This window comes from Ursus arctos, unplaced genomic scaffold, assembly GCF_023065955.2.
Source record: "Ursus arctos isolate Adak ecotype North America unplaced genomic scaffold, UrsArc2.0 scaffold_19, whole genome shotgun sequence".
In the NCBI taxonomy this organism is placed as follows: Eukaryota; Metazoa; Chordata; class Mammalia; order Carnivora; family Ursidae; genus Ursus; species Ursus arctos.
In genome coordinates this window covers 52,673,965-52,744,807 of record NW_026622863.1, presented here as the reverse complement: position 1 = coordinate 52,744,807, position 70,843 = coordinate 52,673,965, and the positions used below count along the sequence as shown (strand labels likewise).

General features: G+C 45.1%; 2 protein-coding genes across 12 annotated transcripts; both read right to left on the bottom strand.

Moving 5' to 3' along the window:
- Positions 1-526: 526 nt before the first annotated feature.
- LOC113248913 (zinc finger protein 383-like) lies at positions 527-12,547 on the bottom strand. The gene is made up of 5 exons (XM_057313939.1): positions 12,463-12,547; positions 10,063-10,154; positions 6,803-6,929; positions 5,328-5,459; positions 527-3,064 (listed from the first exon to the last, which is right to left on the bottom strand). Exons 1-5 carry the CDS (start codon positions 12,494-12,496, stop codon positions 1,758-1,760), a joined length of 1,692 nt encoding a protein of 563 aa, XP_057169922.1. The 5' UTR covers positions 12,497-12,547; the 3' UTR covers positions 527-1,757.
- Positions 12,548-28,819: 16,272 nt separating this feature from the next.
- PEG3 (paternally expressed 3) lies at positions 28,820-62,629 on the bottom strand. 11 transcript variants are annotated; one of them, XM_048224078.2, is made up of 14 exons: positions 62,418-62,596; positions 57,842-57,928; positions 56,257-56,300; positions 55,122-55,249; positions 51,153-51,289; positions 49,678-49,745; positions 47,210-47,286; positions 44,548-45,027; positions 43,844-43,933; positions 42,319-42,462; positions 42,125-42,234; positions 37,858-37,960; positions 36,589-36,681; positions 28,820-36,413 (listed from the first exon to the last, which is right to left on the bottom strand). In XM_048224078.2, exons 8-14 carry the CDS (start codon positions 44,939-44,941, stop codon positions 32,323-32,325), a joined length of 5,025 nt encoding a protein of 1,674 aa, XP_048080035.1. In that variant the 5' UTR covers positions 44,942-45,027; positions 47,210-47,286; positions 49,678-49,745; positions 51,153-51,289; positions 55,122-55,249; positions 56,257-56,300; positions 57,842-57,928; positions 62,418-62,596; the 3' UTR covers positions 28,820-32,322. The 11 variants fall into 11 exon arrangements, with proteins under 11 accessions (XP_048080035.1, XP_057169902.1, XP_048080033.1 ...); XM_057313919.1 differs by having other exon boundaries at positions 44,548-44,713; XM_048224076.2 differs by lacking the exons at positions 49,678-49,745; positions 51,153-51,289.
- Positions 62,630-70,843: the final 8,214 nt, after the last annotated feature.

Genomic DNA, 70,843 nt, shown 5'->3' with positions numbered 1-70,843 from the left:
GAACCACAGCCTTGCCTGGAGGTCTTACACTCCAGACCTCTCAAAATGAGGTGATATCTTACATTGTCCCGCCACGAAGGCAAGGCTTTTCAGGCTGGGGGTTGCGTCCCGTGTTGGTTAGCGAAATTGATTTAGAAGGTTGTGACCAGCACTTATTAAGTGAAAGAGAATCGGTGTGTAGGCACAGTAAGGGTAAGCAGTGTTGCATTAAACTTGTCCTTCACATGTGCACAAACATACGTTCATGCACACACAGAAAATACACACATTTGCACTGTAGTGCAATACAGAATATCTTGTACACTCTGAGTCATAGTCACGAAAGTTCGAGAGTTTATCTCTTCCTTTGCTAACCACTCCCACACTTCGGCCCTCATTCATTTCAATTTGTCAGCTCTTCAGAGCAGGGATCAGTCAACTTTTTTTGTCAAGCGTCTCAGAGCAAACATTTTAGGCTTTATGGTCCATCTGGCCTCTGTTGTAAGTACTCGGCTTTGCACGGAAGCAGTCATAGACAATACGTGGCTGTGTGCCAATAAAACTTTATTTACAAAAACAGGCTACAGGCGGGGCTGGCCCTGGTTTGCCCACCCCTGATCTAGAGTCTCCTCTGTGCCTGTTCTTGCCATAGGTAAAGCCAAGCTGCTCTCTGCCCAAAAGGGCAGACTGAACAGAAATGTAAACAGCTATACACTTTTTTAAAGATACATTTTGTGAAAATTTGAATGACATGAATTTGAAAGCATGTAATATAAAAATAGCAGTACTATCTTGATTTATGTGCAAAATATGAAATAATCTTTAAAAAAAAAAAAAGCTCTCCTGAGCCTCATTTTCTCTATAACATGGGATGATATCAGTTCCTATTTTATAGGACTCTGGAGAGGATTCCAGGAGGCTATGTAATGTAAAGTGCTCAGGACCACGCGTGGCAGGTGGGGTGCTCAGATGTCAGCATTTGTCAGTAGCATTATCAGCGACCAACTGGCTGTTCTGCCCCAGACAGAAGGGGGTGTCCTGGCAGGATGCTGGCCAGCCCTGAGACATGAGAAGCATCTTGGGGGCCAACGCAGCATCAAAAGCCATCCAGCGAGCACTACACTGGGCCATGCTGCCTTTTGTCACTGGCGGTTGAACCCCACACTCACTGTCTCGGGGCTACGCTGCATGATAATTTTGATAAAAGATCTAAACACGGCCCAAACAGAACCTTCTGCAACAATGGATACGTTCTCTATCTGTGCTGTCTGATTCGGCACCTGCTGGCGAGTTTGGCCACTGAATCCTGGCTGGGTGCAGCTGAGAAAACATTTTACGTTCTATTTATGTGTGATTCATTTAAATGTAAATAGCCACACACCGGCTAGTGGTTACTGTAGTGGATGACACAGAAAACTATTCCTGAATTCCTTCTGAAGTTCAACTACTCACAGTGCCACTACTGATATTTGGGGCGGGAACATTCCTTGTAGATGGAGGTGACCAGTGCATCATAGGGTTCGGACGATCCTTGGCCTCTATCCATCCCTGCCAGTGGCACCAATGGGCTGGGACAACCACAACTATCCCCAAGCACTCCCCAGACGTCCCAGGTGAGGGCCATGTAGAGCTGTGCCCTGAATGAGGACCCCCGGTCAGCTAGGGAACCTCTGGTGAGCGGTACAGCGCACCTCCACTCCCACAGTTTGTGTCCTTGGGACTTCTCTGGGGATTACGATGGTGTGGGTCCCGGCTGAAGGCTCCCTCACACACAGAGCTCACTGTCCCTTTCTAGCATGCACTTTCTGGTGGAGCACCAGGGACGACAGCTGCCTGAAGGCCCTTGTACATTTGGGGCACGGGTGCAGCTTCCCCGTGGTGTGGATTTTGCGGTGATTGGTCAGGGTGGACCCATCAGTGAAAGCTTTCCCACACTCGGGGCACACGTAAGGCTTCTGTCCGGCATGCATCCTCTGATGTCTCTGAATGCTTGACTTACACCGGAAGACCTTCCCACATCCCTCACACTTGTAAGTATGGTTCTCTCTGTGGCTCTTCTGATGCTTGAGAAGGGCCGCCTTACGCCGGAAGGTTCTCCCACACTCCCAGCATTGCTCCGGGGGCCCCAGCTGGTGAACCCTCCTGTGTTCCGACAGGTGGGAGCTGTTTCGGAAGTGCTTCCCGCACTGCTCACACTGGTAGGACTTCTCCTCCTGATGAATCCGATGGTGCTCGAAAAGATGCGAGTTGCATCTGAAGGCTTTCCCACACACTTTGCAGTGGTACGGCTTCTCTCCCGTGTGGATCCTCTTGTGCTCCGTCAAGGAGGAGCTGCGGCCAAAGGACTTCTCACACTCGCTGCACTGGTAGGGCTTCTCCCCGGTGTGCACCCTCCGGTGCCGCGTGAGCTTCGTGCTCTGCTTGAAGGTTTTCCCACACTCCTCACATTTGAAGGGCTTCTCCCCTGTGTGGGTCCTGTGGTGGCTGCTGAGCGTGGAGCTGCTGTTGAAGGCTTTCCCACACTCTTTACACTTGTAGGGCCTCTCTCCGGTGTGAATCCTATAGTGCGTGAAGAAGTAGGAGCTGTGCCGGAAGGACTTCCCACACTCGTCACATTTGTGGGGTTTCTCTCCCGTGTGGATCCGCTCGTGCTCGATGAGGTGGAGGGTCTGGTTGAAGGTTTTCCCACATTCTTTACATTTAAAGTGTGTCTTCCCCCTTTGGATTCTCGGACGATTGTGCCTTGGGAAGCCTGGTGCCTGTGTTTTCCCATGAATATCTCTTTTCAGGGTCTTCGTTCCTCGAGGGGTGCTCTGTGATGTCGTTGGTGGTGGTGGACGACTTGGACATCTCCTCACGGCCGTGGACTCATGAATTTTCTTTCTAGGGAGAATTTTTTTGCATGAGTCCGTGGCCAGCCTAGGGCCAGATTTTAGCCTGCTCCTCAGTGGCCTGTCCTCAGTTTCCAAAGACCTTTCTGTCCTAGCACCCCTTTGGGCCATTTCCTTTGCATTCCCCAGGGATGGCCTCGTAGAGATGCCTGGCTTTGGAAATGTCATTTTCGGCACAAGCCTTGTCTTCTTGTCTGAAAGGGATTCAGAATGTAAATCTCTCTCTTTTTTAGCGCCATTGTCTTTATCTTTGGTTGAAAGTGTTTTGTCTGAGTATAAAATACATACAAAAAAGCACACAAATCATAAGTGCATGGTGTGATTAGAATTCACATTGTGCCACCAAAAAAAAAAAAAGGTAATTATATGAGGGAATGAAGGTGTTCTCTAACCTTATTGCCATAATCATTTCATAACATATACATGTACCGAGTTATCACGTTACACACTTAAAGATTACACAACATTATATCACAATAAGCTCACGCAACTCTATCCTAATAAGGCTGGGGGGAAAAACGACAGCCAGTTGAAATGAAATGGAAATAAAGAGGGAAAAAGAATCAATGAGAAAATGAGTTGGCACAGAAAACAGAAAAAAACAAATCCTATATCAGAATAATTACTTAGAGATACAATTTAAGAAATGTTCCAGATATAAACCAAGAGTTGATCTATGGATTGAAGGGAAAAGTGATACAGAAAGTTCCACAGTCAATGTAACTGTTTTATAAGCTATCATGTATAGTCCGTGAACCCTGGGCGAGCCGGGCCATGCATTACCCCAGAGGCATGGTCAGTTCGTAATGTTCCCTTATCACTAAAACAATGTGATTTCTATCTGTAAATAAGTGGAATGACATTTTTTTTTGTTGAGAATTCACAACCTGAACACATTCACGCATACAGCACAAAGATTAAGATCAAGAAGCAGAACGCTAGAAGCACCCTCCCCGACACCAGCCCTCAGTCCATTCCCTCCAGTGACGCTCTCCCTCTCGGAAAATCGAGACCTTGACTTCCAATAGCGTAGATTGGCTTTGGCTCTTTTGGGACATTCTATAAATGCAACCTTACAGCATGCACCCTTTTGCGTCTGGCTTTTTCCACTCCACTGTTCTGTCTATGAGATTCATCTGGACTGTTTGTGCAATCCCAAGTCATTCGTTCCCATTGCTTATAGGGTTCCATAGTGTGACTCTACCACAATGTGTTTGACTGTTTTATTGTTGATAGGCATTTCGGGAGTTCCCACTTTGGGACTATTAAGAATTGAGCCGCTATGAACATCCCCTGCTCATCGAGGAGTCTGCTTCTCCCTCTCCCTCCGCCTGCCGCTCCCCCTGCTCGTGCTCTCTCTCTCTCTCTGTCAAATGAATAAATAAAACCTTTAAAAAAATTGAAACTGGGGAAGTAGAAGCTGGAAGGAGAAAGAGGCTTAATATTCTTATTTTTTCAATGAAAACATCTGGTTACTATTTCGGATTCTTTTTTTTTTTTAAAGATTTTATTTATTTATTTGACACAGAGAGAGACAGAGAGCACAAGCAGGGGGAGTGGCAGAGGGAGAGGAGAAGCAGACTCCCCTCTGAGCAGGGAGCTGATACGGACCTCAATCCCAAGACTCTGGGATCATGACCCCAGCCAAAGGCAGACGCTTAACCGACTGAGCCACCGAGGCGCCCCTCTTTTTGGGATTCTTATTAAATCCATGTATTATCATCATTATTTAAAGATTTATTTATTTATCTTAGAGAGAGAGTGCTCGAGAGCACACGGAGGGGAGGGGCGGAGGGGGAAGGAGAGAGAAACTCTAAGCAGACTCCGAGCTCAGCATGGGGCTTGATCCCAGGACCGGTGATCATGACCTGAGCGAAACCAAGAGTCAGTTGCTTAACCGACTGAGCCACCCAGGCGCCCTTTAAATCCATGTATTATCTTAAAGGAAAAATTCTCTCTCTATTCTCCTATAGTCTTGAGGTTCAGATGCTGATGGGGGATAGTTTTGGTGCCCCGAAACATGCTGTCGTTTTTCTAAGTCAACAGAGGGCTACCCGGGGGTGATAATCTTAAGGATTTAAGTCGAGTGCCAGACCAGCCCACACCAAAGAAGTGCTGTAAATGTCTTTTTAACCAGGAAGACATAGATACATGCATCCAAGGAGGAGAGTGACCAGGTGCTGGCTGAAGCAGGCAGGGAAAAACACTGGGGAGGGGACTGCTGGTAGAGCAAACAGCCAGTGCAAAGGCCCTGAGTTAGCGTGTCGAGTCTGATACAGAGGATGTGGCAAAGGAAGGAGTTCGGGAAAGAGATTCCAAGAGGCCAGAGGAATGGAGAAGCATTCCTGGAAGGAAACATGCCCTGCAGGCTTCTCCCTTCTCCTTACAACCCTCAGCATGCTGGGTCTTTGGGGAGAATTTCTCCTGGAGACTACCATGACGTCTCCTCCTACTCACCTGTGGAGTCAGGGCTCTCACTGATTCCAGCGTCGCCTTGCTGGGGGGCTCGAGGGACGTCTCTCTCCTTGACACAGGGTTCGTCTCCTTGCTCTAACCTGGTGATCAGTTTGGGTTTGAAGAGCCGATACCCTGCTCCAGAGAAGGAAAGAAGTGCTGAATGCCTCCCAGACCCCCATTCCAGACCAAGAGTTTGCACAGAAAGAAGTGTGTTTATGATGTGCTCCCAATTCCAAAGTGCAGGTTCCCCCCCCCACACACACACACAAAGCAGTTCTCTCCAACACTGCTGGGGTCCCACAATTCAACTCAATTCTGACACTATCTACCTGGAGGTAGGGTTGCATCCCACAGGTGGAGGGTTCAGTCCCACCAGACCAACATGCCCCCCCCAAATTCAGACACCAATCACAAATCCACATTGTCACCTGTGCCTCTGACTGACAGGCTATGGATTGGAGGTTGCAACGACCTCCTTCTTGGGGGTCTTGAATTTGCTAGAGCAGCTCACGGAACTCAGAGGAACATTTTACTCACTAGATCACCGGTTTATTATAAAAAAATATAACTCAGGAACAGTACGTGGAAGAGAGATATAGGGCCAGGTGTGAAGAAAGGGTGTGGGGTGTCCATACCCTCTGACACCACCCCTCTCCCAGGATCTCCACTTGCTCACCAACCTGGAAACTCTGCAAACACTGTCCTTTGGAGGTTTTGTGGAGGCTTAATGACATAGACATAATTGATTAAATCATTGGCCACTGGTAACTGATTCAACCTCTAGTCCCTCTCCCCTCTCTGCAGGTCAAGGGGTGAGACTGAACCGTTGGTTCTCCTGGCAACCAGCCCTCATCCTGAGGTGTTTTCCCAAAGTCACCTCATTAACATAGCAAAAGACATCTTTATTCCTCTCACTAGTTAAGAAATTCAAAAGGTTTTAAGAGTTCTGTGCTAAAAACAGGAGGGAGACCAAATATATATTTCTCATTACTAATGACAATATCACAATGATACGAGGACCTCCGGAGGAAGCACAGGGCAAATGCCTCGCTAGGCTCCCCCCGGCCCATCACACCAGCACAAATTTCTATGGAGGGGGTAGCCCTGTGGTTCCCAGAGAGCAGAGCCCGCCCCCAAACAGCACGACGGCCAATCAGCCTCCTCCAGTTGCACTGGCCACTGTGATTGGCTTAGCTGTGTTCACGTGACGGAAGGCAGCTCCAGGCGGAGCGAAAGTCAGACTTTGGGAGGGAACACCCAGTACCCACAATTCTACCATCTCGGTTGAGAGTGAATTACGACGCTGGTGACTCCGGGGCTGCTGGCAGCTGTCTTGCGCCGTGAGGAATAAGTAACGTCGGCAAAAGCAGAGCCAGCCTTACAAGGAAGCCAGTACCACCCAACCTGAGTGCGTGAGACCAGTCCTGGGGCGGAGCTCATCCAAGCCTTCGGAACTGTGGGGACGTTGTCCTTACCCAAGGACGCCAGGTTCCCATAGTTCTCCAGCATCACCTCTCTGTACAGGTCCTTCTGAGCGGGCTTCAGCAGCTGCCATTCCTTCTGCGTGAAGTACATGGCCACATCCCTGAAGATCACAGGCTCCTGTAACCCAAAACCCCGTTTGTATTCACCCAGGGCCTGGTCCTTCGCTTGGCCCAGGACAGAAGGTGGAAAGCCAACAGAAGTTTGAGATGTGTTCAAAGTTCTGTGTTGTGTCAGCTTGCAAATAAGGCCTGGGCTCCTTCACCCTGACCCATATCCACACCCTTTGCTACGTGGCTATGCAGTGCGCTCCTGTCCAGAATCTTCACTTGGCCATGGAACTGGCTGTGGCCAGTGGGTTGTCGGCAAGGTGTGATAGAAGCAGAAAAGGTTCAGAAATGCTTGTGCCTTCTCTCTTGCGCCTCTACCCCCTCCACGAGTGAGGCTATGCCCAGGCTAGCCTCTGAAGGATGAAAGATCGGAGGGCAGTGCTGAGTCACCCCAGTCCTCCCAGAAAAGCCGCCTCGGGCGAGCTGACAAGCTAGAGTCCACTGGGCACACGAAGGAGCCCAGCCACACCAGCAGAGCTACACGGACAAACCCTTATTGCTGTGTGCTCCTGACCTTCCATGGGTGGCGGTGTTGTTTACACAGCATCACTGCGGCCACAGCCACACTCTGAGTGCTCATGTGCTATGTGAGGGGATGAATGAAGGGACGCTATGAATGCTGGAAGTGGCCCTTTCACTCACCAGTGGTATGGCCACCTGGGGTATCTCTTTCCACTGAGGTACATCGATACCATGATGGTTAAGAGCACAGGCTCCAGGGCCAGACCGCCTGGGTTCGAATCTTGGTTTGGCTTCTTAGGATCTGTGTGACCTTAGGCAAGTGATGTGAACTCTGTGCCCTCATTCTCTTATCGTGAAAATGGGGATAATACAGTACTGTGTCTGGAGTTGTGAGGATTAGGTGGATGAAAATAGGTAAAGAAATTAGCTCCGTGCCTAGTACACGCTCAGGGCTCAAGAAATGTCAGTTATTCTCAATATCTGTTTAAAAGGGGAGGGGATTCTAGTCTATGGGAGAGAAGCCAGGCTTGGAGAGTAGCTTTATTCACTCATGTACTCACCAAGCCTGGCACTGGGATAGATTAACATAACAGTGCTGGACACAATCTCCATTTTCCTTTGCCATAATAATGGAAGCTACAGGTGTGCCCACGAGTGCACAGGCAAACACTACACTCCCCAGCATCCCTTGCAGCAGGGTGCAGTCATGTGACTAAACTCTGGCCAATGAGGTGCGAGCAGAAGAGACTTGTGCGTCTTCTGCGCTTTGGCCTTTGAGAGACTAAGCAAGTGTTCCCCTTGGGGTGACCCTGAATGTGGACCGGCCACGCGGGGTCGAGGCGCACTCCCAGGCTGTCCCCACACATGTCGCCGTGAGGAATAAGTAACGTCGTCTGAGTGAAGCAGCTGCGTTTTGGGCTGTCATGTTACAGCAATCAGACCTATGTGGTTAGGCAGCTCCAGCCCCGGGTGGGGGGTGCGGAGGGTGCCAGGTGCGGAGGGCCTAGGTGCGGAGGGGCGCAGGTGCAGAGGGTGCAGGGGCAGTGCCCACAAAGAGCGCCCCGAAGGCATGGAGGACGCGCCCCCGTGCGCATTTCCCGAAACGCTAGGAAAGGCTGGAAAGGGAGGCCCTGCAGAGCTGGAGCCACAGTGTGCAAGGAGGAGCCGAAGCAAAGGGAGCAGCTGGAAGGGCTGAGAGCGCAGAGCAGACAGGGGACAGTGTTCGCTCCCGGAGTGGGGTCCGCGCCCCTCAGTGTGGGGGCCGGGCAGGAGACTCGCCTGCCCACCTCGCTGCGGGCCGGCTGGGACTTGCCTTCCTGCGCCTCAGTCTCCATATCTGTAAAATGGGACATACAGAGAGTAGTGCTGCCTCCTGCCTGTGGCGGGGGTGTGAGCACTCAACAGGATAGTCCAAGAACGGAATCCGTAACAGCGCAGGGCACTTCAGTCACGGCTGGAGCCACAGCTGCTATAACTCTTGCCTCAGCTGGTTTCTTAAAACTATCTGCTTTCATACAAATGTAAACGCTGCTTTTCCAGCTGGAAGCATCCCCTCGGTGCTCAATGCGCAGCTGAGCGGTTTCTGGCAGGGCTGAGACCTCTAGCACTTCGTCCTCTGCAGGACTGACATACGTCATGGTCCCGTTTCATCCTGACCAGGTAGCGTCTGTGATTTCTGCACTCTACAGATGAGGAAACCGGGCAAGAAAGCACCACCAGTAACTTGCCCCACTCGCTGTGATCAGACACAGAGGTGGGGGGATATAGGGTCGTCAAGTAGAGATGCCGACATACCCTTCTCGGGGGACAGGAATCTGCCACCATTCATGTTACAAACACTTAGAGGTCAGGCGCTTTCTAAAAACAGCACAGATGCGAGTTCATTCACTCTTCAGAATAACCCCTGCACCATGGTGAACCTTGTAGCCCCATTTTACAGATGAGGAAACTACAGTGGGCCCGGAGTTGTTCAGGAACTAGTCCTGGGTCCCACAACTGTGAGTGGCTGGGGGGGAATTTGAACCCGCAGTCAGACTCCAGAGTTTTTGCCCTCAGCTGCACCAGGCTGGCATTCTCAGCTGTGAGGCACAGAAGGGCCACGAGGGTGGCACCTCCACTCGATGCCCCTTTCTTTGCAAAAGCAACCCTTCCTTATTCTGGGGTTCCTTGGTTCTGTGCGAGTGAGATCATTTAGGGGTCAGATCATTCTCTGCTGTGGATTCTAGGATGTTGAGCAGCAGCGTCCCTGGCCTCTACCCACCCCTCCAGTGCTGACACCCAAACACGGTTTCAGCCACTGCCAGTGTCCCCGGGGGGGGGGGAGGGGGCTGAGAATCACTGCCTTGTCCCAGCCTTCTGATTTTGTGGTTGTGTCACACAGCGATAACTAACCTGAAGAAAATTAAACAAGGCAAGGAGTTAGGAAGTGACGAGGAGAAAGTGAGCACGGAGGCTTCCTGGAGGAGGCGACATTCCAGCAGAAGTAGAAATTAGGAAAGAGAAGAAGGCAGGAAAGAGGCAGCATCCTCAGGAAAATCATCCCTCACAGGATGGGGCCATATCCTTTTGTGGGGTGCAAGGGGTGCCCTGCCGCCCGAGGGTCTCTGCAGGGCGGAGAGGGTGGCAGATGTGCCCGACCTCTCAGAGCTGAGGCGCCCTCTGGTCAAAGGGAGAAGGCTTACCGTGCTCCAGGCCGGCAGGAATCTGACCGGTATTCTTCCCTTCTTTTTGGAGAGCTTCTCTGAAGTAGAAGTAGGGCTCTGAGAAGGCAGGACTGGGAAGGAAGGAGGAGTAATGAGGTCATCCTGCCCTCTTTGGGTAGGGAAACTCTATAAAATGCCAATAATGAAACCCACAAGAGCTAACACGGATCAAGACTTGCTGTGTGCCAGGCTGTCTTCTAAATACTATACAGATACATCTTATTTGGGTTTTTATAATAACGCTACGAGATAGCTACTATCATCATCCCACTTTACAGAGGAGGACACAGGCACAGAGAAGTTAAGACACTTGCTCAAGGATGCACAGGGGTGCCCTAAGATATGCGTTAAACTGCATCCCAAAGGTCAACAGGGAACAGGCTGGAAATGTCAGTGAGTGAAGGGGCTGGAGTAAGAAAATGGGGCCCTGGAGTCTGGCGGACTGCGACTCCCAGGATCACAAATGCTCACATTTGAAAGAGGCAGAGAGACCAAGACCAAGTCAATATACTAGAAAATACCAGAGAGTGACAGACATCGTGACAAAAATAAACTAGGTTGGAATGAAGGCAAATCCCAGGATGCTGCTTTTGCTGGGACAGTCAAGGCTGGCTTCTCTGAGGAACTGATGACTTTTTTTTAAACCTTCATTTTGAGAAGGAGATGGCCAAGTGAGCATATGAAGGAAGAGCATTCTGGAGCAGGGAAACAGCACGTGCAAAGGCCCTGAGGTGGGATGTTAAAGGCAAAGCTAGGAGGCCAGGGTGGCCGGAGCCCATTGAATTGGAGGGAGATAGATGGGTGTGATGAAGTCAGGCCAGCAGGGCCCAGTCCCTTGGGGCCACCGGGGCCCCTGTTCAGATTCATATCATTCTCCAGCTTGAGAGGTCTGACAGGACCTGACCCTCATTTTTACAAGATGCCTTGGCCTGCTGAATGGGGAACAGTTTGGGGGAGGCAGGAGTGGAAGCCAGGAGACCACTTGGCACAGAGCAACAGTAGTTTGGGCCGTGTCTCTTCCTGGATCAGAGTATGTGGGTAATTTCCTGGGGATATGAGGGAAAGTGGTTTCTTAGATTTTAAAACAGCATCACAACACATCTTGTTTGTCCGGCTGATCTGTCTGTGAATGATCGCATTCCTGAGCACTTCTGCCAGAGAAATGAAAACACATTCACACAAAAACCTCTACTCACAATAGCCAGCAACTGGAAACAACCCAGGTGTCCTTCCAGGGGTACAGCCCTGTCACGGAACCCCACTGAGCCAGAAAGAGGGACGGAGTGTGGGTGCCCACAACAGCCCGGACGGCTTCCCGGGGCACTGTGCCAAGTGGGAAAAAGCCAATCTCAGAAGGTCACCAGCTGCACGGTTCTGTTGATACAAGGTTCTCAAAATGACAGAATCCGAGATGGAGAGGATGTGTCATAGCCAGACGGGGCAGGGGCTGGACAGTGAAGGGGCAGCTCCAGGGAGATCTCTGTGGTGACGGAGAGTTCTGCATGTTGACTGGGGTAATGGTTACACTCAGCTACAAATGTGAGAACGGGACCCTGAGAAATGCACCTGCGTTGGGTCCGGATGGATTTCCTGGTTTGATATTGTACTATCACTGCTTAAGATGTGATCATTTGGGGAAATGGGATGAAGGTCCATGGACCTCCCTACTTAACTGGCAACTTCCAGTGAATATAAATTATTTCCACATAAAAAGTCTTTTAAAAGGCTTATTTATTTGTTTATTAGAGAGGGAAAGAGAGAGAGAGAGAAATCATGAGCAGGGGGGAGTGGCAGGCAGAGGGAGAAGCAGGCTTCCTGCTGACCAGGGAGCCCCATGCGGGACTTGATCCCAGGACCCCAGGATCATGACCTGAGCTGAAGGCAGACGCTTAACCAACAGAGCCACCCAAACGCTCCTCCACATAAAAAGTGTTAAAACAGGAAGCATCCCAGCAAACCGAGCAACCCTCCCTCATCCAGCCAAGCTGCCCGCAGGACCCCAAACTGCCCACTCCTGCCCATCCCCTCCACCATCTCCTTGGGTTGGACCTCCATCAAATCCCACCTAGATGACTCCACGGCCCCCTAAACAGGCAACTGATTGCAGGGTCACAACGAGGAGCCCAGATTTCTTCTGGCTCCCCGAAGATACCCCTGCAGGCTCTGGGCAGGGGAGCACAAGGATCCACTGATGCGATGTCCGCATGGGGAAGACTCCATCCTGGGTGCCCCTCTGCACCCTCCCACCCCCGGAGAAGCCAGTGGGAGGTGTGTGGGGATGGGGGCTGGTCTCCAGGGTAAACCCTCCCACCGTCACCAGGCCTAGAGGCCTGCCGCCCTCCCACCTGCCCACAGTTTTCCACCCTGTGTTGCTCTCACCTCCTTTGTCAGGTGGCTGGGTCTTCGCCTCCATGGTCCCCCTGCCCTCTGCGGTGCTGAGATGTAATACCCCGTCCAGCACAGGCCTCTCCTAGGGGCAGAGACCAGAGCAGCTCGTGTGTGGGCCGCCGCGATGGTGGGCCCGGGTTCCAGTCCCAGCACCGTGGAAGCCGGGTGGTCTTGGGCAGGTGACGTCACCTCCCCACCGTTTTGTGTCCTCAGCTGTGGAGGAGAGGTGTTAGCCACACCTCCCTCCTAGAGTTGCCTTCAAGGCCCACGGGATGGTTTATGGAGAGTGTTTGGCATGGTGCCCGGCAAGGGCCAGGCCAGGGCTCGTGGGGCCTGGGGCTTGTCATACAAAGTGCTGGCGCCCTGACGGCAAAGCTTGGCTCCCCAGGCACCTAATGGGCCTCCGGTGCCTGGCATACTGCAGGCACTCAATACATGGGCTCTTGGCCACCACTTGAGTTGCTGTCTTTTTGGCCCTGCTCTGAAGCTATAAGGCAGCCTCACCAAGTGCTTCAGAGCGGGATCTCGGCTTGCCAGGCGAGGGCTTCTACTACTCCTTCCCGGGACTGTGGTGAGGACAGGCCGCCGGTCGGCAGGACCCTCCCCACAGCCCGGGCGGGAGGCCTGCGCTGCCGTGGGGCTGCCGGGGAGGACCAGCCCTGGGATCCCGGGCCAGGTCAGGGCCAGCAGGGAGGCAGGGCCGTGGGCCAGTCTGTCCGGAGGGTGGAGAGGGGATTCCAGCCTGCCGGGCACGGGCTGTGAGAGCTCCAGGATCAGGTTAGCACACAACAACCTGAAGCCTGAATTTGAGATAAGCGAATGATTTTTAGTACAAGTATGTCCCAAACACTGCATGGGGCACATCTATATTAAAAAATCATTTTACTTATTTATTTTACTTATTTGAATACATTCTTTTTTCTTTTCTTTAAAAAGTAAGCTCTATGCCCAACATGGGGCTTCGACCTCTGAGATCAAGAGTCGCAGGCTCAAGGAACTGAGCCACCCAGGCGTTCCCTGAGTCAATTATTTTAAGGTCTAATACAGCAAGTTCCATGCAATAGTTGGGACATATTTATACTGAAATGTCATTCATTTTATGTGAAATTCAAATTTAAGTGGGTGTCCTATATTTTTGGGGGTGCCCTATATTTTAACTGGCAACACATAGTTTTTAGCCTCTTTGCACCTTCAGCTTTGCCCGCCATAAAAATGAGACCATTCAATGATTATATATGAGAACTCTGTGTGATTAAATACTTGTCCAGGGACGATGGCAGCGCCTCAGCCAGAGTACAGCTAGCTTCTGTGCTGCTTACAATGTACTTGTTCTTCAGGGTGAGGGGTCCTCATGCCTCAGCCCCCGCTTCTCCCATGTCCACCTTCCCTGCCTCACTGTCCCTGCTGCTGTGGTTTTCCAGTTGGGTCTCAGGTTCCGTCTCACCACATGGCCCTCTGGGACCAGTCCGGCCCCTGGGCCCAGGCCAGGCCTTCCAGGGAAAGGCAAAGCTCAGCTGCTGGAGGAGATCGGGGGGCCACAGGCCTTTATGCTCTGGACCAGCAGGACACAGGCATCTGGCTCCGTGGCTCAGGGGTGGCTGGGCTATGTGGGCTGGCACAGGCAAGAGCGTCAGACGCACCGTGACCCGCAGGTGCCCGCTGGGCCCCTAACGGACTGGCGCATGCGCGCACATATACACTACAAAACACACACACTCAGTCCTACTTTCCTGGCCTACTTTCCAAAACTCTGACCCACTCCCTAGGCCTGGGAAGCCTACGGGGAAAACGGACACCCGGTGACAAATGCACACACACGTGTGCAGTCACACAGGCACACGCTCAGCGGCCCTCTGGCACACACAGGCGCACACGCGCACGGAGACACGCGCATCACTGGATGCCCATCCCGAAACTCCAAGTCCCCCTCCAGGACACGCAGTTGCCCTGCCCTCTCTCCCTGACACCCAGGGCCCACGGGCTCTCACCCAGGGTCCACCCCCCTCGCCCACCCCCAGCTGCGCCCTCCTGGCTGCACACCCTGGGGTCTCTCCCAGCCCTCATGCTGGGCAGGGCGCACTCACGCAGACTCACTGGAGGCTCCAAGGCTGGTTTGCTGGTGCCCTTCCCCGTGAATCTTCAGAAGTATCCTCCTAGATGTCCCCAAATGCCTCCTGAGGAGCTCCCTGCTGCTCCACTTCCCCCCAAACTCCCCTCAGGACTGCCCCCCAGTTTTTCCATGCTGCAGCCGGCCAAATCACTAGCATATCCTCCTGACCCCCATCTGACCTCTCTAGCATCCCGGAGCTAATCTGGATGTCTCTGCCTCCCCCATCCAACTAGCATGCCTCAAGTCTGACCATCCTGCCTCCCACAGGGACCCGTGCTCCCCAGCTGGTCCTGGAGAGAGTCCCCCTAGGAGTGGCTCCAGCATCCTCTTCCACTTCATTTTTCTCCCCAACAGTGACAGGAGAAAACTTTGAGACCCAGAGGTTCAGAAAGACTGGAGAATGCCAGTGGCCCTCAGGGCCAGTACCTGGTCCTCAGCTTGACCCTGAGGCATGCCGGCCACACCAGTTGAGGGTTTGGGCATCACAGTCCCCTGTGTCTCTCTGACCGGACCGCTCAGTGTCAGTGCATACCCTGCTGGGCGCCTCCTCCCAGACCCAGGGTGGCAGGGCCGCGTGACCCTGCCACAGCAGGGTCTCCCTCAGCGTCTGGGCACTGAGCACGGCTGCCACGGGGAAGCAGCAGCCACGGGACTGCCCTCTATGCCTGGGGGCTTCCTCCACAGCAGCCGGCCCAACGGGAATGGACTAGGTAGCTTGTCCACAGTGTCTCCTTGGACCCGGCCCACCCCGGGGCAGGCTTGGGAGATGCCCAGGGACCGCCCTGGCAAATGAGCGTGGGAATGAACAAACTTACGTGATCAAACAGAAACACACACTCACTTTTGAGTACAAACTCGCACCATCACACACACACACGCTCACACAGTCACACAGATATAGACAAACTCACACTCACACACGCCCATATTTAAACACTAAGACACACACTCAAATACACACACACCCCACCACACACAAACTCCTACAGACACGAACTCCCACAGTTGCACCCAAACTTACACAACCACACAGACACAGTCTTCAACTGTCTTCAGCCCCACGAGTTCACACAATCACACAGATGCAGACACATCAGACACATCCTAAGATACACACAAACTCAAACCGGCAGGCACAACCTCACACATACAGTCAGATACACAGAGTGAGGCACACAACCAAACCCAGCCACACCCAAAAGTTAGACACAGTCTCCCGCAGTAATACCTTGGCCACACAACTGGACAAAAAGTCATGACCCACAAGATCCACAGACACGAAACCACACACATTCGGCTACACGCACTGGCAGACTCACTGTGGCACAAACTCACACCCTCACACAGAGAAGACACCAGCTACCCCAATTCAGACCCACCCTGAGGCGCAGCTGCAGTCGGACACCCACCAAGTCGACCGACCCAGCAGCACTTCGGCAGTGTGACCACCCCGCACAAGCCCGCAGTCAGAGACGCACACGCGCGCAGAGCCAAGCCCAGCCTCGCGAAGTCGGAAGCCGCGGTGTGTGCGATCCCACATGAGTTCCCGCGCCGGGACAGACGCGGCTCCACACGTGGCCACCCGCCCTGAGTCGGTCCCTCGCGCCCGGGCAGCCCCACAGCCATGCTCCCGCGCTCGCACACTCACCTGCTGGTGAGCCAATCACTAACTCGGGGCCGCCACCCCGGGACCCGCCGCCGTCCCAGGTCCCGCAGGACGGGAAGAGTGGCAAGGACCGGACCGCGCCTCGCCTCCTTAGCGCGCAGCCCAGCCACCCGGCTTCCTCTGGCAGATACGGAGTCCCCCCCCCACACACACACACCCTCCCTTACCCCAGCTTCCCCATCCTCTCCCGCCGCAAACTCACCACTCCGCGCACAGCCCGCGGTCTCCCGGAGCTGAATGAGGCTGAGCGGAATTCAAACCCCGTCCCAAGTGCGCGCGAGCGCCGCCCGCCAAACTACCAGTCCCGGAAGCCCCCGCGCCTCGCCGCGCCCGCGGTGCCGTGTCCGCTAAGGAGCCCAAGCTGGGGGGGCGCGCGAGGACCGCTGGGAAATGTAGTCCCAAGACCGATGGGGGCGGTGCCGGGCGCTCCGCGCTTCAGGGGCGGTGGCGGCGGGGAGGTGGCAGGACGTCCCGTTCCTCCCACCCGGCAGGGGAAAAGGTTTGGGTTCCCGCAGAGGGAAGGAACTTTCGAGGACGAGTGGACTTCACGCTCCGCAGCCCTCCCCTTTACCTGGCGGCTGAGGTGCGGAAGGGCCCCCAAGGACCCCACCTCAAAATTTCCAGCATCCCTCCGCAGCACATGGAGGCCAAGATTAACGTGCACTCAATGAAAAGGAAATCAAACAAACAAACAAAAACCCCTACTTTCAACAAGAGCTCAAGTTTTTGCAGCTTTTATATGAGAGGAACATAAACTTTTAAAACCAGTTTGTTGTTTCTATTGGAGAAATTCGAGCACTGAGTATTTGGTGATATTAAGAAATTATTTTCGGTGCCTGGGTGGTTTAATCGGCTAAGCATCAGACCCTTGTTTTCCGCTCAGGTCTTGATCTCAGAGTCCTGAGATGGAGCCCACCTGGGACTCCCAGCTCAGCAAGGAGTCCGCCTGAAGATTCTCTCCCTCTGCCCCTCCCCCCATTTGTGCGCACACGCGCGCTCAGGCTTTCTCGCAAGTAAATATTTTTTTAATTAAAAAAATTATTTTAGGTCTAATGGTGTTTGGAAGATATATTTTTTCAATATTTATCTTTGACAGATACATACTGGGACACAAGGACGGTTTAACATATGCAAATCAATAAATGTGATACACAACATTAATAGACTGAAAGATAAAAACCACATGATCATCTCAATAGATACAGAAAAAGCATTTGACAAAATTCAATACCCTTTCATGATAAAAACTGTCAACAAACTGGGTATAGAAGGAACCTGCCACAATATAATAAAGGCCGTATGCAGTAAGCCCACAGCTAACATCATACTCAACCAGGAGAGGCTGAAAGCTTTTCCTCTAAGATCAGGCTGTAGAGGTGAATGTCCACTCTTACCACTCCTGTTCAACACAGTACTGGAAGCACTAGCCAAAGCAATTAAGCAAGAACAAAATAACAAAAAGCATCCAAATCAGAAAGGAAGATGTAAAATTGTCTCTGTTTGCAGATGATATGATCTTATATAGAAAATACTAGACTTCACCCCAAAAAACCCTGTTAGAACTAATACACAAATTTAATAAAGTTGCAGAACATAAAATCAGCATGCAAAAAATCAGAAACATTTCCAGATACTAATAAGTACTATCCAATTAAAAATGAAGAAATAATTCCATTTACAATACAATCAAAAACAATAAAATACTGAGAAAGAAGTTTAACAAAAGAGGCAAAAGATCTATGCGCTGAGACTATAAAACACTAATGAAAGGAACTGAAGACATATAATGGAAAGATATCCCATGTTTGTAAGTTGGAAGAATTAATATTGTTAAGCGTCCATTCAGCCAAAGCAATCCTCAGATTCAATGCAATCCATATAAAAATTCCAATGGCATTTTCACAGAAATAGGAAAAAATCCTTAAATTCCTATGATACCAAAAAAGACCCAAATAACTAACACAATCTTGAGCAAGAAAAACAATGCTGAAAGCGTGACACTTCCTGATTTAGAAATATATTACAAATCCACAGCAATAAAAACAGTATGATATTGCCATAAAAACAGACATATAGACCAATGGAACAGAATAGAGAGCCAGAAATAAATCCATGCATCTTTGGTCAACTGATCTTCAATAAAAGTGCTAAGAATACACAATGGGATATGGATACTCTCTTCAATAAATGATGCTAGGATAACTGGATATCCTAATGAAAAATAATGAAATTGAACCCTTATCGCACACCATGTACAAAAGTCAATTCAAAACAGATTAAAGGCTTACACATAAGAACTGACACCATAAAATTATTAGAAGAAAACAAGAGATGGGGCACGTGGGTGGCTCAGTCAGTTAAGAGTCCGACTCTTGGTTTAGGCTCAGGTCATACTCTTGAGCCCTAAGATTGAGGCCCCTGTCGGGTTCCCAGTGGGGCTCTGCACTCAGTGTGGAATCTGCTTGAGATTTTTTCCCCTCCCTCTCTCTCCCCCTCTGCTCCTCCACCTGCTTGCATGCACACTCCCTCACTCTCAAATAAAATAAATAAATAAATAAATAAATAAATAAATAAATAAATAAAAAGAAAGAAAGAAAGAAAACAGGAGAAAATCTCCTTGACATTGGTCTTGGCAATGGTTTTTTGGATGCGACACCAAAAGCACAGGCAACAAAAGCAAAAATAAATAAGTGGGATTGCATCAAACTAAAAAACTGCACAGAAAGTCAACAATCAGCAGAGTGAAGAGAACCTATGGGATGGGAGAAAATATTTGTAAACCATACATCTGACAAAGGGCTAATATCCAAAATACACAAGAAACTCAGTGGGGAAAAAATAACCAATTTAAAAATGGGCAGAAGATCTGAATACACATTTCTCAAAAGAAGGCATACAAATGGTCCATAGGTATATGGAAAGGTGCTCAACAACATTAAATATCAGGAAAATGCAAATCAAAACCACAATGAGATATCACCTCATACCTGTTAGGATGGCTATTATCAAAAAGACAAAAGATAACAAGGATGCGGAGAAAGGAAACTCTTTTACAATGTTGGTGGGAATACAAACTGTTAAGCCACTATGGAAAATAGAATGGAGTTCAACATTGCATGGTCTCACTTATCTGTGGACTCTAAGTCAAACTCAGAGGTAGAGATTAGAATGGGGCTTGCCAGTGGCTGGGGGATAGGGGAGATGAGGAGATGTTGGGCAAAGGGTACAAATTTTCAGTTATGCAGGATGAATAAGTTCTGGAGTTCTAATGTATAGCATGGTGACTACAGGCAGTAATATGGTATTGTATACTTGAAATACGCTAAGAGAGTAGATCTCAAGTGTTCTCACTGCAAAATAAAATGGTAACCATGTGAGGTGATGGATGTTATTTATCTTTTTTTTTTAAAGATTTCATTTATTTATTTGACAGAGAGAGAGACAGCCAGCGAGAGAGGGAACACAAGCAGGGGGAGTGGGAGAGGAAGGAGCAGGCTCATAGCGGAGGAGCCTGATGTGGGGCTCGATCCCAGAACGCTGGGATCACGCCCTGAGCTGAAGGCAGACGCTTAAGACTGAGCCACCCAGGCGCCCCGGATGTTATTTATCTTGATTGTGGTAATCATATTGCCATGGATATGAATATCAAAACATCACATTTTACACCTTCAAATAATAGAAACAACTTTTATTTGTCATTCATTTCTCTTTAAAGCTGGAAACAAACAAACAAAAAGGAAACACACAGTGGGTGTCTGGGGGGTGGTGTGCAGCGGTGGTGAGAATAGCAAAGTAACTGCCATTTACAGAAGAGTAACCAGGCTACATGTATTTCTTCTTTGAACCAGGAAAATACATTTTACAAACGAGGAAACTAAGGTCAAAAGGTTTAAAATACATGCCCATGGTAGCATAGTGGGGTTCCGACCCCAGGAAGAATGGATCCAGAGCCCAAGTACCTGTCTGTTCATTCAACTAACATTTACTGAGTATCTATTATGTATGCCAGGCACTAATCCAGGTGCTGAGAATACAGTAGGGAACCAAGTAGACATAGATCCCTGAATTTGTGACATTTCCTTACTAATGCAAAAGAGAGACAATTAAAAACTAAGCTAAGTAGTGAATCAGATGGTAGAAAGTAATATTACAGAGAAAAATTAAACAGGGGATATGTGGTGGGTGGGACATGTGTTTGCAAACTGCTACAATTTCAGGGTGGCCAAGGAAAATATCCCTAAAAAGATGACATTTGAACAAAGCTCTGAAGGAGCCCAAGAAACAAGATATATTGATATCTGGAGGAGATATGCTCCAGGCAAAGGGAACAGCTGGTGCAAAGACCCGGAGATGGGTACATGTGTAATGTATTTAAAGAATAATGGGGAGGACAGTGGCTGGAGCCCAGGGCAGGAAACGGCTGACCCTAGGAGGCCTGTTAGGGATTTGGTTCCAGAGGGCCCCTCCACCTCTTGTTCCAGATCTGAGGGACTGAGTGGAGGTGGGTACCCTTTCATGTCCACAGTCGCTCCCTGGGAAACTTTGTTCCTCTCACCCAGGACTCTGTCCAGAGTAGGGGCAAGGAAGGACTCCTGTTTCCTCTCTCACAGGTTGGTTGAATGCTGGTTGCAGACCATTGGCACTCCCTGCCCCTGGCTGAGACAGTGGGGAGAGAGGAGGGCTTACACCCAGGGCTCACTGTGTCACCAGCACCCCCAACAATGGCCAAGACCCAGAACTCCCCCTTCCTGGGTGTTGGAGGGGGAGTGGGATTTTCTACTTCTTACCAAATTTTCTACTTTTTCATGATACAGTCTTGGTAGGTTGTACATTTCTAAAAATGTATCAGTTTCTTCTAGGCTGTCCAACTTATTAGCATGTAATAGTTCATAGTGGTGTCATGATTTTGTTTTGTAATTCTGTGATTATCAGTAGTAATGTCTCTTCTTTCATTTGTAGTTTTATTTACTTGAGCCCTTTTTTCCCCTTAGTCTAACGAGAGTTTTGTCAATTTTGTTTATATTTTTAAAAGCAGTTCCTTGTTTCATTGATCTTTTCTATTGTGTTTGAAAAATATAGTTGATGTGGTTTCTGTATTCCTAAATTAGTTAAGCCTTGTTTTGTGGTCTAACATATGTATCTGAGGGAATGTTTTGTGTGCATTTCAGAAAAAGGTATATTCTGCTGTTTATGGAATGTTCTGTACATCTATAGGTCCATTTGGATAGTGTTGATCCAATCTGCTGTTTCTTTATTTTCTGTCTGATCTATCCATTGTTGAAAGTGAGGCACTAAAGTCCTCTACTTTTATTGGATTACTGTCTCTTCTTTCATTTCTGTTAATATTTGCTTTGTGTGTTTGGGGACTCTGATGTTGGGTGCATATATAATTGCTATATTCTTTTGGTGAATTGAAAGCTTTACCATTATATCATGACCATCTTGAACTCTTGTAACAGTTTTTGACCTAAGGTGTACTTTGTCTGATATACAAATAGCCACAGCTATTCTTTTTTGATTACCATTTCATTTACATGAAATCTCTTTTTCCAACCCTTCACTTTCAGCTTATCTGTGTCCTTAAAGCTAAAGCATGTCTTTTGTAAGCAGCATATATTTGGATTATGTTTTTGTTTTGCCTTTGTTTTTTACCTATTCTATAGTCTTTTGATTGAACAATTTTTTTTGTTTTGTTTTTATAGTAATTTTTTATTGTGTTATGTTAGTCACCATACAGTACATCCTTAGTTTTTGATGTAATGTTCCATGATTCATTACTTGCGTATAACACCCAGTGCACCATGCAATACATGCCCTCCTTATTACCCATCACCAGCCTAGCTCATTCCCCCACCCCCCTCCCCTCTGTAGCCCTCAGTTTGTTTCCCAGAGTCATAAGTCAAGCAGAGAAAGACAATTATCATATGGTTTCACTCATTTATCGCATTGATTGCTTTGTGCATGGTGAGCCACCCTTACAACCCAGGAATAAATCCCACTCGGTTGTGTTGAATAATCCTTTTAATGTCCTGTTGGATCCTATTGGCTAGTATTTTGGTGAGAATGTTGGCATCCATGTTCATCAGGGATATTGGTCTGTAATTCTCCTTTTTGGTGGGGTCTTTGTCTAGTTTGGGGATCAGAGTAATCCTGGCCTCATCGAAAGAGTTTGGAAGTTTTCCTTTCATTTCAATTTTTTGAAACTGCTTCAGAAGAATAGGAATTAATTCTTCTTTAAACATTTGGTAGAATTCCCCTGGGAAGCCATCCGGCCGTGGACTCTTGTTTGTTGGGAGATTTTTGATGACTGCTTCAATTTTCTTGCTGGTGATGGGTCTGTTCAGGTTTTCAATTTCTTCCTGTTTCAGTTTTGGTAGTTTATACGGCTCTAGGACTGCATCCATTTCCCCTGGATTGCCTGATTTGTTGGCCTGTAGTTGCTCATAGTATGTTCTTATGATTGTATTTCTTTGGTGTTGGCTGTGATCTCTCCTCTTTTATTCATGACTTTATTTATTTGGGTCCTTTCTCTTTTCTTTTTGATAAGTCTGGCTAGGGGTTTATCAATCTTATTAATTCTTTCAAAGAACCAGCTCCTTGTTTCGTTGATCTTTCTACTGTTTGTTTGGTTTCTAGTTCATTGATTTCTGCTCTGATCTTTATTAATTCTCTTCTCCTGCTGGGTTTAGGCTTTATCTGCCGTTCTTTCTCCAACTTCTTTAGGTGTAAGGTTAGGTTGTGTATTTGAGAGCTTTCTTGTTTCTTGAGAAAGGCTTGTGTTGCTATAAACTTCCTTCTCAGGACCACGTTTGCTGCATCCCAAAGATTTTAAACAGTTGTGTTTTCATTTTCATTTGTTTCCATGAATTTTTAAAATTCTTCTTTGATTTCCTGGTTGACCCATTCATTCTTTAGTAGGATGCTCTTTACCCTCCATGCATCTGAGTTCATTCCAACTTTCTTCTTGTGATTGAGTTCCAGTTTCAAGGAACTGTGGTCTGAAAATATGCAGGGAATGATCCCAATCTTTTGGTACCAGTTGAGACCTGATTTGTGACCCAGGATATGATCTATTCTGAAGAATGTTCCTTTGTTCCTTTCTTTGTCTCTTGCTATCTTCCTTTGTCATTTGATAATTTTATGTAGTGGTATGCTTTGATTCCTTTATTCTTTATATTTTGTGTATCTATTTTTTTTTAGAAGCATTGGGATTTCTTTTTGTTTGGTTTTGGTTTTATTTAGTTTTTATATTTTTTAAGATTTCATTTATTTATTTGACAGAGAGCTAGAGCCAGAGAGCACAGGGGAACGGCAGAGGGAGAGGGAGAAGCAGGCTCCCCACTGAGCAGGGAGCCCAATGCAGGGCTTGATCCCAGAACCCTGGGATCATCACCTGAGCCAAAGGCGGTGCTTAACCGACTGAGTCACCCAGTTGCCCGTTTTGTTTTTAAAGGTATTATTTACTTGAGACAGAGAGAAACAGAGACAGTGAGAGCATGAGCAGGGAGGAGAGGGAAAAGCAGACTCCCCAATGAGCAGGGAGCCCAACATGGGGCTCAGTCCTAGGACCCTGGGATCATGACCTGAGCCAAAGGCAGATGCTTAACCAACTAAGCCACCCAGGTGCCCCTGTGTATCTATTTTTTTTTTAATTATGTTTATCAAGAGGCTTACCTAAAACATCTTATAGTTTTAACAGTCTACTTTAAGCTGAGAACGACTTGACTTTGATTGCACAGAAACACTCTATACTTTCTCTTCCCCGTGCATTTTGTGATTGATATAATCACTTACATCTTATTATATGGACTCCCTAAGTTATTGTCATTATAATTATTTCTTAAGGCTTTTGTCTTTTAACTTTTCTACAAGAATTGAAAGTGATTTATGTACCGCCGTAACAGTATGAGTATTATGTATTTAACTATATACTCACCTTTACCAGTAAATTTTATATTCATATGTTTTCATGCTGCTAATTAGTGTCTTTTTTCATTTCAGCTTGAAGAACTGTCTTTGGCATTTCTTGTAAGGCAGGTCTAGCTGTGATGAAAGCCTTAATTAGGAAAGCCTTATCTTCCTTCATTTCTGAAGGACAGCTTTGCAAGGCATAGTATTCTTGATTGGCAGTTTTTTCCTTTCAGCACTTTGACTCTGCTATCTCATTTACTTCTAGCCTGCAAGGCTTCTGCAGAGAAACCTAGGGCTATCTAGTTTGTGTCGAGTCTCTTTTTCTTTGGTTTTTGGAGAACTTTTTTGTGTCTTGGTGTAGGTCTTTTAAAATTCAACTTATTTGGAATTCTTTGAGCTTCATGAGTCTGAATGTTTATTTGCTTCCCCAGAATTGGGAACATTTCAGCTGTTATTTCCTAAAATGGTTTTCTGCTTCTCACTCTTTCTCTCCCTTTCCCTTTCCCTTTCGCTTTCCCTTTCCCTTCCCTTCCCCTCCCGGGATTCCCATTATGTGTATATTTGTTCGTTTTTGAAGTCCTATAAGTCCTTTAGGCTGTCTTCACTCTTTTTCATTCTTTTTGTTCCTCTGACTGAATCATTTTGAATAACTTCGTCTTTAAGTTTACTCTTTTTCTTTTTTTTTTTCTGTTTGATCAAGTCTGTTTTTGAATCCCACTCATGTATTTTTCAGTTCAGTTATTGTATTCTTCGGATCTAGTGTTTGGGTTTTGTTTGTTTGTTTCTATGTCTTTGTTGATATTCTGTTTGTTGTATCATTTTCCTGATTTCGTTGGCTGTCTATCCATGTTCTCTTCTCACTGAACTATTTTTTGAAGGTTATATTCATTATATATATGATTTTATTTATTTGACAGAGAGAAGAGAGAGAGAGAGCACAAGCAAGCAGAGCAGCAGACAGAGGGAGAGGGAGAAGCAGGCTCCCCACTGAGCAGAGAGACCGACATGGGGCTTGATCCCAGGACCATGGGATCATGACCTGAGCCAAAGGCAGATGCTTAACTGACTGAGCCACCTGGGCACCCCTAAGATTTTATATTTTTATTTTTTTACGTATCTCTACCCCCAATGTAGGACTCGAACTCACAACCCAGAAATCAAGAGTCGCACACTCCTCCAACTGAGCCAGCCAGCACCCCTAACTCACTGAGCTTTTTAAAGATGATTATTTTGACTTACACTTCTGCTATACCGTAAGGAGGTAGTTCACTAGTCTCAGGAGGATAACAGACATGTAGCTGAGAGCCTCCCGCTCCCAACTCTAACTAGCCTACGTTAGCTGACAGCCAGCCAAGCCCCAGGCAAGAGAACAAGCCCAGCTAAGATAAGCAGAGCCTCCTAGCCAGTCCTGAGCTGATCCTAGATGTATGAGAAACAAATATTTATTGTGTGTTATTCAGGTTTCAAGGTTGGTTGTTATGTAGCACTATTGTGATTGGTGACTGCTCCACATAGTACAAAAGTGGTGCATGAAGCATGCACAAGCCCACAGATGCTGAGAAGAGGTGGGTGGGCAGAGAAAGGAAAGTCTAAACCCAGAACAAGTTTCTGTTCCACTGAGGGTAAAACATTGCTCTTTCAATGATAAAAGGGGCTCAGTGTGATACGACTGCCCCCAGATTTCTGGCTGGTGTGGGGTGGGTATAGAACCAGTCCTGGCTTCTTTCTCATTCATGCCTTCCCAGGGGAGGACTGACTTAAACCAAGTGAAGAATTTGGACGGTGTAATTAAGATGTGCAGAGCCCAGTTCTCAGCAGCTGGCTTGACCACAGCATGTTATATTTTTAATTGTTCTCCAAGTTGCCAGTGATCTGATCCCCAATAATTCGTTTGTTTAGGTGCAGCATCCACTAGTCCTTGGAGGTTTTCTTTGTCAACAAATGGATAATCTATGTAAAAGGCTGAAGGTCCCTTTGCTGGGTAGAAGGCAGAAGTGTCGGACATAGCAGAGTCCTTCCTCAAAGGTCTCTGCCTTAAGCGTCTATAAACTGACTCAAGGAGGTTGTGACTCCAGTAGGGTGGCCCTCGTCCACCTCTTTTGGACCTACATTTTAGCTTATTTTGTCATATAAATAATTTGGGGGGCATCACACCCAAGTTTCTGTGTGGGCATCACTCCCCATAGGACTGCATTACATCAGCCATGTCTCCTATGAGAAGTGGTCCCCTTTTAAACACTCAGTTTCCTCTCATCACCATGGAGATCATAGAGCATTTCAACTGCTTCCCCCCTACAGGCACCCCATCAACTTTCTCTTGTGCAGGAGGGAGGTGATAAAATGAGGAGTGTCTCAAAGCGGTTGGAGCTTCAGTTGTCTCAATCTTTCCAAGTCTCCTACATACCATCATTCCAAATGCCACAATTCTGTTTCCCTAGGGCCACCCAAACTTTTCATGTTACAAATACAGCAGGACTGTATTTGTATCAATTTAGCTGAGTAAGTCAGTGACCTGCAGGATCAAGGTGTTTATAGAAAACCTTCTTTACCTTGATACTGACACTCATAATTTCTGAATTTGTCTATGATGACAGCTAATAAACCCTTCACCACAGGAAGCAGTTGACTCCAGAAGGCCAACCACAACCGATATTTAGATATTTTACTACCACATGCCTTGGTCTTGTAGTTTTCCACCCAAGGCCCAACACTGAATTCAAAGTATCTCACATTTCCCTCAGGTTTATCATCTCCAACCCATTCTCTGGTATTAACTTCTCTATCAGGGCTCTTTTGGGTTGCAAGTAACTAACGCTGGCCAAGTAAAGCAAATAATGAATAGATCGGATGGATACTGGGTAGCCCAGAGAATCAAAGGAAAAACTAAACAGTCAGTCCTCAAGAAGGACAGTTACCAAAACAGCTCTATCTGTACAGGAACTAATAACAGTCAGTGCTACCATTGGAATGACCTCTGAGTGTGTCCTTCTGCTCAGGGAGCCCAACAGGCACCGGTATCAGCCTTTGGTTGAGGTAGGGGCAGGGCACTATGGCATTCCCACAAAATGGAGTAGTCTCCAGAAAGGGGAAGGGATTTTTTTCTTGGTAAAAACAGCAAAAACTGCCTCAGTAACAAAGCCAGCTCATGTGAAAGGAAGGTTAAAGATACAGGAGTTCTTAGGAAACCCAAAAGTGGGCAATTCAGCCAGGATCCACAAGGTCCTAGGGTGGGTGAGGGGGCCAGGAGCCAAGCTTCCCCCCAACGATATGACCTTATTCCAGACCTGTTTGTGCATCAGCACACCCAGCCCCAACCTATGACCTCTCAGGTAGTCCTTAGTCTGAGTCGGACTGCACAATGGGAGCCCAAGAGCGCCAATCAGCTGAGACCAAGGGGGAGTCAAATTTATTGGCATAAACATGGTGGCTGGGGCATGGTTACCTCTACAACTGACACATGGTGGAGGCATTCCTAAAGAATGAAAGTGTTTGTCAGGCAACCCCAAATGACCTTCACTTAATTCCCTTCCTCTACTTCCTTTTGTAATATACTCTTCAGGAAATCAATCTTACGAGAACTGGCCCTCTTACCCTGAACTACGCTGATACCCCTCAGCATAGAGGGGTCTGTCTCAGGGAGTCAGACATCACAAGAGATAACCATAATTCGATGGGCTTTCATTTTAATATAAATAATTTCTAATAATATGAAAGAACCCGGGACTCTGCCACTGTCAAATTCCAGAGTAGTTAGAATTAAATGAAAACCACATTTTTATAGCCCAAGGAGTAGAATCCAGTCATGTGACATGCAGATTCGAAGGGGTCAAGTATATAAACACCTCCTTTGTGTCCTAGAGTCAAGGACACAGCAATTCCAAATTGGGTATGATGCAAACCACAGTTGTAGCTAACAGTGATCCAATTAGCAACCTGGCCAAAAATCTCTGATCATAATGGAATTACAGACATGTTTAAAAATTACCTCTCAATTTACCTGGGATCATACCGTATCAAATTGCATGAGAGGTTTCAGGTGGCAAAGTCAGATTAAAATAAGGGAAATGACTCCCCTGAAAACTATTAACCTCAAGGAAGAGTTAGGAGTAGACACTTTAAAGAGATTCTAGGGGCACCTGGGTGGCTCAGTCAGTTAAGCATCTGCTTTTGACTCAGGTCATGATCTCAGAGTCCTTGTATTGAGACCCACGTGGCACTTCCTGCTCAGTGGGCAGCTGAGTGGGCCTGCTTCTTTCTCCCTCTGCCTATGCCTGCTGCTCCCCCTGCTTGTGCTGTCAAAACCATAGTATCAACATTTTTATGTTAAGGGATCACTCTTGTTTGTATTTTTTTTCCTTGAGAGAATCTTGTGTTTGAGATTAAAAATTAAAAATGCTGACTCAAATAACTAGTGTTTATTATCAAATCTAAAAACACTACTGGAATATATAGAAGTACATTTAAAAATGTGGAATCCTGTAGTATTTAAAATATCTCTTAGAAGTAATTGTTGAGACAAATACTTAAAAATGTAGTAAGACTTGTAAGCCAAACTTAAAGGCCTAAGGAGGCACTAAGCTTTTGGATTTAGAGTTGTAAGAAAAACTGTATTACCAACCCCAAACACTTAAAATGGACAAAAGAAGAGACTGACAAATATCTTATTTTTAACTTTATTTTTATTGTTGACACTATTACAGATAGATAGAACAACCACAACCATATTATCAAACCAAAAAGCTGTGCACAGAAACAAGATGAAGAAAGTATATCAAGATGTTAACCACAGTCTTTGGATGGTGAAAATATGGGTGAGTTTCTCTTCTACATTTCTGCAACTTCAAAGTTTCTATGATGAACACATACAGTGTTTATAATGGAAATATATGTGATAGAGGTGGATTACCAAAACACTATGATAAAGACCATTCGAGGAAACCAAGACAAAATAACCATAATCCCACAACAACCACACAACTATTTAACTGTTTTCCATATTTCTTCCCATCTTTGACTTTATGTATACTTATCATTAACATCCTAATTATCATAGACTGGTGCACAGATCAAGATGTTAACAGCAATTGTTGCTGGGTGTTGGGAATATGGGTGAATTTCTTTTCTTCCAGTTTACTGAATTTTCCAAAGTTTCCTATGAGTATGTATTATATTTGTAATGGAGAAATACAGACATAAGATTTAATACCAAAACACCAAAGGTATTTGAGACAATATATTTAACCATAATCCCACAATGACAACACTATTTTAATTATTTTCTGTATTTTTTTCATTTTAGACTTTATGCATACATATTTAACACTGTTATAATCACAAGCTTGTGCACTAACACAAGACGGAGGAAACAGATCAAGATGTTAACAGTAGTTGTTGTGTATTGGGAATATGGGTGACTTTTTTCTTTTTTCTAATTTAGTGTATTTTCCAATTTTTCCTCTGGGTATGTATTATGCTTGTAATGTAAACACACATAATAAACTTTGTTATCAGAACACTATTATAAGGAACATTTGAAGACATTAAGATGAAAGTATTTAACCATAATTCCACAAAGATAACATAACGGCTATTTTGAAAACACATTTTGACACAGTTATAATCATAAACCTGTGCACAGAAACAAGAATAAATGAGATGTTGAAGAGTATATCTGTCTTTGGATGGTTGGAATATGGATTTTTTCCTCCACTTTTCTGTATTTTCCAAGTGTCTGATAATGAGTTCAAATTATGTTCACAATGGAAAGGTGATTATAAACTTTTTAGTTAACACTACCATAAAGAACATTCAAAGAATTTAAGAAAATAATGCTCAACTATAAGCCTACAACAGCAACAACAACACAACAGCTTTTGACTATAAGCATACATTTTTAATCACTTATAACTGTAGTATAAATATAATTCTGTGTCCTGCTTTTTCCACTCAATATTCCGTAAATATATTTCCACGTTGCTACATAACTCTTCATGATTATCATTTTTAAACAGCTGCATGACAGTCCATGGGTACCTTCACGTAATCATTCTCCTACTGTTTGGCATTTATGTTGTTCTTAATTTTTCACTAACATAAGGTTGGAATGGGCACCCTGACATTTGGCAAGTTAATGCTGCCAACAGCGATAAACCCAAATTCACCCCAATAACATCAATGCTGGTTCCCATCTAAAGGGTCCTCCTGTGATGTGGGGCCTCAATGCTCCTTGGATGTCCATTCCAACCTCAGGTCTTTCTATGCAGCTGGCCCTCACCTACACCGAAAAGGCCCCTTCTTAACTGCCCAGGACATCCTGCTCAATTCATTCCCACCAACCTGGCCTTCTAAGCCTTGCTTCCCATGTTTCCTTCTGTCTGCTTCCTTACCCTCCTAGATCTGGTGATGTATCAGGACTCCCTTCTTTGGCTTCCTCATTTCTGCTTCATGCTTTCAACACTACAACCTCCCTTGACTTTGGCATTCCCTGCAGCTCTGACATACACTCTCAGAGCCCCAACCATGCGGATCTAGGAGAGTGAGATTTAGACACGTTCCCCCAGCAGGTATATTAATTTTGCTTGCTCAAATTATCTGCTGTTATTTTTTGCTCACTTAATCTACAGATCCACTTTAAAATTTTTTTTTAATTTTTTTTTTCCAGCCAACTCAAAGCCAAAAAATTTAATAGTCATTATGCAAGAGGAGGGGAAGCAAAAGGAGCACAGGTGGTCCACAGAACAGGACACAGGAAACCTCAAGCTATGAGGTCAATTTTTGATTAAGTGGAAAACTGAGGTGATCAGACATATATGACACTAATGGATAGCTCGGAAATACTTAGAAGGGCTGAAAGAGGGAGGAACAGATGGTAAGGAAACAAATTAAGGCTGCTGGGGAACCTGAGTCCATGTTAAGCTTAAGTTGACTGTAAAGAAAGCTTTTTTTTTTTTTTTTTAATTTTTAAAATGCAAGTTAGACATGGGGTGGAGGGTCAGACAGGTGAAGACAAGAATTAAGCGATAGAAAGCTCTAAGGATACTAGCTCCTGGGCACCCAGGGTGCAAACTGACTTGTGGCCATATAATACTAATGAAGCCACACTGCTACTTGTCACTTAAGGCAGGAAGCACACAAAGGAAGTGATGGAAATTGTAAGCCTGCATCCTTATTTACAACATGAAAGCCTCTCCCTCTGCTTCTCAATCATCAGTAGGCACTACTGTGATCTAGTGATGGTTACAACCCACTCTTTAAAGGCAAAAGCATAAGATTTATAGGGAAAAGCTTCGGCTTTTATAAATTCACTATCAAACACACATCAAGTTGGTTAAAAAAAAAACCTTGTAATATTTTTGCATGAGAATCACTGCAAGGTACAAGGTGTCAACCAATCACTTTGGGTCACAAAAGGCCAATCCACATATTGTAAAGGCTTACACAGCATTAGGTTCCAAAGTGTTGGTGTAGACAAAAAGGCTGAAAAGGAAGTTCCAAGTACTTCTCTTTTCAAACAGCAAAGAATAAAAGACATTTTACCTTTCATGCTTAGACTTTTATAGGAATACTTAACGGTAAGGAACAATACACAATTACTCAAAACGATACTGATGGGGTTCAAATAATGCACAATTAAGTCTTTCTCAGACTCTAAGATACTTAGAAATATATTCTAATTTGTTGCTCTCTTCCTCCTCCAAAAAAAAAAAAAAAAAAAATCAGTACCAGGTAAGGTACCTCTGCACAGTAAACTGTAATTGTATATTAAATCCAAATATATGTGATTACTGTTTTGCTATGATATGCTATTTTATATACATTGCAGGGAACATTATATATAGGCTACAGAAGTGTCATTTACATTTGACTGGGGCTATTTCTGTAATCTCAAAAACTTCTAGGATTTTCCCTCAATAGATTACTCAGATGAAAGGTATGTGCTATAGCTTTCCCACATGCATACACCGATGTGTGATGGGGGAGAGCTAAAACCAAAGGAGTTTCCACCTTTGGTCTCTTTTTAGTCTGTGTTGTCTGATATTAAAAGTCAGGTGTGTACATGCCAAGGTAAGTTTCCTTCTGACATTATTATGGATTGGTTTGAAGTCTCTGATTTAGTAGGGGTCAAGTTCTAAATGAAGGTTTCCTAACCTTTGTACTTGTGTTCTCAGCCGGTGTGAGTATTCTGGTGTCTAGCAAGGGATAGGCGATCAGTGAAAAGCTGCCCACAGACATCACATTTGAAGTACTTGTCATCGGCCCTATCGTTGTCACTAGTGCTGGTGCTGGCATGTTCAGTGTAGCGTGAGCTTTCCCCATAGACATTTCCAGGCTCAAATATTATCACCCTGGCATGGGTTTTCAGGTGCTCACCATAGGCTGAGTTGGAAGTGAAGGTTTCTCCACATTCCCTACAGTCATAGTATGGTTCTTCAACTTGAATCTCTTGATCTTCACCTTCTTCTTCTGGGTCTTCGATCCCTGCCCCATCTGGCTCATCAGCATCTCCCTCTGGCTCTTCAGCCTTTCCCTCTGGCTCTTCAGCTCTTTCTTCTGGGTCTTCAATCCCTGCACCATCTGGTTCATCAGCATCTCCATTGGGCTGTTCAGCCTCTCCGTTGGGCTGTTCGGCCTCCCCATTTGGCTCTGCAGCCTCCCCATCTGGCCCTTCAGCCTCTCCATTGGGCTCAGCAGCCTCCACATTAGGCTCAGCAGCCTCCACCTCTGGCTCAGCAGCCTCCACCTCTGGCTCAGCAGCTTCTACATTTGATCCCTGGATCCTCAGAACTTCTCGTGGAACAAGGACATTGGCTTCAACCTCCTGGGCTCCTTCTTCTTCTTCTTCTTCGAGATGAAGCTTCTGATGTTTAGTGAGAACTGTGTTATGAATGAAGGACTTCCCACAGTCCTTGCATTCATAGAATGGTGAATCTCTTTTGGGGGGCTCAGTAAGAAATGAGGTGTGAACGAAGGAGGCCCCATAATCATAAGGCTCATCCTTCTCATGAATTCTCATGTGCTCCCTAAGGTCTGACTGATTGAGGAAGGATTCTCCACATGTTTTACATTCATAGTGTTTCTCTTCAGTTTGACTTCTCTGAAACTCAGTAAGGGCTAAGCCTGGACTGACTGCATCTTCACTTCTCTGGCCCTGCTCCGGCAAATCCTCTCCAGTATGAATTCTCATATGTTCACTAAGGACAGAGCCATGAATGAAGTCTTGTCCACACACGTGGCATTGAAGGGATGTTCCTGCAGGAGGATTCTTCTGTGGGGCACGAGGCCTCCGTGGGTTAATGACCAAGGGTTGCATAAAAGGCTCATCATACCTTCTATGGCCAAAGAATTGATCTTGCTCATGGATTTTCTGATGCTCAAAAAGGAATGAGCTATGAACAAAAGATTCCCCACATGCAGGGCATTCATAGAGCTGCTCTCCAATATAATCTTTCTGATATTCGCTGACAGAATGGGTATGGATTACAGAATGTGTGTACTCCCGACTATCGATGAGATACTCTCTGCCATGAACCTTCTGATGATCCTTAAGGTCTGCACGATCTGCAAAGCCCAGCCCACAGTCCTTACATCCATAGATTGTGTCTTCAGGCTCATCCTGCTCGTCCCGCTCATCTGGCTCATCCTGCCGAGGCTCTTCTTGCCGAGGCTCTACCTGCCGAGGCCCATCGAGGCCTATGCCCTGAATAACAGAGTTTCCAAAGAGCTTCCGACCATGGAATTCTTCTCGGGCATAGATTTTCTGATGCGCACCAAGCTCTTCAATGGTGGCAAAGCATTCCCCACACTCCTTACATTTGTTGCGCACTTGCTGTTCAGCATAACTCGTCTGTGCCTGCTCCTCGGTGTAACTCATCTGTGCTGGTTTAGTGTAATTCATCTGTGCTGGTTTAGTGTAACTCAGCTGCATTGGGTGTTCAGAGTAACTTATCTGCACTGGGTGTGCAATGTAACTTGTCTGTGCTGGCTGTTTAGCGTAACTCGCCTGTGCTGGCTGTTTAGCGTAACTCGTCTGTGCTGGCTGTTTAGCGTAACTCGTCTGTGCTGGCTGTTCAGAGTATCTCATCTGCGCGGGATGTTCCGCGTAACTTGTCTGTGCTTGTTCAGCGTAACTTGTCTGAGGGTCGGTAGAGGCTAAGCTGCGAATTACAGATCGTTCATAGTTTTTACTTCCAGAAGGTTTCTTTCTATCATGAATCTTCTGATGCTCAGTGAGGTCGGAGCTACGAACAAAGGATTCTCCACACTCTGGACATTCATAGAACTTCTCTCTAGGGCGAAATGTTTGAGGTTCACCAAAACGTAGGGAGTGAATTACAGAGGTCTCATAGTTCCTACGCTCAATGTTTTTTTTCTTAGCACGAGCCTTCTGATGTTCGCGGACATTTGAGCTGGGAATAGACGACTCACTGGACCCCTGACTAGTAAGACTTTTCTGAGGTTCGATACGAGATACGCTTTGTATAACAGAGTCCTTGTAGTTGTTACTCTTAGCCCCTTCATAAGCGTTCTCTCTGGCAGGAGTTTTCTGTTGCTTATCACGAAGGTCTGAACTGTAAGTGGAAGATTCTCCCTTTTCATCACATTCAATGACTTCATTTCCATTGCAATTTTTGGGAGGTTTGAAAGCAGCTAAGCTATGGATAACAGACCTCTCATATTTCTTTCCTTCGGAATTCTCTCCAGCAGGGACTTTCTGATGTTCAGTAACACCTGAGCTCTGAATGGTAGACTCTGCAATCACTTGTGGTTTACTCGGCCCTACTGCACTATGACTTTTCTGAGCTTTAGCAAAGGCTAAGCTATGAATAACAGACCTCTCATATGGTTTCCTCTCACAGGCATTTTCTTTAGCAGGAATCTTCTGGTTGTCATCAGGGTTAGAGCTGATGGTGAATGCCTTCTCATTCTCCTCATTTTCAGGTGGTCTTGTTATAGTATGACTCTTCTGAGATTCAGTGAAGGGCACGCTATGAATGACAGACTTCTCGTATCCCCTGCCTTCAAAGAGGTTCTTTCGAGAATGAATTTTCTGATGCTCACTGAGGTCCGAGCTTTGCCTAAAGGCATCCCCACCATCTTTAAAGTCATAGAGCTTCTCTTTTGAGTAAGATTTCTGACGCCTTTTAAGGGACTGACCAGGAATAAAGGTTTCCTCGCACACTTTACCCTTATTTTCAAATAGGTTTCCTCTAGTATGGGTCTTCTGATGTTCTTTCAGGGATGAGCTATGATGGAAGGTCTCCCCACACACCTTACATTCATACATTTTCTCTTTACCATACATTTTCTGAAGCTCATTAAGGGGTGGGCTAGGTTTAAAGGCTTCCCCATGCTCATTATCTTTGTCATCTCTACCATGGGTTTTCTGGTGGTCAATCAGGGCAGAACTATGAAGGAAGGTTTCCTTACATACCTTACATTCATAGAATTTATCTTTTCCATATATTTTCTGAAGCTCTCTGAAGGTTGGGCTAGGCATGAAGGGCTCCTCATACTCCTCGTCATTACATTCTGCAAGATGCTCTCTAGCATGAATTTTCCGATGTTCGGCAAGAGCGGCACTCTTATTGAAGGTTTCCCCACACTCCTTACATTCAAAGCGTTTCCCCCCAGCCTGACTTTTCTGAACCTCACTGACAGCCACACTATGAATAAATGATTCACCATACTCATACAGATTCTCTCTAGTATGCATGATCTGATGTTCAACAAATTCTGAAATCACACTGAAAGACCTCCCACACTCATCACACACATAGGGCATTGCCCCAAAATCAAGTGGGTGCGACTCGGTGAAGGAGGGGGCGCTAAGGCTGCTCATGCTCATGGCTTTTCTCATTTCACTACATTCAAAAGGTCTCTTCCTTGCATAGCCTTTCTGCTCATGAACGGAGCCCTTCCCATCAGTGTCAAACTGATAGCGCCTTTTTCTTTCAAGAACTCTCTTTTTGGAAACAAGACTCGAGTTAAAATTATAGCTTCCCCCAAAGGCATTCCCTTCATAGCCCCTCTCCTGAATCACCGACTCCCTCTTGTTGAATGAAACTTCTTTCCAATCACTATCTGGCCTTCTAGGGAACCTCTGCGACCGATCATTAGATTCCCTGGCCCTTCCCGATTTGGAATTGCGTGAAACATCCTTGATGAATTTTTCCATTATCACCCCGTGGGAAGATTCATCTTCACAAATTCCCCGCCGATGGGTCGACTTTTTGGTTTCAGGCATGGTTTTTAGACCTGAAAAGAAACCCCAAATATAAATACTCCCTAGTCCCTGTATGTGTGAGAAATAACAGTGGGACTTCTGAGATGACAGCGTGAATATAAAATGTAAGAGATTTACCAATACGTACAGACAGCTCCCATCTCACTACCTAAAGTGGCCACTAGCTGTGATCTGCCTAGTGCTTACCTCGACTGGTGCTCGGGTAGGCACTTCTCTTTGACCTCGATGAATGCCCTTGTGTCATGTGGGAGTGGCCGTCGTCTTCAGCAAGCTGAACCCCTGTTCACAAAAATAATATGACTTATAGCTTATATAGTGAAGTTGGGTACAAGACTCATCACCATAAGATGGTGTCTACCTTCCTACAAATCACTAAACAGGAGATAGCCCATACCCAACTCCTCGAACGTCTTCTATGTGCAGTCCCACATCCTTACTGTCCACTTCTCAGCCCATTCTAGCCTGAATTTTTTTTTAAAGATTTTATTTATTTATTTGACAGAGATAGAGACAGCCAGCGAGAGAGGGAACACAAGCAGAGGGAGTGGGAGAGGAAGAAGCAGGCTCCCAGCAGAGGAGCCTGATGTGGGGCTCGATCCCACAACGCCGGGATCACGCCCTGAATTTTAACTAATTCTCCTGACTCCCCCTAGAAATCTGTACAGAGACCACCCATGTCCTTAAACCCAGTGCAACCTTTTTATTCTTCACCCTTTCATAACCGCCTTTTAAATCCTGACACCCTCTTTTTCACTACCTGCCATGGTTCTCTTCTTCCTTGACTCTTTTCTCCAGCTGTTCTCTGAACACCAGAGCTCTCCAAGGCTCCACTGCCTTGCACGGCTCTCTCCCCCCAGCGTTAGACCTGCACAGCCAATTGCCCACTATGACTGGAGCTAGATGACACTGAGGACAGTCCAAACGGGAACTCAGGATCCCATTCTACATGTGTATTTAAAAATCTTCACTGCAGGGGTGCCTGGGTGGCTCAAGCGTCTGCCTTTGGCTCAGGGCGTGATCTCAAGAGTCCTGGGATCAAGCCCCGCATCGGGCTCCCTGCTCCGCTGGGAAGCCTGCTTCTTCCTCTCCCACTCCCCCTGCTTGTGTTCCCTTTCTCGCTGGCTGTCTAATAAATAAATAAAATCTTAAAAAAAAAAAAAAACTTCACTGCCACCTCTCTAGAAAAAAGTACCAACTCTTGTGGCAAGAGATACCTCCCCATTCTCTTCCACCTTGTACAATACACTCTTCACCCAAAGCCAGAATGATTTCTCAAAAACATAAATCTCATCATTTACTTCTCTCCTTGAAATATTTCAAAGGCTTCTTATTACCCTTATTGAACTTTAGTTCAAATATATTAACATCAACTCTAATATCCCACATCTTTAAGAATAAGGTGACAAAAAGCTTCAATGACTAGGTCTGGAGTAACTGACAGAAGCAGCTGCTTACCCAGAGAGAGCAGCTTCCTATAGTTCTCCATGTTGTCCTGAATCGGGTTCTGAGGCTTCCTGTCCTCAGTCAGGTTCACAACATCCTGGTATGACACTGCATCCTAAAACACCAAACACAGACCTCTCAATGGAGTCTTTCCACGGGCATCCAAGAGAGAAGAATTCTGGCAACATGGGTGCTACACATACAAAGATATGTAGAAAGTGCTCACAGTGTTTGGGGTTCTGAGTGATCCAAGGCAAGTTTTACTACGGACCTACTTTGTACCTACCTTGGCGCTATACTCTGAGGAAGATCCAAAAGACGTATGACACATATTCCTTGCCCTCATGCAGCTTATAATTTGGTTGGAGAGAAAAGACTCATGAAACAATTAGAGAACAATAAACAATAAAGTGGGGTACAGATAATCAGTGCTAAATAAGTTTGGTAGAGGGACAGCTCAGGGTTTTATAGAAGGACTTGGGTGGGACCTTAAGTGTTAAGACTTTGACACAGAGGAAAGGTTGGGGGGGAGAGCTTCAACAGGCCAAACATCAATTATGTGTGGCATATACAAGGACAGAAGGAAAACGTGTTTCGGCAGCCATCTGGTCAGGATCTGTGACTTAAGCCTCCCTCCACGGTCCCACTCTGTCCTGTGCTCACCTTCAATGTACAACATGGATACATGGTGGGCTCTTCTAGGTGTGGACAAGTTCCAAATAACCCAGATGTAACTTTAAATACGGAATGCCTTCATTTTATAGCTGCCTCTTCCACTTTCACGGCTACATCTTTAAAAATAATTTTAAAATTCCCTGCATTACTCAGAAGAGTCTCCTATGCAGGATCTCAAAGGACCTTTTCTTACTGCTGCACTAGAATGTCACTGGTCTCAGGGAAGCATGGTCCCAGGGAGTACCTCACCAAGGCCTGGAGACAGACTTAAGGATGGACACAGCACCATGGGAAGCCCGCAGGTTTTGGAGCCAGAGAACACTCAAGGGTCAAAGGAGAACTGTACCATTTATGAGCCATGCAACCTTGGGAACAGAAATCTTTCTGAGCCTCAGGTTCTTCATCTGTAAAACGGAGAGTTAGGCATCAACCTGCCTTGCAATACTGTGGGTGAGGATTTTCTGCAATGTGATGTGTTGTTTAAACATCAAGAAAAATTACATAAAAAAATGTAAATCACTATGTAAAGATATCTTGATACTAAATTTATTACAGTTTCTTTCTGGGAAGTGGCATTATAGCCACGTGAAATATAGCAAAAAAAGTGTGTGCACAATTAGGTGTATCTCCGATGGAGAAAAATAAATAGGCACATATACTGGGATTTAAGAGGAAAGCCTCATTTATGCAACTGCCAACATCCAGTGATAAAAAGCAAAAACCACACCCAAAACTAAGCAGAGCTTCAAAAATGAAATTCTTTCTAGGTCCAGGCTGAGAATTCCTAGAACAACAAATAAGCTACATAGCTCAGGAGGCACTGCAAACTCAGTATAACTGCCACCCCATAAAGCTAACTTGCATCATTTTTGCTGGGTGCCAATCTCCTATCCAACAGCAAGTTCAAGAGCAAAAGCTATGCTATGCTCAGGTTTGTGACAGTGATTCCTAAGTCCCAGCACTGGTTTATTATACAATGAAGGAAAGTATGGGTGGGAACACGGATGCATTTCTGGCAAGAGGAGAGAAACCAGCTCCTAACTTGGGGGAATAGGAGAGAAACAGATGCGGTTAAGAACTTGGGGGGCACAGGGAGTCAGAAGGGTCACCAACCCTGGTGTTGACAGACCGCCAAGGATAATGGCAAAAAGGAATGGCTGTTTTTCATATCTTCTCTTCATCTGCCTGAGTAAAATAAACGCATGTTAAATTTTGAACTACATTGTTCCTATGAAAGAAAAATGACGCTCTGATTTAAATTGAAGTTAATCTATGTAAGTGGGCTTCTCTAAAGCCGTTGGTCACTTCGTATCTATAACCAAAATGGCATCTAAATTTGCACAAGCTGCAATCAAGCTACACTCGAATGGGCACCACGCAGAGAGCAGCGTGGAACCACTTCACTGTCACGGCAGGACCCACACACATAAGTGATTCAGAGATTTATGACACTGCTAAAAGATGATGAGGATTTTGTTGTGTATACACTCAAGATATAATTTACATCTGCTGCAGCTGCTATTACTACCACACTGAGTTAGTAGCAATCAGTGGCTTCTAGACTTTTAGACGACACAGACATGGAGCCAACTCTTCTCAGTGCCAAGCGCAGGCATTTTTTTTAAGTAGGCTCCACACCCAGCATGGAGCCCAACTCAGGGATTGAACTTAAGACCCTGAGATCAAGACCTGAGCTGAAATCAAGAGTTGGACGCTTAACCAACTGTGTCATGCAGGCACCCCTCAAGGAAGGGCATTTAAAAAGCAAAATAAGACAAAAGCCAATTACCAATCTCCTATCATCTTCATTTCATAAGAGTATTGTAACACCCCCAAAATAAGGACACTTATATTTCTCATTTCCCCACATATCAGTGAGAACTTAGTTACCGTCTGGCACAGCAGTGCTTGGGAGCCACTGATATTCATCGCAAATGCGTATCAATGAGACTTTTTTTCCCTCCAAAAATCAAGTTTAAGAAAGAGTCTATGATTTAGTATTTTTGTCTAGATTCCTAAAATTTTGGTCGCTTTGGTTTCTTCAAGTAAGGCATCAAAATTAGTGACAAACTAAGTGTGTCACAGACTTAGATTGTTTCCCTGGCACAAGGACATTTGGGCTGGAGGAACTGAGTCACCTCTGACCCCACCCACCTTCTTTCATATCCCTTCTGCTGCTGCAGGAGCTCTGCTTTCAATAACTGGACACTACCCATCCTTCCTTCTCATACACACCTGTGGATCCTTGCTTGCCTTTAGTACATAGGACAAATGACAGACCTCTCAGGGTAGGATACAAAGCCCTCCATCAGCTGATCCCAACTCATAAATCTCACTGCAGGCATCATTACTAATGTATCTCAGTGCACTGGGGACAGAGCTGAGCTCTTTGGTTGGCTATAGGAAACCAGCGACCAGGCCTACTCATGCCTTAGGCTGTCTTGGGTCTCTTGTTCTCTGTGTTCTGGCCAACCTGGCCTTTGTTTGGTTCCTGCCTCAGAGCCTTCGCCTAGGATGTCCCGACCCTGACACTTCACCTAGCCAACTATTCCTGTCCTTCAGATGTCAAACTGTTACTGCCTTCAAGGTATGTCCTTTCAAATCCAAACCAAGACCCCCATGACAATTTCTTATTAGAACTCCCAATTTTTCCTTAACAGCACTCTGGATAAGCAGTCATATATGGTATTTATATGGACATTTATTTGTGGGATTGTTGAATGCCCTTCTCTGTTGTGAGGCTCAAAGTTTTCAGGGCGCCCAGGAAACTTTATCCCAGTCACTACTGTACTCCCTGACCTGGGAGAGGTCCCTAATAGTAAAAAGAGATACAGGCTCCATGCACTCAGCTACCCTTCTTCCTCTCAAAGCCCTTTCCATGCTGTGGCTCTCCTTTACAATGCCATGTTATAAGTGACCCTTCTCCTTAAAGGTCAGCTCAAATCCCAAGTCCTTTTTGCCTTCACTAACTTCCCCAGCACACTGCCTCTTAAAATTACTGCTGTAACTGGTGACAGGTAGGCTATGCCTACCACGTGCCAGGCATCATGTTAAGCACTTCATATATACATATGAATCACACTCACTCCTCCCAGCTGCCCTGCTGAGCCAATCGCCACATCCATCCTGCAGAAGAGGAAACTGAGGTTCAGCTTGTTTAAGTAAATGGTCCAAGGCTGCACACCCAACAGGTGGCAGAGCTGGGCTTCAAACCCAGCTCTCATTGGCTCCAGAGCCTCTGCTCTCACTTGCCAGTCTGCTGTATGGCTTTGAAACTTCTCTGGCTCCCCACAGTGGGCCGGCCAGAAAGATCTCCAGAATAGTTCTGCTTCCCTGGCCCAGTAGGGAACAAAGCACGACTCAGATGCTGAGTGGAAAAGTGTTCCCTCTATGTGGATAAATGAGAAAATAGGCAGGAGTCATCCCAGCCACTTGCCACCTCTGGGGGAGGATGGGCCTGGGCTCCTTGTAGAGAGTAACTGCCCCCTCCCTACACCCAGCAGGGATTCTAGGGAGCAGATGAACACACCCTCTTGGGAAAGAAAGGCATCTCTGCCATGAAAAGAAGATGGCCTTTCCAGAAAGAGAGGAAACCTAAGCATACCTGGGATCTTGACTCATAATCCATCACGGAGTCCCTACGTTTGCGCTCTCTTTCCATCGCAAAAGCTGTTTTCTCCATCAGAGGAAGGGAAAGATCCCGTTGAGGAAGTCCTGGGAAGAGAAAAGGCATCATGAAGGAATGAGGCCCAGTCTAACCCTGCATGCTCATCAGGGACATCAGAGCGTGTGACTTACTGTTTTTGGGATTCCTGGTGTATGGCCAGCGGTCTCGAGACTCCAGGTCTCTGCTTCTGCCTCTCCGCTCCCGTTCCCAATCTAGCTCCCAGTCCCGATTCCGGTCCCGGTCCCAGTCCTGGTCCCATTCCCGGTCCCGGTCACCTGAGAAAGCCAGACATTCAAGGAGTTAACAAAATGCTCTGACACGTGTTCTCCCTTCATGTGTACACATACCACTTAGGAAAGGAACACTATCCTTGTTCCTCCCTTGAGGAAATGGATCCCACACTGACATCTCCAGACTCCTAAACATGATCTGGGCTCTTCCTATTACCCTAGATCTGGAACACCATTTCTGGAGGCTTTGCTTAAATGGGGCATACCGCAAAGCAAGTTCCAAAGGTTGGTTTAGAGGTTAGTCCCCCTTCAAACACTTCTGTTGGTTTCCCAGTTCCTATAAAGTCAAAAAGTTCACTGAAGAACCTTTAACAAATAAAATAGCTTTTAGAGACAAAGTAGTAATGACTTTGCTCCTCTTGGGGAGGCTGTGGGCATACCTTCAAACAGCCTGCTGCAAATTTCCAAGAGCTTTAAATACTATCTCATTATTTATTTATTTATTTATTTATTTATTTATTTATTTATTTTAAATTTCTTTCTTTTTTTTTTTTTAAGATTTTATTTATTTATTTGACAGAGATAGAGACAGCCAGTGAGAGAGGGAACACAAGCAGGGGGAGTGGGAGAGGAAGAAGCAGGCTCATAGCGGAGGAGCCTGATGTGGGGCTCGATCCCAGAACGCCGGGATCACGCCCTGAGCCGAAGGCAGACGCTTAACCGCTGTGCCACCCAGGCGCCCCTCTATCTCATTATTTAAAAAGAAAATTGTAGGGGTGCCTGGGCGGCTCAGTTGGTTCAGCAACTGCCTTCGGCTTCAGCAACCTGCCCAGCCAGGATCCTGGGATCAAGTCCTGTGTCAGGTTCCCTGCTCAGCAGGCGAGTGTTTCTCCCTCTCCCTCTGCTCACTCACTCTCTCTCTCAGATAAATGAATATAATCTTTTAAAAAAAATTGTATTTCGGGGCGCCTGGGTGGCACAGCGGTTGAGCGTCTGCCTTCGGCTCAGGGTGTGATCCCGGCGTTCTGGGATCGAGCCCCACATCAGGCTCCTCCGCTATGAGCCTGTTTCTTCCTCTCCCACTCCCCCTGCTTGTGTTCCCTCTCTCGCTGGCTGTCTCTATCTCTGTCGAATAAATAAATAAATAAAATCTTTAAAAAAAAAAAAATTGTATTTCATGCCATATACTGGTGTCTGCTTTGGTGTTAAAAATGTCTCATTATGTCATCAATTAATTTACTTTCCCCTCAGATCTGTGTGTAGCAGCAGCTGCCCTGGGGAAGGTGCTGCTGTCTTCACCGAAGGCTTCGTGCCCACCGTGTACTTTTATATCATGTGGCAGACTTGGTGAAAGGGGAAGCTAGACTGAAGTCTGGAAGCATGCCCCAATGGGGGGTGCAGGGCATAACCGGACAGGGTTACTCACTGCAGAAAGAAGAGGCGGAGCGTGGTGGCGGGGACTCTGCTCCCTTCCGGCTCATGCTGTCTTCGCTGCGGAGGTCACTGTTGTTGTCGTCTGAGAGGACACCAGACACTGACTTAATGAGCTATCACCTCTTGCCTGTGTTTTCGAAATAGCTCCTCCAAGCGGAGTCTGCCCTTGCCCCTACTGCACTACCCCCCACCTCAACAGGAAGCTGGAGTGATCAGATCCTCTCATTTCTTAGCTTCCTTCTGCTCCTGGGCCGGCAAGTGGCTGAGACTGCTCTCCCTCCTCACCTCTAAACAGCAGCCACAGACAACTTTCTGGGGTAATACACCCTCTGTTTCACAAAAGGGAGCCTGGACTAGAGTTGTCAGGCCCACAGAGGCTCACCAGTTGCTCATGGAGGCCCTCAATGAAGTGTTACTTTTCCTTTTCATATCACCTTAGGGTGGTGGTTCTTAACCAGGGCATTTTACTCCCCAGGGGACATTTGTCAACATCATGTTGTGGTTGTCACAGCTGGGGAGGTAATGCAACTGGTATCCTGTGGGTAGAGAGGGGCCAGAGATGTCACTGTATGTCCTACAACAAGCCCCCCCTCCCAAGGAGAACAATCCAGCCTTGAACACCAACAGTGCTGAGGCTGCGAACCCCAGGAACTCACAGCTCCCCGACGGCCTTCACCACGCTCTACAAAGTCTCACCTCCTGGCTCATACATGCCCTTGTAATTTTCCAGCAGAGTAACTAGCTTCTCACAGTTCTCTGGCTTTTTTGCCCGCACCCAAGGCTTTATCTTTTCTGGAAGGATGGTCAGGTACTGCTCAAGGACCAGGAGCTCGATGATCTCCTCCTTGGTGCGAGTCTCCGGCTGCAACCAATCGAGGCAGAGGTTTCGGAGTTTGAACAGCGTCTTCCGAGGCCCAACAAACTCCACGTAGAGGAAATTCCGAAACCTCTGATGAAAGAATTCAGGGTCAGTGGCACCTTCTCTTACGGTGGCATCCGGCTCCTTAGTCAAGTCACTGTCTAGCTCATACAGATCTGGGGCCCAAGACTTCTTGGGTTTGGTGGCAGACAAGTACTTTGGAGGCAGCATCTTTCTAAGTAAAGTTTTCACTGGAGGAACCAAACATGAGTCAACAGGAAAGACGCAGCAGCCTGTGACAGTCAGTACCCAGGGACCTGTAGATCGTAAGGAGATATACACATGTCCCAGAAGTTGAGCATCAGGCAGCAGTGTGGGGCTGCCCTACATGGGGCGTCAACAATGCTTTGCAAACAGGCCAAGGGGGCAGAGATGCACAAACCCACAATCCACAGACACACGCACAGCACACAAAGTCGGCCTCACACAGGAGCTACAAGCATGACTTCTGGGGACCACTCAGACCTGTTTGATGGTTAGCTCTGCTACTAACTGGTTTTGTGACTGCAGGCAACTCTCCAATGCCCTGGAGTCTGTCCCCTTATCTATACAAGGGGAACAAAAGCCCTCAGCCCTTTTAACACTGTGAGATTAAATAAGTTAATATTCTTAAAGGCCTAACTACCCAATGTCCACACATGGGAAATGCTCAAGGTGCTAGCCATTACTGAAAATGGAGGTCAATTTTTTTTCTCAGCAGAAATGGAAAAGAGGATATAGGGAATTAGGGCCAAGCCTGCCATTTCTCATGATTTCTGAACATCTCCATCATTGTCGAAGGTTCTACTGGCCAGAGTGGCGAGTTTGCAGGTATGCGCGGGAACCCTTCCCTCTGCACTGCACACCTTCTGATGAGGGCCTGTCCCAAAACCCAGCCTCAGGCTCTACTAACACACTTCCTCAGGTTGGTTTCCTGAGCTGTACTTATCTCTTAGGTGTTGCAAGTACTCATCACATTTATTTTTAAATACTGGAATTAATGTGCTCCTCTCCCCACAGCAAACTGTAAACTCTATTAAATGGTTTAGAGATGAATTTTTCTATCCCTGTATTGTCCAGTGCCTGCCTGACACAAAGTCAGGTATCAACAGTGAAATAACGTATTGAAAATAATGTACACAAACCCATTTTAGAATTGATTTTAGACACGGGCATGTGTTACTGTGTGCCTGCAGAAGCACAGCGAAGTTTCTGGGGAGAGAGAACATCCTGGGTTAACCTCTATGCCACTGCTTCCAAAAGAGCATTCTGGTGTGTCACCCCCCTCACCTGCCCACTCTTCTACCGGCCCCTTCTCGGTACACCCAACAACTTGGTGGGAAGCCCTGGTGGGCAGTACACTGAGGGGAAATTAAATGCAGTATTGGTGAAGACACAGAAACCCTATATAGGTGATAAACATACATTATTCACATCAACAGTAAGAATATGATAAAGTGGCCATCAGGCTTCTTCATGCTATTACACATTCTTTTGCCTTGATCAATCCTGCCAAAGTTTGTCTCAAAAGAACCAGCTTTGATAATCCTCTGTACCATCTCATTTATTTCCCTAGTTATCTTTATTTTTCTTTTATTACCTACCCCCTCTTTTTAGAAAAACCCTTTAGACTGAGTGTAAACGCTGATGTTCATCTTTTTTCTAATGTGGGCAATTAAGGGTACACCTTTCTCCCTGTGGACAGCCACAAATGGTACAAGGAAGTAGGCACTATGGGAACAAAATCTAGGTTTGGGTGGGTCAATTAACTCGTCTGACAGTTTTGTACTTCTGGCTTTACTTCCAGAGAAGAACAAAACCATATGCAGCAAAAATTCTCTGCTTTTGTTTTAAACGGAAACCAGTATGTTTAAAATTAAGGGTTTTTTTTTAATGTCTAAAGAGAAAATGAGGTGACTTGGGAAAATAATAAATGATTTGGGGATAAATGTAGCAAACTCTGCCATGCTGGGCTCCCCGGCAGTGATGGGCTTGCACTCTGCTCACGCACAAACTGCCCTCCCATACCCTCTCCACCACTGTCCCTGGGAACACCAACCCTCACAAACACACATCCATCATGAAGACCCTTGTGAATGAAGCACTGCCTCCCTCACTGCCCTGCCCTCCTTGAGAAGGACAGGTAGCAACAGAGAGGAAGGCACTAGGTAATTAATACCCCCTGGACAGAAGACTTCCAAAGGAGGGGAAGGAAAAGGGCAAGTGTCCAGGCTCTGGGGAACTGGTGTGATACTCTGGATGAGAGAACAGTCGATTTTATCTAGGACTTGGCTAAGAGGGACTGCCTCTGACAAGAGCAGAGTTCTCAAAAAGCAGCATGCCTGAATGGCAAAGATGAAAGGGCAGAAAGCCCAAGTCTGCTCTTTGGCATCCAGATTCCAGAGAAAACTCCAGTCCCCTAGAAAACACTAGTCCAACTTCTCGGAGGCAACAGAATACCTGTTTGGGAATAGGATCCTTTCTGGAACTTCAGAACAAGCAGCTATCCACAGGAACAGAGTGAAAATGCCATGGACCTGCAGACATTTTAAAGAAAAAAAAATACATGGAGAAATAAACACGGAAGAAATATAAAAAGAGGGTCAGAGAAATAATTCTCCAGATGGCTGTGAACTCAGCATTAGAGGTGAGGCCTTTATATATCATATTCAAGAAAAGGCCAATTCCCATGTCATATAAACCGACCAAAGAGAAATAAGAGAGCTTTCAAATTGTCTTTATGAAATCAGAGTAATTAAAAAACCCAAGATAAAGCTAGCTCTAACAAACCACAGACCAAACTCAGTTATACAAACAGACACAAAAGTCTTTAACACTATCACTGTTGAACATGATTCTACAGAGTTCTAGCCAATTACAACAAGGCAAGAAAAACACATCTGAGGCATAAAGAAAGAAAGATCTAAAGCGATCATTCACTTACATGTATCCACTCAGATACTGTGAATCAATGCAAACAAACCATACAATAATTTAATAAGGAAATCACTTATAACAGACTCCCTAAAAATATATCAATTATAAATTTTAAAAAAGGGAAGAGAACTCCCATTATAAAGATAGAAAAGATTTAATGAAAGACAACAGCAACCATGTGAATAAAATTACAAATTATATTATAATAAAAGGCAATAACTGGAGAGATACAATATAATTATGGGAGATGTATGGATCTACTGTGTCAAAGTTCTAAAACCTCCCCCAAATTAATCCATACTATATGGAACTTCAAAGAATATTAACATTGGGGAACTTGGCGATGGTTCTAAAGTTGACCTGCAAGAATTCCATTTGGATCAATATTTTAAAAATTCATATATCAAAAGGCCAACAAATCATACACAACATTTAAAAAATACTTTAACATAATCTCAGGGTAAGAAAGTTCTTTTATAACATGCCTAAAGGCAGAAAGACTATATAAAAATCACAAATAATGGTTTTGTGTATACCATCAAAGCCAAAGAAATAAAACGACAAAAAAGATGCACTTGTAACTTATGACAAAAAGAAAATGGATTCATTTAGGAATTTTAGTCTGAGTTGAACATATATAGTCGAGTATCCAGTACTGGCATGAAAAGTGGCACTTACAAACTAGTAAGGAATGTACGAATTTCTTTGGTGAATGGTATATTGGAAAACTAGCCATCATTCGCTTAGGGAAGAAGGTCATACTATATATAAAAACTGTAAAACTAAAATCAAAATTAGATAAATAAAAGATTATTTTTTATAATTATGGAACAGGGAAGGGCTCTTCTAACCTGACAATAAAATCAGGAGATATAAAGGATAACTTTGACTTAATAAATGTACTTCTTTATTATGTTAACTTTTCTTCCCAGTAAGCATATATTTGAAGTATGAAGCACCAGTAAGTGAAAACTAAAAGAACTGTAGGGTTAAAAGGTTTGATAGGGAATCAACAATTTTTCTAAGAACATATAAATAGGCAAACCTGATCAGAAAGCAGAGGAAAATCTAGGGAAGAAATTTAAAAAGATTTAAGGAGCAACCTCCCATAAAATTTCCATGAGCAGTGAATTTACCATGTGATAAAAACCTTTCCAGAACACAGAAAAGAGATGGAGGACTTCCTATTCATTAATATGACCATTTAAATGCTCTTAAGAATCCTATCACAAGGTAGATGCCAAATTCTACACCAAAAATTCACTCATTTCTTTTCTCAAGAAATTCAGGACTAGAGTAAACCAATGTGATCTTCATTAAATGTACGTGTAGATTTTTCTAACCAGGGCAACAAAACAGCCCTCGGTCAGCAAGAACATTAAATTTTTTTTAAAAAAATTAACAGGAAAAGCTTAAAAAAAGAATCAGACCCTAACAACTCCTTGCCACAATGGCACAGGAAATTCATTTGAGATCTCAGAGTAAAAAAATAGCCTTGAGAACAGAGTAATCATAAAGACAGACAATATGTATGTCAGTATGAAGAAACTGGCATACTCACATAGTGCTTGTGGCAATATAGATTCTAGAAAGGGCAATTTGGATAACTTATCAAAATTTTAAATGTACATACCCTGTCCTATAAATTCTATTTCCATGAATTTATCCCAGAGATGTAATGACATATGTGCAAAATATATTCATTGAAGCACTGCTGACAATGCACAAAATATGGTACATATTCATATAATGACTATGGAACCTTTTAAAATAATGAGGCAAATTATAAATAAATGGATATGAGATGATCTCTAAGGTAGTTAAGTGCAAAATGGAAGACAACAATGTGTATAGCATTCTAAGAAACTACAAAAAGAGATGCATTTACTTAGACAATTTCTGTAAGGATATATATGAGACTATTAATAATGATTAACAGTGATTGCCTCTGGGGAAGGGAACTGGGGCCCAGGGAGAGAAGGGAAACTTACTTTTTCACTGTATATTCTCCTTTTGTTTTTTGTTTTTATTTTATTTTTTTACCATGAGCATGTATTACCTAGTCAAAAAAATAAATTCAAAGTTAAAACAAAACAATAAACAAAAGCACTAGAGGCCTTAGCGACTGTCCTGCCCACTGAGTGGGCGCACGCAACACTGACACCTTAACCCTGAGGGGGTCTTCTCCCTTCCCTGCCCATCCCACCCTGCTGGAGTCCAATGTCATACCCTAAACCAGATGGCAGTCAATTTAGAAAAACCCCAAAGAATCAACTTTGGAACTTCTGATACTCAAGAATGACATATGGAAATTGCAGCTGTTAAGTTGAATATACTCCTCAGGTCTCCAGCAATTATTAGTACATAAATGCAATGCCATTCCCTATCCTAGTGATTCCACCTCTGAAACCTAACTGATAGACCTATCTGTCCACGTGCACAAAGATACAGTTCTCAAGTGTGTTCACAGAGGCACTGTTTACAACAGCAAAGAACAGGTACAGGGAGGAGAATGCTCAAGCAGAATTCCAACGGCAGGGACCACTGAAAGACCTCGGCAGATGTGAAAATAAAAACAGGTAACAAATTTTCTGCAACACTATAAAAAGCAACCAAAATAAAAACAAACTAGAAGAGGAGGTGGAAAAATATTTTGCAACATAGATGAAAGTTAATATTTGAATGTGAAAAGCTCTTAGAAAGCAGTAAGAGAAAGGTAAGTGTCTCAACATGAAAATAAAAATACACAATTCATAAAATCAGTGATAAGATCAGTCACATCAGAAATCAAAGAGATGTGAAATACTGCAGTGAATATTTTTTTGGCTTATCAAATGGGCAAATATTTCAAAAATAAAAATCAAAATGAAAAACTGATGTTGGTGAGAAGCCAGCTGGTGCAGACATCAGCCATGTTTCTGGATGCCGTTTCAGCATACGGTTTAAAAACATTAAAAATGCCCACTCTTTTTGAACCGCCAAGTCTCCATTTAAGGACAGTCAAGTAAATAAAATATTAGTAAGAAAAAAATAAGAGCTAAAAAGTTGGCTGCCCACTACAATTAAGTCCTTATATGTGTATCTGATTTCCAGTTTATAAAAGCTAACACCTGCAGAGCTAAAAAGCTGCTGCAGTAAATGACGGCTTGTAACACCATTTTACACATGGAGCCAAGGGAAGGGACAAGCACATGTCAGAGTATTATGCTGTCAATGTGTTATTGTATAACTGCAGTCCTACCAGAGTCATCAAGCGTCAAACTCAGGAAAAGGAAAGACTGGTCAACGTCCTCCTATAGGGGTACGCGATAGCCGGTGAGCCCTGAGAGATGAGGTTAGGTGCCCTGCTGGCCAAGTGACCCAACCTTTACCCTTGACTCACTCTGTCCTCCATTTGCAATCCAAAGGGCAACTAAGAGTGGGGCCAGATATGCTGAGTTAGTACCTGCCAGGGCCCCATACTCACCTTACCCTCAGGAAGACCCAGATCCCACGTGAACTCGTCCTGTGACAGCGCCTCTGGCCAATCAAAAGCATAACTGCTCTACCCACTTCGCCCCCACTTCCCCAGTCCAGCTTCTGCCTCCATGGCAACAGCCACGCCTACCATTGAAGAAAACAGAAGATACAGGTTTGGAGGTGGCTGAGATGAAAGCATCAAAAAGGAGTTGGCTAAAGGTTTGCCTGATACGATCACATGAAATGTTGAGGCTGAGGGGGGAACCCTCCAAGGACAGCCCAGAAAGGCCAACAATAACAATTTACCCATTTTATGAGAGATATGCTTGAAGATGCATGAACCCAGTAGAAACGAGAGTGCCCGCACTTATACCCAAAGTCCCTGAGGGCAAGGCCTCTGTTGCCTTTTCCATCATTGTATTTTATCTTGACAGGACTGGCACAGAGAAATTGTTCAATAAATATTTGTTTGCACTTAAATGCAAAAATGTTTAATAAATCCAATCTAGAAAAGTCTAAATAATCCGTGACAATGAAAGTCTATTCCAGGAAAACAAGGAAGATACCCCAATTCCAGTGGACTGTTCTATATGATCAACTAAACGGGGAAGGGAGGGGACCCCGTGAGCATTGTCATACGTTTAAAAGCATTTGCAAACTTCAGTAGGCTCTCCTCATATATTCTTAGCAAAAGTAAAACCAGGAGACCATTTAAGAATAAAGATTTATCTCAAATAAATGCAAGGAAGCACATTAAACACTGAAACTATTCCAACTAAAGGTGGGGACAAGGAAGGGAGGTCCTCCACCACAACTACCATTCAACACTATTCTGGAAAAAAACCTAGCAAACACAACTGAAGAAAGAAAAAATAAAAGGCATCATGTGGAAAAAGCATTACTTTGAGCTGAAAAACCTTGTGAATAAATACAAGAAAAGAATCCCACTAATAACAAAATAAATTCCCATAAATTCAACAAAGTATTTGCAACTCCAAACAAAAATTTTTAAATGTACAGGGGAACATAAAACAAGTCCTAAATAAATGAAAACATATGTTTTCAGATGGGAATGTGGAAATTGTTGTCAATCCTTCTCTGAACATAAATTAAAATTCATTAACAGGGTGGGGAGCTTCGACAAAATGAGAATCCAGTTCCTCTAGATGAATAAGTGTACAAAAATAACAGGAGAATTTTGAATAAGGTATATGTGTGGTGGGAGCAGGGGGGTGTCTGTAAAATGACCCAAACATATGAAAACATGAAGTATTCTTTCCAACACAATGATGCGAGTGTTAGAACAAATAACACTAACAGAGCTAACGCAGTCCAAAAACTGACTTGCATGGAAGTAGTAATATACATGTGGGATTTAGTTTATAACAAAGAAAGGTCTTTCAGTCAGGAAAGCATTAACTCTTTAAATACAAACTATGAACTTTCTGGGGACTAAGTAATAAAGTAATTTTAACAAAAGTGATAAGAGGAGATGGCCAACACTTTAATTTCTGCCGGTTATTCAAGTACGCTTTCCAAGAAGGTTGGAGATAGCCTTTGACATTACGAAAGAATAATAAAACCAGTGTTGGTGTCTGGCCTCCTGACAAGAAATTCTGTATTTCAACACATCACTGGAAAGCTAAGTCCACTAAGGCCAGTAACAAACATACTTTGTTCACACCAAAATAAATCAGCGCACTCAAAACACAGCATTCCTCCAAAATTTAAACAGACAAAATCTTTAGTAGAATGTTACGTAGCCATTAAGCCATGTTTTCAAAAAGTTTTATCATTTTATTTTCTGATTACAAACATAGAAGACAGTAGAATGTTCAATTATAGAGTATTTAATGTAGAAACTACAAGCCATACACATTGATCAAATTTGTTGCTGTACTAAAACTTCTAACATCCAGGTACGGAGTAGCAGCTTTACCCAAATGAGATCACATTAGGAGCTCTGCATGAGTGTGCTTTTTATTTTTATTTTTTTGTGTAAACTTTCCGCCCAACGTGGGGCTCGAACTCACAACCTCAAGATCAAAAGTTGCATGCTCTGCCCACTGAGCCGGCCAGGTGCCCCTTGTGTGTGCACTGTAAAACCTAGTAATTCATGATGGTTATCTTTCTATACTAGTACACACAGATCTACATCATTCTTTCTAAAGGCCACATAGTATTACATTCTACAGACACACTGGTTTATTTAAACTTGAGAGAAACCACTAATGTAAAAAAAAAAACTTTTGAAGCATTAAATTAAGGTATAAAATTGTACAGCACACGTGGCATTTATATGTATGTAAAAAAAAACAATAAAATGTTCACATAAAGGAATATAATGCAGTTCTTAGAAAGCAATGCTATAGATGGAAATGTATTTATATGGAAATTCTTTTAGACACCATTAAACAGCTACAAAGCAGTACGTGTACACACACAAGAAACACACCCATGTAAATGGAGACTGAAAACGTGGTGGACACATTCTATGAGCTCTCCAGATGGTATATCACATGCTCCCCCCCAACCATTGTTTCACATCCTACAAACTGCACTCTTGTAGCTTGAGTTTGAAATGTTAATGAACTGGGTATGATCTCACGTGTTAAAATAAAAACACACACTAAAATAAACTACATAGATATTTAAACATGTGGAAGCATGTATAAACTAAATCAGAAAAAAACTTCCACATTAAAACTTGTATAAAGACTTCATAAACTGGGGAAAATTTTTAAAAATGTAATAAAAGATACTTCCATTTCTTTTGGTATTTTAGTTCAAATGTTATCCTAAGTTCGTAATTGAAAAAAAAATTTGAATATAAAATTTGGAAGTAAATTCAATTGCTGTTTGTCTTGCCTTTTCCTTTCTGCTTATTACCGCTTATCAGCACTCCCTCTGCTGTGGTGGTCCTCAGGACATGGCCCCTGCTTACTCTGACACTTCATTTTCCCCCTCAGGCCACCTCATATTGCTCTCATGGAGTCCTCCACTATCTGTACACCCTCCTCAAGCCCATGCACCACTTGATAGCACTCCACACGCAGGCCCTCCCCTCTGTCCTACAGTGCAAACTGAATTCTAGCCACATGGCACACCCATCACCTTTTCTGACTTGGAGGTGGACCCTCACACAGCCCTAATTACTGAAGCCTATGCATTTCCCTCTGCTCTCTGTGGAGTAGTAGGTGGGTTAAGTAGTAGCCAAGGGCAGGATCTTAAAAGGTCTGAACACATTTGGCAGACACAGGGAAAGGTGCAGACACAAAGGGATCGGCCTGACTCTGGTCCTAGCGGCCAAGGGAGGGAAAGAGAGGAGACAAATGATGGAAACTAGTCTCACTCTCCACCCTGGGTGGAAGGGCTTACAGATTTCTTGCTGTTCTTTAACCTCCAAATATCTGTTCTTACACACACTGGACATCTAACCATGAAATGTTACATGTGTTATAAGCATTTTACGTGGAGTAAATTTCAGATATGAGCTTGACCACCTAAAACCACAGGGCAGTGATGCTATTAGAACAGTGTCGCCATTGTGGTTTATACCGCAGTTTTAGTGCTATTCTTTAAATGTTTTAAAGCACTTTACTTCTCCACTTCATGAATAGAAAACAAAAATATGCGTCTCACAATTAACAAAACTGAAATAAAGATGGAATTCATCAGGCATCCCTGCTATAAGCATGGTGTCTTTGGCCTCAATCAAAGGATCAATAGGTCAAGTGTTCAACTGAACTGGGAAAAACTCAATTAAAGAACACATATCAGAGGCTTGGAAACGTGAGTGGACGTGTAAGGAGAGATAAAGAAATCCTATGACCCCACTGTTTGACCTCAGGCTCCCCATATCCCATCAGTTGAGATAGAAGCTCCATGAGAGCTTCTTCAACCCCATCTCTACTTACTTACTTTGGTCCCTCATCACGGTGCACCTAGATTCAGCCCCCTCACTCATTCTACCTACCTCATCCGAGGGGGCTGGAATTGAGAACTTTAAAGTCAGGAAGCGAGGAAGTTACTTTCTTCGTTTCTCAGGGACAGCATGGTGTGCGGTCTCCTCTCTTCTCGTTTGCTCCATTCTCCTGCCTCTTTCTGCAGACCGACATTCTCTACTTCAGCATGCACATGGGTAAATGCTGCCCCCGTCCCAGTCCTACCTCACCACCCGGTGAAGTACCCAGTGCCAACAGACTAAACAACCCAAGCTCTCCGAATCTGCAAGTGCACGCCATGGCTCAAGTTCTTCTGGGTGGTGGTTCTCAAACTTGGGGGTGCCAAAAGCCATCTGAGGTACGTATGAATATGTACCTGCCTTTCCATGTGTGATGACTTAGGAGGTATGTGAATCTCTAGGAAAGAGGCATTTGAATAAGCACTCCAGGAGCTATTCTTTGAGAACCACTGCTCTAGGCTTAGGTGTCCGGTCTTGTCCAATTGACCACGAACAGGAGCATACGGACAACAGGGGGCTGTCAGGGGACCAATTTTATATGGGAATGTCAGCAAAGAGTAAATGACCACTCTCCCTACCACACTGGCCGCGATCTCCACCCTCTGGTCTTTTACATGGCTCCTCTCAGGTAATCTCCACATCACCCTGGGTTTACCTCTCTCACATAAGCTCAGCACTTACCACACTGCAGCACAATTTCCTTGTTGTCGATTCTTGTGGGGTTTCCCCAAAAATTTCAAAAGAGAGGAAATAGTATCTAAGAGTTTAGTTTAATGATCAGATTCCAAATAGTTCAAGATGAATAAAGCTACTTTAAAGAGAATGTCTTCTGAGCCAGTATGACTTATCTAACCATATTTTAATGTCAATAATTAGCTAATCAGATTTTTTCCCCCCAAAAAAACGAAGGACATGGAAAGGCAAGCCACAAAGCATGGTTCATTTAACCATGTACAGGAAAGGGCTATTCTGGTCAGACCTAATTTGAATGGAAATTGGGGAGGAAGGGGACTGTAGACAGGGGGCTTCTGGTGTCCTAGTAAGCCTACCAAGAGCTTCACTGCAACCAGATGGCGACACCAGGCTACCTTACAGGCCAGTGCTATTAAACCTTGTCCGCATCCTCTCATTTTGATTCCATACTCACCAAGCAACCTTCTCATTATGGTTTCGTTTCCCATGTAGGTCTGCCTACAGGGAGAGAATTTGCTGATCATACATACTTTTGAGTATTTGGGTCCCTGCTGTAGTTATCTCCCACCAAAATTGAGAAAATAGGAACATTATACATTAGTCACACTATCTTTCGATATAAACTAATACGTCAGTAGGGTTTCTATAAGTCTCCTGAGCTTCAGTCATGTGTACCTACTAACATAAGTCCTTAGCTGAAATAAGGTTTCTAAGTCTCCACAGGCTTCAGCACCAGACACTGGATACCTGGAGCATTCACTGAGGCCAGGAATAAACCAATTCATTCCCAGGGATCCACCTGGGACAGCACATGAGCCTTTCTCTGGATGATAATACACCATCAGCATAGCCACCTATCTTGGTAAGCATGTTTTCTTACTCTCCATTTAACTAGAGTTCTCATTCAGCAGATATCGAGGCCAATGATTATGTTACCCACTTCCAGAGACACAAAGTCTAACAAGGTCCTGTCCCAGACTGGACATAGTGTCTGTGTTTGCTGATGGAATGAACAACTTTTGCTATTTTTCCCACTTCCCCACATAATGTGACCCACTGCACTTTATCTGAAAAAGTCAGCAAGCCATGAAAGAAGAGTACAGGCCCTACTGAGTCTCTTAGTACCTCTCTCAAATCCATCCACTTCACTTACCCCTCTGCTCTGACCCAAATCCAAGCCATCATCTCTCACCCAGACCGAGGTCGTCTCCCTGCAACCAGTTTCCACCCTCCCCTTCTGAACCCCACAACCAGATGGTGTGTTTAAAACACAAATCTGATTCCCATCTTACTTTCATGGTTAAAACACATCAAAGGTTTCCCACTATGCTTCATATCAAGCCCATATACTTACCACTGACTGCAAGGCCTTTCACAATACAGTTCCAATTGACCTTTAAAATCCCCACCATGCTCAAATGCCACTCAATTCTTTCCTTTGCTCCGGGTATCAAAGACTTTTGGCTCTTATCTCTGGATCCTTCAGGAATGCCCCTGTCCCCTCTGCTTAAGATTACTCTTTCCAAAACACACTACCATCCTCCTTTCTTGAGGACTCAGCCTTAATCTCAATGACCTTCTCAGGAAGGCCCTATGTTGACTTTTTCAGGTTAACTGTTGTTCATAGTGAATGTTCTCTCTCAAAAACATGGATGATACAATTATTTTTTCAACGTTTTTCATTACCCAATAGACTATGAGCTCCAGGAAAATACTTCCTTTCCCACTCAGGGCCATGAATGATAGATGAACCAATGAATCTCTCTCATGCTTCTTTAATCACCCAACAAGAGAGAAAGAGTAGGCCTGAAGGTGCAGCTGAGTGTTGGAAAAAGAAGTAGGAAACTGAAAGGGAAAGCATGAGGCCAAGGAGAATTTCAGCGAACACACAATTCACCGGAAGAGTCTGAGTTTTCAGAGCACTAATAGCACTTGCATGGCTATATGGAACACAGATGCAGTAGGAAAGTGTCAGGATGAGGAAGAATGTGTTCACTGCAAGGATAAGTGTGGCACTGTGAGAAGGGAATTCAGCTCACCTGGACCTGGCCACCTAGTGTTTGGATCTAGTCCCTCTTCCTCTTGTCAGCTGTCTCTGAGAAAGGTAGAAGCTCGAGAAGGCGAAGCTGGGGAAGGAAAAGAAAACATGAGACATCAAATTTACTTTGTATATACATTCCTCGGGCTGAAAATGACTGCATAACAGGTGCATCTCCACTTCCTCTAGTGACAGAGGTCAAACCAGACCAGGAAGAAGAGCTCTCCCTCCCAGGATGGAAGGGCCCATGGGCATTGCTCCCTGAGGCACATGTTATATCTTGGATTGTAATCACAGCCTTTTCCCAATGAGGTTATGCCAATGGGTGTGCAAGTCAATTTCTGAGTATATCAGAACACTTTCTTTTTTTTTTTTTTTAAGACTTTTTATTTATTTATTCGACAGAGATAGAGACAGCCAGCGAGAGAGGGAACACAAGCAGGGGGAGTGGGAGAGGAAGAAGCAGGCTCATAGCAGAGGAGCCTGATGTGGGGCTCGATCCCACAATGCCGGGATCACGCCCTGAGCGGAAGGCAGACGCTTAACCGCTGTGCCACCCAGGCGCCCCTCAGAACGCTTTCTAACAAGCAGAGCAAAATATAAAGACACGGGGCTCTGGATTAAGAAATCAATTCAAGAATCCAACTTCCCACTTACTAGCTATGTGACATTGGCCGTCCCTCTAAAAGCAAAGGATGCATTTTACAAGCAAAAATTGGGAGGAAAAAATAGCTAAAGTAGTACTATTATTTACTAATTACAGGCTCCATATAGTGCTTAACATCTTACTTTTATTGTCTCTGTCACTCCTCACCACAACACTTAATTTTCTAGTTCCCGCTTTACAGAAAAGCAGATGCTCAGCGTACTCAATCTCAGACCTCATGGCAGACAATTATAGACCATCGTAATGTCATTTTGAAAAACAGAACATCTGCTGACATTTTCCATGAGGACCACATGGAGTAGCAACAATATGTACCCCTTAGAAAAGTGAATTAAAACTCCAGTTTTACCATTTAGCCAGTGATGCAGGGCCAGAAATTTAGCTGTACTATAAATTTAAGTAATATGAAAAGATTAACTTATACTTGGACCTTAGTACTACTATCATTAGGTAGTAACATCATTCCTTAACCTTATATAACTTTTTAGAGATTATCAATATGCTCCCAGTGGATAATACCTCCTATTTCAAGTCCCACTGTGCCTCAGAGTATGCAATTAGAAGCACCTGGGGGAAGTACCTTCCCAATTATAGCTCTACTCTATATTAAAACATGTTCACGGGTGGATGTACATACTTAATTTTCTCTCACCACCTGGTTGGGAAGGAAGGATACAACGTGTTACCTTCTCTACTACCTCAAAAGAAAAAAAAAAAGTAGGAACTTACAAGCTCCTTTGTTGGAGCTAGGTTTAGAAGTACCTCCCTGGAGTCCAGAATATACTTAAAAGAAACATGGTGAAAGCTAATTCAGTGTTGGAAGCATCGCTGTCCTCCAGAGGACGCTGTGACGGTGCCACAAGGAGCTCTGCGCATGCGCAGCACCACCTCCCGTCTCCAAGCAGGAAGCCCCGCCCCTCCAGCTCTCCCACTCCCTCCGCCCAAAACCACGCCCCAACTTGCCTTGAGAGCCTCCTCTCCATAATCTCCCGTACCACGTTCTAACGGTCTGCAGCTCGAATTATCTAGTTTAAAGGCTTTTAGACCTTTTTCTTTGCATAAAGTCGGCTGCTCTCAGAGCCTCCAAACCCCAAACTTCATGTCCACAGCCTGCCTCCTTCGTTTTCTTATTTGAAATTCTGCTTTGACCAAGCCTATTAAAATATCTAAATCTGAACCCGTTTTTCAGACTGACCCTGAGACCTGTACAGGTGAGCCCTGCCCCCACATTCCCCTGAGAGTTGGCTTTGGTATCCTTCCAAGGAAACTCTGTGCCTGCTGCCATGCTGCGTGGCCACGGCGGCATTCTGGGCCTGCCAAACTGGCGCCCACACAGCAAACCTCAGGCTCCTCTTGGCCAGCAAAGGTGGGCAGGGCTCCACAGGTACCCTCAGTCACTCGACATGTCAACGCCACCCTCAGGCCGACCCTGTAACTCCATGGTCATTCATGATGGCGCCAGCGCAGTAAGCTTCGGCAGCCACCTACTGGCCAGCATGGCACAAGGAAAGGCAGGAATCTGCAGTCCCATCAATCAGAAGACAGCCCCTCCTTCGCAACTGCCCCCTGTAGTTCTGCCAGTCACTCAAGATGGCGCCTGCGCAGTAAGCCTTGGCAGCCACGGCCTGGCCAACAAACACACCGCTAGGGTGGGTATGGGCCTGCAGACGCCATCTGTCATTCAGGACAAGGCAGCCCCTCCCTCAGGGCCACCCTCCCCCGTAGCTCTGGCATCATTCAAGATGGTGCCTGTGCAAGAAGCCTCAGGGAGCCACCCCAGGCCAACATACCTAGCCACCCAAAGGGTAGGAGTCTACAGTCTCCTGTTAGTCATTCAAAATACGAAAACCCTCCCTTGGGTGTGCTCCCGGCAATAAAATCACTGATGGTGACTTCTGCGCAATAAGCTTTAACTGTCACCTGTCGATCAACATAATGCTCAAGTGGGTGGGACTCCACAGCCCCTCCCATTGGGCCCGCCCCCCAAGGCCAGCCCCACTGTCACTCAAGATGGCGCCTGCACAGTAAGTCTCGGCTGCCACCTGTCGGCCAACAGTGCTAGAGTGGGCTGAGCTCTGCAGGCCCTCCCCTTGGGTCTGCCCCCACCCCGTGGCCAGCCCCAATGTCACTCAAGGTGGCACCTGCGCAGTAAGTCTCGGCTGCTACCTGTCAGCCAACAAACAGAACTAGAGTAGACTGAGTTCTGCAGCCCCTCCCCTTAGATCCGCCCCACCCCTCCGCGGCCAGCCCCACCGTCACTCAAGATGGCGCCTGCGCAGGAACTCTCGGCTGCCACCTGTCTGCCAACAAACAGTGCTAGAGTGGGCCGAACTCTGCAGCCCCTCCTCTTGGGCCCGCCCCCCCCCGCGGCCAGCCCCACTGTCACTCAAGATGGCGCCTGCACAATGAGTCTCGGCTGCCACCTGTCGGCCAAACAGCGCTAAAGTGGGCCGAGCTCTGCAGCCCCTCCTCTTGGGTCCTCCCCCTGCCGCGCCTCTGGCCTTCGAGATGGCGCCTGCGCAGTAAGTCTCGGCTGCCACCTGTCGACCAACAAAAATAGAGCCAGAGTGGGCGGGGCCTCCCTGGTCAGTCCCCGCCCCCCGAGCCCTACCAGCAGGGCCTGCGTCACACACCTCCGCTGCTCCCGCGCCCCCAGCACTTTCTCCAGCCAAATGATGAGGCCAGGCACACCCAGGGTGCAAACTGTCCCCAGACAACAGGAGAAAGAGCGGGCACGCCAACAGCCTGTAGCCCTGTCAGGCAGGACTAATGGTTTCATGACGACGGCGGCCGCCGCGGCAAACTTGAGGTACAATGCCTGGCTTCAGCAGACGCTGACTTTCCAGACCACACACATGGACCGTGCCAATAAAACGGCCCCCCAATCACTGGCCGTGGCCCATTCTCAGAAGTCAGAGTCCAGACGCCACGCTAATCCGGGTGGCACCATCAAGACAAGCCTCTGCAGCCAGACCCTTGACTAGCAAAGAAGGGGCCAAGTAGTCCAGACCCTGCAGCCGTCAATCACTGCACAGAACACGGTCACCACAGCCACCACAGCCCCTGACCCCGCCCCCCGTGGCGGCCAGTCAGTCACCATCACGCCTGCGCGGCAAACCTCAACCACCCCACCAAAGATGGCGCCAAGGTAGGCGGGACTCGACAAGACTGCCGTAGCCCAAGCAAGCCGCAGTCTCGACAGCCCCTGGCCCCGCCCCAACCCGCAGCCAGCCAATCAGGACAGTGCCTGTGCAGCCAACTTTACCGCCCACACCGAAGGCGGTGCCAGGGCCGGCGGGGGTGGGGCGCCAGCCTCCCACAGCCCAGAGAAACTACCCCACAGGCATGAAGCTCTCGGCCCCGCCCCTGGCGGCCCGTAGCTCCTCCCGCCGCCACTGCGGCAAAACACGCCCCGCCCCCAAGGACTGGCAGGGATGCAGGGACAGCCCGAGGGACCCAGCCTGTCAGGGACACCGTGGGATGGACACAGTGGTCTGCAGTCCCCAGACCCAGCTGAGGACGAAGGAGGCGCCTTGAAACCCGCCGGCCCGCCACTTCCCAGCGCCCAACCCGGCTGCCTGGCTTGACAGGAGTCCGCAGCCAACACGTCCCCGTTCCCCACTTCCACCAGGCAAGATGGCGCGGCAGTCCCCCAGGTCCGCGGCCACCTCAAAGGGACGGCCCGTCCCCAGGACCCCGGCAGGCCACACAAGATGGCGCCTGCGGCAAGCGCGGCAACCCGCGCCCCAGACCCGCTGAGGGAGGACCCTGCCAGGCGACGTCCACCAGCTGCCCCCATCCCCAGGTGACCAGGGTCCCGGACTGCGGCGTGTGACTGCCGTGCTGCCTCACGCTGCATCCTGACACCGTCCTGATGTTGGTATGAAGGGCGGGCGCCAGCCCGACTCACCTCCCCTCACCACACCACCTCGGCCCGACCAAGGCGCAGCCCGTGAGCACGGTCTAGCACGCCCACAGGGCCCCTGGCGCCCGGCGGCGCCACCAGCCCAGGGTGGACATGCCCGTTCCTCAGATCCGACCTCGTCCTCCTGCAGCTCCCGGCGTCTGCACCGAGCGTCCGCGCGCGACTCCTTGTCAGGCTCTCCGCAGAGGCGGGGCTCCAGCGCAGGCCAATCAGCGGCCGAGTTTCCCACCCCGGGCCCCCTCGCCACGCCTCTGAGCCCTGCCAATCAGGCTGCGGTTGCCTTGCCGACGGCTTGGCGCGAAGGCTGGAGGTTGACGTCAACTGAGCTGACACTAGGGGCCCCTGAAAGGGGTCTGGTAAAGGGGGGAGGGGTCGGTGGGCGCGTGTGTGTGACCCCCACACAAAGAAAGGGGGTGACACGGAGAAGGGCCAACTATTGACGCCCAAACACAAAACCGACGAAGAAAAAAAAAACCATACATTTGTCCAAAGAGTGAAAATCCAGCGGGCAAAACCATGTATGTTGAAGTGTAAAGACAAACGAGAAAGTCGGAGACGACACTTTTCTGCCTGGGACAGAGGAAAGGCGCGGGGCCAGCTCCCTCAGTAAACGAGGAGCTCTCGGAAACCAGTACGAGAAAGACCATCCGCGCCAGAAACCTGGGCAGCCAGGGAGGACGCTCGTACTTCACGGGAAGACACAAATGGCTGACAGACCCACGGCAGAAAACCCCGCGCTGCCTCAAAGCCGGGCGAGGTGGACGCCGCGGACGAGCGCGGTGCGCGGATCCCCGCACGGATCCCTGCACAGATTCCCCGCCAGCGCCCGGCACAGACCTGCACAGATCCCGGCACAGACCTGCACAGATCCCCGCCAGCACCCCTCACAGACCTCGCCAGCACCCAGCACAGATCCCCGCACAGATCCCCCCAGCACAGACCCCTGCAGACCCCACCAGTGCCCTGCATGGATCCCTACACAGATTCCCCGCCAGCGCCCAGCACAGAACTGCACAGATCCCCGCAGACCCCGCCAGTGCCCCACACAGATCCCTGCAGAGACTCCCGCAGACCCCGCCAGTACCCGGCACAGAACCCTGCAGACCCCACCAGTACCCGGCAGACCTGCACAGATCCCCGTACAGACCCCCGTGCAGATCCCACAGCACCTGCACAGAACCCCGAACAGACGCCCGAAGACCCCACCAGCGCCCCGCAGCACTCCGCAAGCCGCTCCGCAGACCCCCGCCGCGATGCTAGGCAGACCACCGACCCGCCGATGACACCAGGGAGGGGATCGGTAGCTCGGGACAACAGTGAGGGGCAACTGTCTGGGACTAGGAAGGACCAAGGACCCCAAGAGTTAGGTAAACACATAAGTTGCTCAAGTTTGTAGGAATGAGCTGGTAAGTGTTTTCATTTGTTTGTTTGTTAAGGATGAACACATCTGCAGATACAACTTGCACAAAAGAATACAAGAAATCGCCAACTGGTTACCTGGAGGGAAAAGGAATGGAGGGGGCAGGGGAGGAGGATGAAGGAAGGTTGTTGTTGTTTTTTTTTTTTCATTCTCTAACCCATACTGTTTGAATATCCTTGATATAAATACAAATTTCTTTTCTAGCAATAAAATCAATGAATTTTATGAAATTCATTAATGTACCCTTTGAGCCAACTATTCTACTCTCAAAAGACAAAAGCAAAGAAGATAAGCAGTGATATATGAAAGATGATATGCAATCATATTCATGAAGCATCATTTTTTATTAGAAAAGTGTACTCTGCAGAAGAATTAAATTGTATTCTGGTAAATCCATACATTGCAATTTTATGTGGCCAATAAAAATGTAGATTTTAATTTTAAAGGGAAAAATTCATAAGATAGTTAATTATAAAAAGCAAGTTACCTACAAGTACATAGAATATGATGCCCAAAATTAAATTTTCTATTTATACTTAGTAAGTATAAATAGAAATCAGTGGTTGCTTGTTACATTAAGAAGCTACTGGCTTGGGATGGGGGATGTTTTAAACTCCCCAATCTTCAACAGTCTCTTCTCAGCCACGCCACAGTAAACATAAAAACTGAATGAAAACATTGTGTTTGCTATGCACCTTTGAAACACACTCCCCAGCAGCCTCTACAGAAATTCTAGAGGCACCACTGCAAGTGAATGTGGTACTACCCTTAGGTCAGAGGTTTTCACATCTGGCTACCCATTAGGATCACCTGGGGAGCTGTTAAACACTGTAGCTGTTTGGGAGCTCCTGAGGTGATGCTAATGTTTGGTTAAGGCTTTGGAGGTGATTTCAACAAATTCTATGGACCCCATCCTCTCTCTCCTCAAAGGCCTCTATCTGCAATACAAGTGTCTCTCTGCATCCTGGATCATTCCTTCCTTTCAGATACCACACGCCCTCTAAGCTCCTCCAGCTACTACCCCTTTCCTCAGCACTCCCTCCTCCCATGCTCCCCAAAAACCTCTCTTGATAGATTGTGGTCTTCTGTCACTAACTCAAAGGCCTTACTGCACATTCTCTCCCTCTACTATGCCATACGAGCTTCCATCCCTTCTACACCGAAGAAATTGCTGAGCAATTCCCTATGCAGCTAGGAAACTTGATCTTAATCTCACTTGATCTTTCAGTAACATTCAACATCCTCATTAAGAGAAACAATAACAAACAAAAATACACACTATCTTATTTTTGGTGACACTGCACCACCTTGATTTTCAATGGCCTCTTCTCCATCATCTTAGCTGGCTTCTGCTCTGTTCAACCTATAAAAGCTCAGAACTCAGTCACTAGACTTCTCCATCAGCATCCGCTCCCTAGGCAGCAGTTTCAGCTAGTGGCATGGTTTAAATATCCCCTAGATGCCAACAGCTCCCACATTTAAATCCTCTGCCACAGAACTTTCCACAGAAGCTCAATCTCCTGTATCTGTCTGCTGAACAGTGGACTGCTCCACCTGGATATCTATTAGGAACTGAAAGCATTTAAAACAAGTATTTAATTTTCCTTTTCCTCATTCCATAATTCTATATATTTCTATAAATAGCACCAGTTGTGGTAGCCAAAAACCTCACAACTGTTCGAGTCTTCCTTAATGTCACCATCTAATTCATCAACAAGTCCTGTTGACCCTACATCCAAGCCATCCGAAATTTGTCCAACGTTCTCCCTCTTTGTGACAATCCTAATCACCATGAATTCCCCTGGTCCTTAGCCTACTCACTTGGATCACCTGCTTCCACTCCAAACCCTTCCCTCCCAATACTCTCTATATAACACATAACATCCAGGGTGATCTTTAAAGGTAAATACGATGTCATGTTCCAGCTTGAATTACCTCCCATTTCCTACTCCAGTCGCACTTAAATATAAGTCTAAAATATGTATCATAAACAAAAGAAAAGCCATCAATATCCTTTGCCATGGAAGTGTTAAATACGGATGCTGATAAATTTAACAATCTCTTCCTTCATATTTCTGCTTTTTGTACCTTAAGAAATCCCTCCCCACACTGAAGTCATAAAGATATTCTAATAGCCTGAAGTTTTTATGTTTAACTTTCGGTATGTTTTGCGATAGGGATCTAATTTTTCTCCTGACATGTTTCTGTAGATGGGTAGGTCTGTTCCTAAACTCTCTAGTCTGTCCCACTGGCCCATGTGTCTATCTCTGTGTTAATACATCATAGTAATCATCATAGATTTCAGTATCTTGATATCTGGAAGGGCATCTGCTCTATCTTGCTTTTCAAAAGTATCTTTGACTATTCTTAGCCCTCCATCTTCAAATGACTTCTAGAATTAGCTTGTAAAGTTTGATGAAATACATTATTGTGAGGGCACCTGGCTGGCTCAGTCAGTGGAGCATGCAATTCTTGATCACTCGGGGTTGTGAGTTCGAGCCCCAAGTAATATCTGTTGGGTACAGATATTACTTTAAAAAAAAAACAAACCTGAAAAAAAATATATTCTATTGGAATCTCAATTTGATTTTAGGAGGTCTTTATCCGTATTACTTAGCTAATCAGTTATTTTGGGGTTACAACATTGTATAGTTTTTTTTTTTTTTAATAACTTCAGGTTTACAGGAAAGTTGCAAAGATAGTATAAAGATTCCTCACCCACTTTCCCCTGATGTTAACATCTTACATAACCTTGGAATGTTGTGAAAATGAAAAAAATTAATATTCGTACACAACTATTAATTAAACTACAGACTCTATTTGGATTTTACTGGGTTTTCTATAAATGTCTTCCTTCTGTTCCAGGATCCTATCCAGGACACATTGTTACTTCTCCTTAGACAACTCTGGGCTGTGACAGCCTCTCAGTACTTCCTTGTTTATCATGACTTTGGCAGTTTTGAGGTATTAGTAAGGTATTTTATAGAATGTCTCTCAATGAGTTTATCTAATATTTTCTCATGACTTGCCTTGGATTATGAGCTTTTGAGAAGAATTATCTGTTATTGCTTTTTTGATTTCGTATCCAGTGAATTTGCTTACCAGTCCTGTTAGCTCTAATACTTGTCAGTTTGTCTGTAGATTTTCCCGGGTTTTTTGGTAATATCCATATCTTTATTAATGACAATTATTTACTCTGACAATCATAACTCATTCCATTATCATAACGCATTGGCTAGGACCTCTGAGGTGGGGATACTTCTTACCTTTCACCATCAAGTAAAAATGTTCACAAGCTTTTTTGTAGAGCCTCTTTATTGGGGTTTAAGGAAATTCCAATAAGCTCTAGTTTTCTAAAAACTTTACCATGAATAAGTTTAATTTCATACAATGACTTTTCTGCATTTACTGGGAAGATTATACTTTATTATTTTATATAATCTGTTGATGTGGAGAATTAAGGCTAATTTTCTGATGTTGAAACATGTTTTCATTCCTAAACCCTACTTGAGCATGATTACAAGAGTCTGATTTATATACACATACAGCTGGATATTCCGTCTTATATTTCACGTTTCTTTTTTGCATCTAAGTTCTTAATTATACTATCCTTGCCTGGTTTCAGTATCAAGGTTATACCAGCATAAGATGACTTGGATTGTTATCTTGCTGCTTGTATTCTCCACAACAATCTATTAAAAAAAAAAAAAATAGGGTTCTCTGCTTTTTGAAAGCTTAGTATAACTCAGTGTAAATTATCCAGATCTGATGTCTTCTTTTGGACTTTGTTTCCTCATAAGTTTGGGACTTATATTTCTGCTTTGTCTTGAGTCATTTTGGTCGTTTATATTTTACAAGAAATTTCACTTAAATTTATTAGCACAGAACTATTCAGCGTTCTCTTTGATCTACAATCTCTTCTGCATTGGTATTATGTCACCTTGTCTAGTACTAATACCATTTAATCTATTCTGATGTTCTTCATCAGTTTTATTAAAGATCTGACAATTTTATGTTTCTAAAGTGACTTTTGGTTTTTTAACCATATTCCTCTTTTCCATTGAATTTCTATTCATTTTATTATTTCCTATCTCCTTCTTATTTGGGTTTCTCTTCCTAGCATCTTGAGTTGCATATTTAACTCATATACTTTTAATCTTTCTTAATTTTTAACAGATACACTTAAAGCTGTAACTTTAGTACCACTTGACTGGCTCTGCGTGTATTTCACTGTTGTTCAGTACCGTGCTATATTGTTTCCATTACGCTTCCTCTTCATGACATTGAAGAATGCCTTTAGGTTTCCAGTTCTGCAAAAGTCTTTTGATTACAGATTTCTAATTTAACTGCATTATAGCCAAATAACATCGCCTATATGTTATTATTTGATATTTGTTAAAAATTCCTTTGTGATCTTAGGAAATAATCAGTTTTCAATTGTTCAATGCATTAGAAAAGAGTATTCTGTAAATGTTAGCTACCAATTTCTATTTGTGGTCATAGGATCAAGCTTATTAACTATGTGTTCACACTTTCAGGATTCTTACTAATTTTCTCTCTGCTTAATATATCAGTTCTAAGTATTTATGATAAAATCACCCATTATACCTATGGTTTTAATCCACTGCTCCTGGTTAATTTTTTACCTTTTGCTTTATGTTTCAAGGCCGTATTTTTAGGTAGAAACAAGTCCATGATTTCCTCTGTTAAGTTGGATATCAAAGAAATTAATCTGGCAGTTTACTCTTAACAGAGGAGTTAATCTGTTTGCATTTTTTATTTCTGATATATTTGCTTGTTGAATGTGCCTTTTCCTTTGCTTATTTTTTCCTTTCTTACTTTCTACTGAGTAGATCAAATTTTTTTTACTCCCCTTTTTTCCCTCTACTAATATGGAAGCTCTCAATTATATTTCAGTTATTTTATTGTCTACCTTAAATTCCTAATTTGTATACAAGTATATATTAAATAGTATAAATAATAAAGGATATCCTGGAATACCTAGCAATTTATCGAATTTCCTATTCCCCCTTTCTAGTTATTGTCTAGAATTTTAGCTATACTTTTTAAACAAACCAAAAAAAATTTTATATTCAATGATTAATTTTATATTTATTGGGATTTTAATAATTTATTCATTGTTTCTTAAATTTCACTCCTCTCTAGATTAATCTTTTTTTTTCATTGAAATAAATCCTTAAATAAGTCTTTTAGTGTATAAGATAGTCTTTCTATTTTTATTTCTAAAAATGGCTTTAGAAGACATTTCTAAATGACAGTTTATCTAAGCGTGGAATACTAAGGTGACCCTTATCTTCTCTCATTTTGAAGATATTCCACTGTCTTCAGACACTGCTGAGGAAAAGGTCTGCTACCAATCTAGATGTCCCCCTGGAGCTTTTAGAATAGGTGGTATGTATGGATTTACTTTTGTTTAATCCTGCTCAGGACTTGTGTGCTTGATGAAGGCCTTTCTTCCCTCTTGGAGAATTCATGCCAGTATGTCTTGGTCAAAATAGCTTTTCTGCCATTCCAATTCTATTCTCTTCTTCTCAACCAACTGGAGTATTCTGGCCCTTCTTCATCTATCCTGTTTATCTTAACTTCTCTATTTTTCATATTCTTTTCTGGGTTGCTGAGTAATTCCTTTCTTTTTTTTTTTTTTAAACACACACACATGCACATGTATTTTTTTTTTTTTTTTAAATTAAGTCAACTCTATACCCAACGTGGGACTTAAACTCACGAACCCAAGATCAAGAGTTGCATGCTCTACAGTGAGCCAGCCAGGTGCCCCTGTAATTACTCTTTTTAACTGCATTCAATATAGTGTTTCCCTTGATGTGTTTTACAATGGCTATATTTTGTTTACATCCAAGATTTTTAATTGGTACTTTTTTATGACCACCTTTCTCAAATGGATGACCATTTTATGAATACTATTCTTTATCTTCTAAGAATTTTCAGGTCACACTAAAACTATTTGATTTGAATTGCATTTTGTCAGAAGTGAATTCATGGCTTAGCTGTTGATTTTATTGCCTTGCTCATTACAGGTTTTCCTAAGTTTAACTCGGTGCTTTGCAATTTTAGTTTCTAAGCATTTCTCCTATGGGTTATCTTTTTCCCCTCCTCTCAGAACTTCTCTTCCTTCCACATCCAGCTTCTTCTTCTTCTTCTTCTTTTTTTTTTTGTTTTGTTTTGTTATCTCTACCTGCCTGTGAGAAACTTAGTCCTAAGACAAGTTTTATGTTGTCAACTAGGGACTTTGTGCCATGTGATAAGAGAGTATATTATTCACTGAACAAGATTTAAGCTTAGGCTGGGTCCTCTGTACAGGGTTGTGTTTTTCCCTACTGCCACTACTCACAATATAAGCTGGAGCCCTGAGAAATCATCACTAGTTTTTTCCAGTCTCATTTTATGTCAGGACAACTCCACCCCAGCTGGTCTGACACAATGAACCTGGGACCTCAATATGCACTGGGTGCTCCTGGATCTCATTACTCCACAGCAGTTGAATTGTTAACTTCCTCTACCTACTTTAAGAACAAAAGTCCTGCAGGTTTATATCTGTGAACCCCACATATCCTTGTGTCTTTCTGTTCAGTTTTTGATCCGCAGAGATGTCATAAACATCTCTATCATTGCAAGTTCATATTAAAAAGAAGTTGAAGTGTGAACGCAAAAACTCCCAGGACCATCTCAAAAATAGTATCTTCTAAACTATCTACAGCAGTAATCTCATTTCTTTCCCAAGTGTATAGTGGAGTTCTCCTGAGGCTGACAGACAGAATGCTGAAACAGATGAGGATTTAGCTATTTTCATTTAAGCCAGATGCTAAAGAGATTTGCAAAGATGTAAAACAATGCTACTCTCCTCAGTAATCTTTTGTTTTGGGAATTAAGACATTGTCAGGAAAAAAAAAGTGTTGCTTGTTGCTTATATTAACATGTAATGGATTTACTACTATCATTTTTAAATGAATTA

Excerpts from the sequence above, each read along its gene's own strand:
- LOC113248913 (XM_057313939.1), bottom strand. The coding sequence starts at position 12,496 with ATGGAGGCGAAGACCCAGCCACCTGACAAAGGAG. Across the intron at positions 5,460-6,802 it reads TGGGAACCTGGCGTCCTTGG|GGTATCGGCTCTTCAAACCC; the intron begins GTAAGGACAACG and ends TCTCTGGAGCAG. Across the intron at positions 3,065-5,327 it reads TGAGAGCCCTGACTCCACAG|ACAAGAAGACAAGGCTTGTG; the intron begins GTGAGTAGGAGG and ends AATCCCTTTCAG.
- PEG3 (XM_048224081.2), bottom strand. The coding sequence starts at position 44,941 with ATGCTGCCTCCAAAGTACTTGTCTGCCACCAAACCCAAGAAGTCTTGG. Across the intron at positions 42,463-43,843 it reads CTCCGCCTCTTCTTTCTGCA|GTGACCGGGACCGGGAATGG; the intron begins GTGAGTAACCCT and ends TGGCTTTCTCAG. Across the intron at positions 42,235-42,318 it reads CACCAGGAATCCCAAAAACA|GACTTCCTCAACGGGATCTT; the intron begins GTAAGTCACACG and ends TTCTCTTCCCAG.